Here is a 72,089-nt window from a genome sequence, read left to right as displayed (position 1 = left end):
GTTTGACTATAATATAACTTGGAGAAGATACTTTTGGATTAAATATATTTACAGTTCTGTGAGATTCCTGTGTATGAATTTTTGTATCTCTTGCAAGACTTGGGGGAAATTTTCAGGAATCATTTTGTTAAATAGGTTTTCTGTGCCTTTGCCATCCTCTTCCAGGAAAACCCAAAATTCGAATATTTTCTTGCATTATGTTGTTGTCCCATATGTCATGTAGGCTTTCTTCATTTTTTCTTTCTTTCTTTTTTTTTTTTTTTGTCTGAGTGAGTTATTTCAAAAGACTTGTCTTTAAGTTCAGAAATTCTTCTGCTTGATCTATTCTATTTTTTAAGCTCTCAGTTGTATTTTTTATTTCATTCAGTCCAGGATTTCTATTTGGTCATTTTTTATGATGGCTACCAATTTGTTGAATTTCTCATTCAGATCATATATTGTTTTTCTGATTTCTTTGTATTGTTTTTCTATGTTCTCTGGTATATCATTGAGTTTCCTTTAATATCATTATTTTGAATTCCTTTTTTCAGGCATTGGATATATTTCTCTTTTTGTTGTTGAAATCTGTTGCTGGAGAACTATTGTGTTAATTTGGAGGTAACATGTTTCTTTGCTTTTTCATGGTATGTGCGTGTGTCCTTACATTGATATTTCCACATCAGGTATAACTTTCACTTTTTTGGATAGACTTTTGTAGAAAAATACTTTTTCCTCTAGAGGTACCATTAATGTTGGTTGGGTAGGGTGCTTTAGCTTTGATTTTGAGTGCATGCATTAGTTTAGTCTCTATGTGATATTTTGGGCTATGATTATTGTCAGTGATGTCTGTGAGTCCCTCAGTGGCATGGGCTGCAGTTGTTAATGGAGGCTCTGGGGAGGTTTTGTTGGGGATGGGGCTGCCAAGTGGGCTGGTGGGGATAGCCACAGGCTGAGCATGCCTATCCTTGGGACCCCAAGTGATGTACACAGGCACTGGTGTTCCTAGGTCCAGGCGGGTCTATCTTTGGGCTTCCAGGGATCTTGCTCAGGTGTCAGCAGTGACAGTGATGGATCACATAGGTGGGGTTTTCTTTAAGCCCCTGGGTGGTGAGCATGCAATAGCAGTAGTGGTGATGGGCAACTCTTGGACCTCAGGCAACATGTATAAGTGCCAGTGGTGGGTGGAGCTGGCCAGTCCTCAGACCCTTAGATCCCCAGATGGCATGTGTGGCTGCGTGCTGGTGGCAGTGGTGGTGGCAGGCTGAGCTGTTCCTTCTTCATGCTCTCAGGAGGTGTGTGCATATGTCAGATACAAGTGCTGGTGAGTGGTGTAGATCAATCCCCATTCCCCTGGATGATATGTGCAGGTGCCAGTAGGCCTGGCAGGCCTATTCTTAGGCCTCCAGGAGGAATTCAGTGATGCCAGTGGTGCCATGCAGGATGAGTTGATCTCCTAAAGACCCAAGACCACAGAACATACAGGCACTGTTAGGGTAATACCTGGCAAGATGAGCCTGTCTTCATGCCCCCAGTGGTGCTCAAGGGAACAGACTTTTGTGGGCAAAGCTAGTCAATCCCCAGACCCCTGGTCAATATGTGCATGCACTGACAACCTGGACCGTCTTCTCTGGCAAGGCTCTGGCAAGTCTCTGGCAAGTCTCTGGCAAGGTGTTATGAGTGCTAGTAGCAATGGGCAGTACATATTGATCATCTGGTCTCTGGACAACATTCTGGCCTTTACAGGGGTGGTTTTGAGTGAGGTAAGTTTGTCTTTAGGCCCCCCAATGCTATGCGTGAGTCAGGCTGTGATGGGCAAGAGTTGGGCAATTTCTAGTCCCCAAACAGTAGGCTTGGGTGCTTGTGGCAGGTGGGTTGGGTTTGTTTTCAAGGTCCTTTATAGTTCGTGCATGTGCCAGAAACGGCAGACAGGGTGGGATGATCCTTAGGCCCCCAGACAGCATATCTGGGCTCTGGCAGCATGGTGCCAGGTAACTGGGCCTATTGTCAGGTCCCATGATTGTGCATACAGTTACAAGCTGTGGTGGCAAAACCACCCCTACAAACTTTATGAAATTAATCAGGGAAGAAGGGAGGGGGATAAACAAAAATAAACCAAGCTTGAAGCTCATTTCATATTAATCATTAAATCAGCTCACTCTGTTACTTGGTGCCTATTGCCCTAGAATCATGTAGATCATATTATAAGATTATAGTTCCCCTTAATTGCCCCATAAAAAACAATTTGAATAGTATGAAATATTAAGTTTCCCCTTTGAGACATTCTTTCAAGTTGTATGTACTGATGAAACTATTACATCAGCTGGTCTAAAGAACCTCACTGGCTCATCTGGTCTGAGGGACCCCATAATAAGCTGACTCACCAAAAATGCAGTTTCCCTATCCTGATGACTTTATGCCCCTTGTCCCAATCAATCAACAATCCAATTTTCTAGCCCCTTGCCCTCCAAAATCCCTTTAAAAACTCTATCCCAGACTCCTTAGAGAGGCAGATTTGAGGGACTCCTCCATCCCTCTCACTCAGTGCCCTGTGATCATTAAATTCTTTCTCTGCTACAGACTCTGCCGTCTTAGTATAACCTGTCTGTTACTGCACAGTGGGAATATAAACCTGTTGGTTCTATAACAGTGGGGAGGGTGGGGTGATCCCCAGGCCCACTGAAGGTGCTGGTGCAAGTGCTTACTGGCTCTGCTGCTGCGGGGTATATTGCTGTCAGTGGCAACAGTCCTAGTAGGTGGCTTTCAGGTTCTAGGGAGGCTTTGGCACCTTTTGTCCCTAGGGCAGCCTCTCTGGCATGCTGCACCATCCTTTTTTGGGGATTTAGGTCACTTCATGGGATAATGCTGGGTACTCAGTCACACCACTGAGTATAACCAGCATCATAATGCTGAGGCGCTCTGGGTGGATGTGAGCAGATGTCAGTGGGGTTCTAGGAATTTGGAGATGCAGGGGCTGTTGGACTCTATGGGAGGATGACATCTGGTAGTGACTGGGCTCTCAAAATGGTGCTGTGCTACAACTGCTTAGGTCTTTGGGTAGAGTGCGTGGGACCCAGCACAAACTCCTGCTCTGGAACAATGTCCTTGGGCAAACTCCAAGCAGTTTCCTATACTAATGTTAGGGCCCTTAATGGCTGAGGGCTCTTCCATGGCTAGGATTGCAGGAGTCCATGATGGGAATGTGGTCCACTGGTCTACATTCTGGTTTTACTTACTGTTTCCTCACACTGGGCAGTTTCTCCTGGCTCTCAGCTAATCCTGGCAAGGCTGACTGCTTTGCTTTATTCTCCTTCAGTGCCTCAAAAGTTCCTTGTCACTTCCTTGATGAATTCCAGTATTTTCTCTTAGACATTCTATGCAGTGTGTGATTATCTACTCACCATTTTGGTGTCTCCTTGTGGAGGAGGTGAGTGATGGGTGCCTCTCCTCAGCCATCTTGAAGCCCCTCCCTGAAATCCTAGTTCTCAATCCCAAACATTGGTGAGGACCTACTTTTCTTCTGACACTTGTGGGAGATATGTATTATTTCATATATTTCAACTTTTCAAATGTTTTTGAAACTATTTTTGTTTATTGATAACTAAGAATTCTTTACAGTCTCTACAATAAACAATAGTATCATGGCTTGCAGTTTAAGGGACTTTAAATTGCAATGGAGTAATTTCAAATTGACCATGATGGCCCCACAGATGGGGGAGCCATAGATCACAGTGTGGAGAGTGACCTCTGGAGATGTGTGCTGGGGCAACTATTGTAAATAGCCTTGCTCCTTACAACTGAAAATCTTTTTCACATAGGAACTTACATAACTTTCTTTTGTTTCTGGAAGTAGGAAATTTAAAATGCAAAAAGAATCAAATGATTATTCAACAAGTGTTTATTAGTGGCCTAATATATTCAGGGTATAGTGTTAGGCACTGGGTGAAAAGTAGTGAAGAATATAGATAATAATAATTGTGTCTTGCCTCAAATTACCTCATGCATATTTTTCATGAAATTATCCTGACAAAAATGGGAATTAGTGGGAAAATTATATGGAAATGATTTTAATGTTTATAATGAAATTAAAAGTATAGGATCCAATAAGTCATCACATGGAAGAGCCCAAAGCAAATTGGGGGCATAATTCTGATCCTGTGAGCTTGAGAAGTGCCCACTGAGATAGGGCAAATAGGACAAAGAGGATGAATGTTTAAAATTCATTTCTTTATGTCTGCAGTTAGTCCTTATTAGCAATATATTTTGTCTTCATCCGATAAGTATGCACATTTAAAAATATTCCATTTCCTAATATTTTACTTAAGTTTTGATTTTTTACTCAATTTTTGGAACAGATCATGAATGACTATAAGCCTATAAAGATAAAAAGAAGGCAAAATACCTGTATTCCCTCAGAGAAATACAGCTAAAATAACAGAAAAGCAAGTGACAAGCCTAATTGCTTCTGAATGAATTCCATGAGAAAGTCAAATTATTAGAGTGTGTTTAATCCATCAAAATGAAACCTAGTGCTACATTTATAAAGTAAATAAGACCTTTGAAAAAATAGACGGCTTAAATAATGTAAACTATCTGCAAACAATAACTTAGGGAGGTGATCTAGAGCATAAGACGGGAATGCCAGATAAAGGGGAAGAAAAGCTGTTATGGTCTCTTAATGGTTCCTGGTACCATTGGAGTAGCTGCCACTACAGGGGAGAAAGGTAAAACATCTGTGGAAAACAGTAACTCTTTGGTTTCCTACTTGTGCTTTTGAGTGACCCATATCCTCACATGCCTTTGTAGAACTACAAAGAGGAATCTGTGTGAGTTTTTGGGTAGAGAATAATATGACCAGGAAGGATCGTAGTTTATTTTTTTGAGAAAGAAAACGGTATCATTTTCTTATATAACATATAACAAAGAAGATTGCCATATAACAAAGAAGAAGGTTGCCAGTTTATATTCCTTACAAAGGTTGTTGTTGTTTACAGCCATTCTTATTCTGTTCCAATGTCCGCTTTGAGAGGACAGAGTAGGTGATGAAGACATACTCATTCTTTTGGCCAGTCTCCCATTGTAGAAGGTAAGAAAGGGTAAAATGAGTAAAAGGAGAGATAAAGACACCTGGTAAATCATGGGTACGATGTTTTCAGTCATTAGCCACTAAAATCTCTCATAGTCATTCCTAAAAGCTGTCTTTTTCTAAACTCTGTGGAGAGGACTAATTTGTAAGCATTTTAAATATTTACATATATGCTAATATAGTATAATTAATTTGGGAGACAAAGAACTATTTTCAAAGGAGAAAAAAGAAATGTGGTTTAATTCACAATATTTAAAAACCCATAGTTGGTGGATCCTGGTCTGTGGAAACTGACATGAGGTTTAAATAATTTATTAACAGTAAACCCCTCACCACCCTCCCTACCTGCTGCATCTGTGTGAGTTTCATCCCTAACCCCTGAACTCATTGACAGAAGGGGCATTTATTTTTATACCTAGCACAATGCCTGGCACAAAACCTATACTACTTATATAACTTTTCTTGAATTATAATTGAAGTGCATTATATGTATCAGCAATTTTTCTTGTTAGTGATGTAGTTACTACCTCAGGATCCAGGCTTCTAGAGACTTTTTTGTTTTGTTACTATCTGCTTCATTTTTATATGAGATACTTGCTACTCACACTTTTTTCTCCGTTGTCCAGGTAGCTGTCAGCTTTTGCTGCGCAAGAAACCACCACAAAGCTTAGTGACTTAAAATAAAAAGCACTGGTACGAACGTGGTGGCTCATTTCTGTAATCCCAGCATTTTGGGAGGTCAAGGTGGGTGGATCACTTGAGAACAGGAGTTCGAGACAAGCCTGACCAACACAGCAAAACCCCATCTCTACTAAAATTACAAAAATTAACTGGTTGTGTTGGTGGGCACCTGTAATCCCGGTTACTCAGGAAGCTGAAGTGGGAGACTTGCTTGAACCAGAGAGGCAGAGAGAGATTACAGTGAGCCGAGATCTCACCAATGCACCCCAGCCTGGGTTATAGAGGGAGACTCACTCTCTCTCTCTCCTCGTGGCTGGCTCAGAAAAACCTGTGGTAGGCTGGCTGCTTAATCTGGTTGTCTCAGAGAGCTTCTTTGCTCCAAGCGGCCCCTTATTCTTAGCAGACTAGCTGGACTTGTTCACATGATGATCCCGGAATTAAAGCAGCAAAAGAAAGTCCCAGTATGCAAAAACGTTTACAGTCTTTGTTGCATTGCATTTGCTTGGCCAAAGTAAACTGCATGGCCAAGCCCAGGTTCGTTGTTAGAGGATTCATTTTTTTTTTTTTTTTTATACTTTAAGTTCTAGGGTACATGTGCACAAAGTGCAGGTTTGTTACATATGTATACATGTGCCATGTTGGTGTGATGCACCCATTAACTCGTCATTTACATTAGGTATATCTCCTAATGCTATCCCTCCCCCCTCCCTCCTCCCCACAATAGGCCCTGTTGTGTGATGTTCCCCTTCCTGTGTCCAAGTGATCTCATTGTTCAATTCCTACCTATGAGTGAGAACATGCGGTGTTTAGTTTTCTGTTCTTGTGATAGATTGTTGAGAATGATGGTTTCCAGCTGCATCCATGTCCCTACAAAGGACATAAACTCATCCTTTTTTATGGCTGCATAGTATTCCATGGTGTATATGTGCCACATTTTCTTAATCCAGTTTGTCACTGATGGACATTTGGGTTGATTCCAAGTCTTCGCTATTGTGCATAGTGCTGCAATAAACATATATGTGCATGTATCTTCATAGCATCATGGTTTATAATCTTTTGGGTATATACCCAGTAATGGGATGGCTGGGTCAAATGATATTTCTAGTTCTAGATCCTTGAGGAATCGCCACACTGTTTTCCACAGTGGTTGAACTAATTTACAGTCCCACCAACAGTGTAAAAGTGTTCCTATTTCTCCACATCCTCTCCAGCACCTGTTGTTTCCAGATTTTTTAATGATTGCCATTCTAACTGGTGTGAGATGGTATCTCACTGTGGTTTTGATTTGCATTTCTCTGATAGTGACTGCTGATGAGCATTTTTTCATGTGTCTGTTGGCTGTGTGAATGTCTTCTTTTGAGAAATGCCTGTTCATATCCTTTGCCCACTTTTTGATGGGGTTACTTGTTTTTTTCTTGTAAATTTGTTTGAGTTCTTTGTAGGTTCTGGATTTTAGCCCTTTGTCTGATGAGTAGATTGCAAACATTTTCTCCTATTCTGTAGGTTGCCTGTTCACTCTGATGGTAGTTTCTTTTGCTGTGCAGAAGCTCTTTAGTTTCATTAGATCCCATTTGTCAATTTTGGCTTTTGTTGCCGTTGCTTTTGGTATTTTACACATGAAATCCTTGCCTATGCCTCTGTCCTGAATGATATTACCTAGGTTTTCTTCTAGGGTTTTTACGATTTTTGGTCTAACATTTAAGTCTCTAATCCATCATGAATCAATTTTTGTATAAGGGGTAAGGAAACAATCCAGTTTCCGCTTTCTACTTATGGCTAGCCAACTTTCCCAGCACCATTTATTAAATAGGGAATCCTTTCCCCATTTCTTGTTTTTGTCAGGTTTGTCAAAGATCAGATGGCTGTAGATGTGTGGTATTATATCTGAGGGCTCTGTTCTGTTCCAATGGTCTATATCTCTGTTTTGGTACCAGTACCATACTGTTTTAATTACTGTAGCCGTGTGGTATAGTTTGATATCAGGTAGCATGTTGCCTCCAGCTTTGTTCTTTTGACTTAGGATTGTCTTGGCAATGCGGGGTCTTTTTTGGTTCCATATGAACTTTAAAGCAGTTTTTTCCAATTCTGTGAAGAAAGTCATTGGTAGCATAATGGGTATGGCACTAAATCTATAAATTACCTTGGGCAGAATGGCCATTTTCCTGATATTGATTCTTCTTATCCATGAGCATTGAATGTTCTTATATTTGTGTCTTCCTTTATTTCACTGAGCAGTGGTTTGCAGTTCTCCTTGAAGAGGTCCTTTACATCCCTTGTAAGTTGGATTCCTAGGTATTTTATTCTCTTTGAAGCTATTGTGAATGGGAGTTCATTCACTATTTGGCTCTCTGTTTGTCTGCTACTGGTGTATAAGAATGCTTGCGATTTTTGCACATTGATTTTGTATCCTGAGACTTTGCTGAAGTTGCTTATCAGCTTAAGGAGATTTTGTGCTGAGATGATGGGGTTTTCTAAATATACAATCATGTCATCTGCAAACAGGGACAATTTGACTTCTTCTTTTCCTAACTGAATACCCTTGATTTCTTTCTCTTGCCTGATTGCCCTAGCCAGAACTTCCAACATTAGGTTGAATCAGAGTGGTGAGAGAGGGCATCCCTGTCTTGTGCCAATTCTCCAAGGGAATGCTTCCCATTTTTGCCCATTCAGTATGATATTGGCTGTGGGTTTGTCATAAATAGCTCTTATTATTTTGAGGTACGTTCCATCAATACCGAATTTATTGAGAGTTTTTAGCATGAAGAGCTGTTGAATTTTGTCGAAGGCCTTTTCTGCATCTATTGAGATAATCATGTGATTTTTGTCTTTGGTTCTGTTTATATGCTGGATTACGTTTATTGATTTGCGTATGTTGAACCAGCCTTGCATCCCAGGGATGAAGCCACCTTGATCATGGTGGATAAGTTTTTGATGTGCTACTGGATTCGGTTTGCCAGTATTTTATTGAGGATTTTTGCATCGATGTTCATCAGGGATATTGGTCTAAAATTATCTTTTTTTGTTGTTCTCTGCCATGCTTTGGTATCAGGATGATGTTGGCCTCGTAAAATGAGTTAGGGAGCATTCCCTCTTTTTCTATTGATTGAAATAGTTTCAGAAGGAATGGTACCAGTTCCTCATTGTACCTCTGATAGAATTCGGCTGTGAATCCATCTGGTCCTGAACTTTTTTTGGTTGGTAGTCTATTAATTATTGCCTCAATTTCAGAGCCTGCTATTGGTCTATTCAGGGATTCAACTTCTTCCTGTTTTCGTCTTGGGAGAGTGTAAGTGTCCAGGAAATTATCCATATCTTCTAGGTTTTCTAGTTTATTTGCGTAGAGGTGTTTATAGTATTCTCTGATGGTAGTTTGTATTTCTGTGGTCAGTGGTGATATCCACGTTATCATTTTTTATTGCATCTATTTGATTCTTCTCACTTTTCTTCTTTATTAGTCTTCCTAGCAGTCTATCAATTTTGTTGATCTTTTCAAAAAACCACCTCCTGGATTCATTGATTTTTTGGAGGGTTTTTTTGTGTCTCTATCTCCTTCAGTTCTGCTCTGATCTTAGTTATTTGTTGCATTCTGCTAGCTTTTGAATGTGTTTCCTCTTGCTTCTCTAGTTATTTTAATTGTTATGTTAGGGTGTCAATTTTAAATCTTTCCTCCTTTCTCTTGTGGGCATTCAGTGCTATAAATTTCCCTCTACACACTGCTTTAAATGTGTCCCAGAGATTCTGGTATGTCGTATCCTTGTTCTCAGTGGTTTGAAAGAACATCTTTATTTCTGCCTTCATTTTGTTAGGTACCCAGTAGTCATTCAGGAACAGGTTGTTCAGTTTCCATGTAGTTAAGCGGTTTTGTTTGAGTTTCTTAGTCCTGAGTTCTAGTTTGATTGCACTGCAGTCTGAGAGACAGTTTGTTGTGATTTCTGTTCTTTTACATTTGCTGAAGAGTGCTTTACTTCCAACTATGTGGCCAATTTTGGAATAAGTGCAATGTGGTGCTGAGAAGAATATATATTCTGTTGATTTAGGGTGGAGAGTTCTGTAGATGTCTATTAGGTCCGCTTGGAGCAGAGTTGAGTTCAATTCCTGGATATCCTTGTTAACTTTCTGTCTCGTTGATCTGTTTAATGTTGATAGTTGGGTATTAAAGTCTCCCATTACTATTTTATGAGAATCTAAGTCTCTTTGTAGGTCTCTAAGGACTTGCTTTATGAATCTGGGTGCTCCTGTATTGGGTGCATATATATTTAGGATAGTTAGCTCTTCCTGATGAATTAATCCCTTTACCATTATGTAATGACCTTCTTTATCTCTTTTGATCTTTGATGGTTTAAAGTCTGTTTTATCAGGGACTAGGATTGCAACCCCTGCTTTTTTTTTGTTTTCCATTTGCTTGGTAGATCTTCCCCATCCCTTTATTTTGAGCCTATGTGTGTCTCTGCATGTAAGATGGGTCTCCTGAATATAGCAAACTGATGGGTCTTGACTCTTTATCCAGTTTACAGTCTGTGTCTTTTAATTGGACCATTTAGTCTGCTTACATTTAAGATTAAAATTGTTATGTGTGAACCTGATCCTGTCCTTATGATATTAGCTGTTTATTTTGCTCGCTAGTTGATGCAGTTTCTTACTAGCATCAATGGTCTTTACATTTTGGCATGTTTTTGCAATGGCTGGTACCTGTTGTTCCTTTCCATGTTTAGTGTTTCCTTCAGCATCTCTTGTAGGGCAGGCCTGGTGGTGACAAAATCTCTAAGCATTTGCTTGTCTGTAAAGGATTTTATTTCTCCTTCACTTATGAAACTTAGTTTGGCTGGATATGAAATTCTGGGTTTAAAATTCTGTTCTTTAAGAATGTTGAATATCGGCCCCCAGTCTCTTCTGGCTTGGAGAGTTTCTGCCGAGAGATCTGCTATTAGTCTGATGGGCTGCCCTTTGTGTGTAACCCGACCTTTCTCTCTGGCTGCCCTTAACATTTTTTCCTTCCTTTCAACTTTGGTGAATCTGACAATTATGTGTCTTGGAGTTGCTCTTCTCAAGGAATATCTTTGTGGTGTTATCTGTATTTACTGAATTTGAATGTTGGTCTGCCTTACTAGGTTGAGGAAATTCTCCTGGATGATATCCTGCAGAGTGTTTTCCAACTCTTTTCCATTTTCCCCATCACTTTCAGTCACACCAATCAGATGTAGATTTGGTCTTTTCACATAATCCCATATTTCTTGGGGGCTTTGTTCATTTCTTTTTACTCTTTTTTCCCTATATTTCTCTTCTTGCTTCATTTCATTCATTTGATCTCAATCACTGATACTCTTTCTTCCAGTTTATCGAGTCAGTGACTGAAGCTTGTGCATTTGTCATGTAGTTCTCGTGTCATGGTTTTTCATCTCTATCAGTTCATTTATGGTCTTCTCTGCATTGATTATTCTAGTTATCCATTCTTCCATTCTTTTTTCAAGGTTTTTAGTTTCTTTACCCTGGGTATGTAGTTCCCACTTTAGCTCTGAGAAGTTTGATTGACTGAAGCCTTCTGCTCTCAACTCATCAAAGTCATTCTCCATCCAGCTTTGTTACGTTACTGGCAATGAGCTGCGTTCCTCAGTTGAAAATGCAGAAATCACCCATATTCTGTGTCGCTCATGCTGGAAGCTGGAGACTAGAGTTGTTCCTATTCAGCCATCTTGGGCACCCCCCATGGGAGATTCATTTTTAAGAGCATGAATTCAAGAGACTATGAACCAAGGGGTTGCAATTACATTAACGACCTCATACTTAAACACACTCATGAATCAAAAGGCTCATACTTGGCACCTTGGAAATCAGGCATCTGATTCACATACAATTCTTCTAACAAAGGCCTTTTTAAAAAATTTAAATTATATATATATAATTTAAAAATTTTAATTAATGACCTCTCATTGAGAAGTTAGATTGACTTCAACTTTCTATAGTATGTTATACTTATAACCATGATTCCCTAAGCTTTCCCATGTTGACAACTCTCCTTCTGCTTCAGTTCTTTTTTCCATTTCTTTTACCCCAGCATTGTCATTATATATTATTTTCATATTAATTGCTAAATGGTAAGGAACTTATGGCTATATCTGCTCTAATGCTGGTTTTCATTTTAATTTTTAAATTAACAAAAAAGTTTCATAGTATACCTGCTGGCCACATCCCCTAAAGTGTTCTTCCCAACAGTTTTGCAGTGCTCTTTCCTTCTTGTCATCCAGATTTCAATTTAAATGTCACCAATTTAGAGACTCAAATCTAAAGCTCATGATTAGTCTCTCTTATGCCATTTCTATGCTTTATTTTTGTCAAAGCAATAGATTATCTTATTCATTTATTTAATATATATTACTTATTTCTTCCCTTCAAATGGCACACAACAGTATGATCAACCAATTGATAAAATATTAAAATACTTCCATACAGTTTGACAAATAGCCATTTCTGTGATATTCCCAAAGCCTGTAAGCCACCCAAACATCCAGTCCTCTCTTTGACACCCATTGCATTTACTTGTCATCCAGAAACAAAAGAGTTAATTCTGACTTAGCAAGTACAGTCCAGGGTTGCCTGGAATAGCCAGTGTCTACTGTGAATAAGCAGAGGCTGTGCTGTAACGACTGTTAGATATTTGTAATTATCACTGCTTATATAATATTTGCTATCTGCCTCTAGCATTGAGCAGTGTGTTTCCTTAATTTGCTATTAGAAGTAAAATGGGTTGTTTTTAATAGAAGAATTCAGTACAACTTATCTTTTAGACTTGGTCCTTGGCAAACTGAAAAAAAGAAAAAGAATTTTGTTAGGCATTCCTTTGTCAAGATAATAATCTATTTTCTTATTTCAAATTTCTGTTTTCATATTCCAGAAGTGAACCATTACCTCATCTTTCTCTATGCCTTCATTCTTTAACAACTCCTAATCTCCCCTTTGACAAATAAATATTTTTAACACTTAATGGGCTAATGCATAGTTTAAAAGTAGAGGTGGGGGCAGGAGAGTGAGGGACGAGAATACCACACAATGTTTTTCTTAAAATATTGTTGCATTCAAAATGCTGAGTAAATTGGGATCTGAACATTAATATGGCATGAAAAGAAATCATTTTTGATGCAGGGCTACAAACAAATTGAGAAGAACACACCTAAATTATCACCATGAAACCACTTTATGGGCATAAGATGTATGATATGTATGGTATTACTGTATTAAAGCTGATTTGAAAGTATAATTCATTTTCATCAATAAAATAGATTCATGAAATTTGATGTCAGGCTAAATGGAATTAGTATCCAGATTGCTGGATAACTCTAAGCCTCAAATGAGAACCTCACTTAAACATGCTTTGTGTGGCCAGGTGTGGTAGCTCATGCCTGCGTGGTGGTTCACACCTGTAATCCCAGCACTTTGGGAGGCTGAGGTGGGTGGATGGCTTGAGGACAGGAATGCCAGACCAGCCTGGACAACATGGTGAAACCTTATCTCTACTAAAACAGAAAAATTAGCCAGGTGTGGTGGTGCACGCATGTAATCCCAGCTAGTTGGGAGACTGAGGCATAAGAATAGCATGAACCCTGGAGGCAGAGGTTGCAGCGAGCCAAGATTGCACCACTGTACTCCAACTGGGCAACAGAGTGAGATTCTGAAAAAAAAAAAAAAAAAACTTTGCATGTGTCTATATAAGTCTGTCTTATTATAATTTTTGCAAACATAATACTTATTACATCAAGGAAAGGAAGTGCCTTATTCATTTTGATAACCCTAGTGCTTTGTGCATTCTAGGTACAGAGTAAATTATTGTTGTTATTTTTTACTTAAGCAGATGAAGACCAAAACTATTTTAATCTTCCTGTGATACTTGTACCCTTACCTCACTCTCTAGACTATCTGAACTTCCCCAAATACTCTATTCATTTAATTTTTCCTTGTTCTCAGAGGTAAATTTGTTTTTTAAAATAACTAAAAGTACAGACGTCCGTCTGGAAAAAATTATTTAGCAAGTTGAAAAAATGATGGGCCTAAAGTAGCAAATAGTAACTAAATGTTATTTTATTAAAAATAACCATTGCTCTTAAATATTAGCTTAAATAGTCACAAAGACCATTATAAAGAAGACAGTGTGTTGTCTCCTAAGGCATTATGGGAAAGTTTTTGACCATGGTGTATCTGAATGGCCGAAGTGGGCAGTCCTTGATTAAGCTAGACAGGATTATCTACCTTTGAATCTTATATTTCTCATGTGAACTTAGATTTTTCTGAACTCTTTAGATGAGTAGTCACCTTCACCACATTTTAAGAGGAGAGCCCAAAGTGTGAACATCTCCAAGATATGCAGATTATTTTCCAATGACATGGTACCTAATGAAGCAAAGTCTGGCAGTAGAATCTGATAAATCTGCTACACATTTTAAGCTCCTACACGTCATTAAGGGTTTCCGAAGGGAGACTGATTCTGATCTTTATTACCTTAAACAATACAGAGAGGGCTACTTTGGATTTAGTAATCTAAACTTTGTTATATTTTCCTTCAAAACTCAACGATATTGACAGACCCAGAAATAGGCAGATGCCTTTGTTAATATAAGCCCCTTAACAATAATAATAATGTGCTTATTGTGTAACAATTCTAGAACAGAAAATAGATATGTGAAAATGAAGCTTCTGAAGGATTGATTTTGATTGTATGAATGACATAATGAAAAATGTTTATCTTCTAGGGCTTAACCTCAGAGGAAAGGTATAAGCATAGCACTGGAAAGGATCATTGAACTGCTATAGGTTTACATTACACTAGCCAGAGCCTTTGTGATTATAGAAAAAGAGAAAGAGCAGCCAAACTATCTTTGCCTGCTACACAGTTTTGGATTTGCTAAAATACCACAGGTGTTATTTTCAAAGAGTATTGGAGAATTTGTTTCAATTGTGTGCTTTTTTTTCTATGGTACATTATAAAAACTTGAAAAAGCCTGACCACCTCTTCTCAAAAGTTGTCAAATGTTAAGACAGCAACAAAAAAACCTCTTTGCATTTAAGATCTGTTTAGCTTTGTTGTCTCTTGTGTTCTTGGCCACTCTTTCCTTTTGCCCTTGTGTACTTTCAACTTCTCCCTCCAAACTAACAGCTGTGGCCACACACTTGGCAGCTGGCAAGCTAACACCCAGATGTCAAGCTCTTGAACAGATTTTCTAGGAGCAAACTTGGGCTCTAGGGCGGCTACCCACAAACCCCCTCCCTGCTAGCTGGTTCCTTGGCAAGTTCTTTGATTCATTTGATTTTTGGCCGAGTAACTTCCCTGCTGACTATGAAGCCTCCGAGTCTGTCAAACGCATTAGTCAGTCTAAACGTTTATTTGACTACCCCTTCTTACCATGTCTAAAGATGAAAGTTGTCCAAGATGTATGTTTAATGTCATAAAGAGCTAAATAAAAAGTGGTTCTGCACAGTTGAGTTATATTACTATGAAGGATGAGAATAAGCCTTAGCCCTAAGGCCAAACCTTCATTGATTCTAGCCTCTTTCCAATGAATGGTTTGTAACATAATGCTGTGATCATTTCTTGGCAGAGACAACTTTTTCTACCTTATGGAGTGGCAAGTTACCAACACTCTCAAAGAAAACATTTGGCCCAGACACTGGATACTTTCTTTCTTTTGCTTAATGGTGAAAATATGGTAAATTATTTCCCTTAAATGACTCTCCTTTACAAGCAAGGTTGCTGAAGAGATTTTGGAAAAATCTGCTTTAGGTACTAATTGGAATTGGCCTTCTATCACTCATAGACCTGAGTTCTGCTGTGGCTAAAAGATTTAATTGAAAAGATTCAGTCTGATTTATTCTCTGTCTCTCTATATGCATTTGAAAAATAATTCAGGTGGACATCACTCGCTTTACAGTTATGTATCAGAAATTTTACACAGGTACATTTGGGAAGATCTTTTACTTCCTTGAGAATGTCTCCTTTTTAAGATAATTAATCAACTCATATTAATGTTATACAATAATACAACAAGATCAAAAGAAGTAGAAAATATACATTTGGAACTATAGCTAAGTAATTGACAGACTTGACTCCTCAAGCTGAATGGACTTACTTCCTGCTTTAGGAAAAGGGATTGCAGTAGAAAGCTCCGCTTCTATTTCCTGTATCATATATTGTATTTGTCTGTTTTCACGCTGCTATAAAGAATTACCTGAGAATGATTAATTTATAAAGGAAAGAGATTTAACTGACTCACAGTTCTGCATGGCTGGAAAGGTTTGAGAAAACTTGTAATCATGGCAGAGGCGAAGGGGAAGCAAGGCGCATCTTATATAGTGGCAGGAGAGAGAGAGTGAGGGGGTAAGTGACACATTTTACAACCATCAGCTCTCATGAGAGCTCACTCACTATCATGAGAATAGCAAGGGAGAAATCTGCTCTCATGATTCAGTGATCTCCCACCAAGTCCATCCCCTGACATGTGGAGATTACAATTAGAGATGAGATTTGGGTGGGGACACAGAGACAACCCATATTATTCCACCCTTGGTGCCTCCAAAATCTCCTGTCCTTTTCACATTTCAAAACGAATCATTCCTTCCAACAGTACCCCAAAGTCTTAACTCATTTCAACATTAATTTGAAAGTCCAAGTCCAAAGTCTCATCTGAGACAAGGTAAGTCCCTTCCATCTATGAGCCTGTTAAAAAAAAAAAGAAAAAAAAAAAAGTTAGTTACTTCTAAGATACAATGGGATGGCAGGTACTGGGGAAATGTTCCCATTCTAAATGGGAGAAATTGATCAAAACAAAGGGGCCACAGGCCCCATGCAAGTCCAAACCCCAGTGGGGCAGTCATAAAATCCTAAAGTCCAGAAATAATCTCCTTTGACTCCATGTCTCACATTCAAGGCATGCTGACACAAAATGTGACCTTGCAAAGCCTTAGGCAGCTCCACTTATGTCTCTCTGCAGGGCACAGCCCCCTCAGCTGCTTTCACAGGTTGACATTCAGCACCTACAGCTTTTCCAGGCACACAGTGCAAGCTGTGAGTGGGTTTACCATTCTGGAATCTGGGGGACAATGGTCCTCTTCTCACAGCTCCACTAGGCAGTGCCCAGTTGGGAACTCTGAGGGTTCCAACACCACATTTCCCCTCTGCATTGCCCTAGGAGAGATTCACCATGAGAGTTCTGCTTCTGCAGCAGACTTCTGCATCTAGACATTTCCATATATCCTCTGAAATCTAGGCAGAGGCTCCCAAAGCTTAACTCTTGTCTTCTGGCAACCTGCAGGCCGAACACCTTGTGGAAGCTGCCAAGGCTTAAGGCTTACACCCTCCAAAGCAATGACCCAAACTGTACTTGGGACCCTTTTAGTGGTGGCTGGAGCTGGAGCACCTGGGATGCAGGGTACCATGTCTCAAGGCTGCATAGAGCAGTGGGGCCTAGCCCACGAAACCATTTTTTCCTACTAGACTTCCAGGACTATGATGGGAGGAGTTGCCGTGAAGATCTCTGAAATGCTCTGGAGAAATTTTCCCCATTGTCTTGACTATTTACATTCAGCTTTTCTTACTCAAATTTCTTCAGCAGGTAGCTTTATTTTCTCCCTAGAAAATCCGTTTTTCATGGTTCAAACACAAAAACAATAAGAAAACAAAACCAAAAACAATGAATCCAGGAGCTGGTTTTTTGAAAAGATCAACAAAATTGATAGACTGCTAGCTTTACTAATAAAGAACAAAAGAAAGAAGAATCAAATACACACAATAAAAATGATAAAGGGAATGTCACCACTGACCCCACAGAAATACAAACAGCCATCAGAGAATATTATAAACATCTCATGCAAACAAACCAGAAAACCTAGAAGAAATGGATAAATTTCTGGACACATTCACCCTCCCAAGACTAAACTAGAAAGAAGTTGAATCTCTGAATAGACCAATAACAAGTTCTCAAATTGAGGTAGTAATAAATAGTCTATCAACCAAAAAAATCTCAGGACCAGATGAATTTACAGCTGAATTCAACCAAAGGTACAAGGAGGAGCTGATGCCATTTCTTCTAAAACTGTTCCAAACAATTGAAAAACAGGAATAGTTCTAATCTCTAAATCATTTTATGAGACCAGCATCATCCTGTTACCAAAACCTGGCAGAGATACAACAGAAAAAGAAAACTTCCAACCAATATTTCTGATGAACATTGATGTAAAAATCCTCAGTAAATTACTGGCAAACTGAATCCAGCAGCACATCAAAAAGCTTATGCACCACAAACAAGCTGACTTCATCCCTGGGATGCAAAGCTGGTTCAACATACACAAATCAATAAATGTAATTCATCACATAAACAGAACTAAAGACAGAGAGCACATAATTGTCTCAAGAGATGTGGAAAAGGCCTTTGATAAAATTCAACATCCCTTCATATTAAAAACTCTTAACAAACTAGATATTGATAGAACATACCTCAAAATAATCGACCATTTATGACACACCCACATCTAGTATCATACTGAATGGGCAAAAGCTGGAAGCATTCCCCTTGAAAGTCAGCACAAGACAAGGATGCCCTCTCTCACCACTCCTATTCAACATAAGATTGGAAGTTCTGGTCAGGCCAATTAGGCGAGAGAAAGAAGTAACGCATATTCAAATAGGAAGAGAGGAAGCCAAATTCTCTCTGTTTACAGATGACATGATCCTATATCTAGAAAACCCCATCGTCTGAGCCCATAAAGTCCTTAAGCTGATAAGCAACTTCAGCAATGTCACAGGATACAAAATCGATGGGCAAAAACCACAAGCATACCTGTACACCAGCAATAGACAAGCGGAGAGACAAAGTAAGAATGAACTCACATTCACGATTGCTACAGAGAGAATAAAATACCTAGGAATACAGTTAACAAGGAAAGTGAAGGACCTCTTTAAGGAGAGCTACAAACCACTGCTCAAGGAAATAAGAGAGGACACAGATGAAAAACCATTCCACACTCATGGATGGGAAGAATACATATCATGAAAATAGCCATACTGTCCAAAGTAATTTATGGATCCAATCTATTCTCGTTAAACTACCATTAACATTCTTCACAGAATTAGAATAAACTACTTCAAAATTCCTATGGAACCAAAAAAGTGCCCGTGTAGCCAACATAATCCTAAGCAAAAACAACAAGCTGGTGGCATCGTGATACTTGACTTCAAACTATACTACAAGGCTACAGTAACCAAAACAGCGTAGTACTGGTATAAAAACACACACATAGACCAATGGAACAGAATAGAGAACTCAGATGTAAGACCACAAGACCACACATCTATGACCATCTGATCTTCAACAAACCTGACAAAAACAAGCAATGGGGAAAGGATTCCCTATATAGTAAATGGTGCTGAGAAAACTGGCTAGTCATATGAGAAAATTGAAACTGGGCCCCTTTCTTACACCTATACAAAAATTAACTCAAAATGGATTAAATACTTAACTGTGAAACCCCAAACTATAAAAAGTCTAGAAGAAAATTTAGGCAATACCATTCAGGACTTAGGCACGGGTAAAGATTTTTATGACCAAAACATCAAAAGCAATTGCAACAAAAGCAAAAACTGACAAATGGGATCTAATCAAACTGGAGAGTTTCTGCACAGCAAAAGAAACTATCATCAGAGTGAACAGACAACCTGCAGAATGGGAGAAAATTTTTGCAGTCTATCCATCTGAAAAAGGTCTAATATCCAGAATCTACAAGGGACCTAAACAAACTTACAAGAAAAATACAAACAACCCCATTAAAAAGTGGGTAAATGATATGAACGGAAGCTTCTCAAAAGAAAACTTGTATATGGCCAAAAAACGTGAATAAAAAGTCAACATCACTGATCATTAAAGTATTGCAGATCAAAACCACAACGAGATACCATCTCACGCCAGTCAGAATGGTGATTATTAAAAAGTCAAGAAACAACAGACACTGATGAGACTTTGGAGAAACAGGAATGGTTTTACACTGTTGGTGGGAATGTAAATTAGTTCAAACACTATGGAAGACAGTGTGGTGATTCCTCAAAGACCTAGAACCAGAAATACCATTTGACCCAGCAATCCCATTACTGGGTATATACCCAATGTTATATAAACCATTCTAGTATAAAATCACATGCATGCATATGTTCATTGCAGCACTAGTCACAATAGCAAAGACACGGAATCAACCCAAATGCACATCAGTGATACACTGGATAAAGAAAATGTGGTATGTAAAAACCATGGAATAGTATGCAGCCAAAAAATTGGAATGAGATCATGTCCTTTGCAGCAACATAGATGGAGCTGGAAGCCATCATCCTCAGCAAACTAACACAGGAAGAGGAAACCAAACACCACATGTTCTCACTTATAATTGGGAACTGAACAATGAGAACACATGGACACAAGGAGGGAAACAACACACACTGGGGCCTGTTGGTGGGTGGAGGGTGGGAGAGCATCAGGAAAATTACTAATGCACATGAGGCTTAATACCTAGGTGATGGATTGATAGATGCAGCAAACCACCATGGCACACATTTACCTGTATAACAAACCTGCATGTCCTGCACATGTATCCCAGAACTTAAAATTAGATTAAATTAAATATTAAAAAAGGAAGAAAATCAATTTTTCTTTTCTTCCACATGGTCAGGCTGTAAATTTTTATAAACTTTTATGCTCCACTTCCCTTTTAAACATACATTCTAATTTCAGACCATGTCTTTTTGAGTTGGCATACTTATGAAAGCATATGACTGTATACTTTAGGAAAAAGCCAGGTCAGATCTTGAACCTTTTGTGGCTTAGAAACTTCTTCTGCCAGATACCCTAAATCAACTTTCTCAAATTCAAAGTTCCACACATCTCTAGAGCAGGGGCACAAAGCTGCCAGTCTCTTTGCTAAAGCATAGCAAGAGTGACCTTTGCTCTAGTTCCCAATAAGTTCCTCATCTCCATCTGAGACCACCCCGGCCTGGACCTCATTCTATATCACTATGAGCATTTTGGTCAAAATCATTCAACAAGTCTCTAGGAAGTTCTAAACTTTCTCACATCTTCCTGTCTTCTTCTGAACCCTTCAAACTGTTCCAACCTCTGCCTGTTACCCAGTTTCAAAGTCACTTCCTCATTTTCAGGTATCTTCGTAGCAGTGCCCCCAGATTCCAGTACCAATTTTCTGTGTTAGTCTATTTTCACATTTTTATAAAAGACTACCTTAGACTGGGTAATTTATAAGGGAAAGAGGTTTAATTGACTTACAGTTCCACATGACTGGAGAGGCTTCAGGAAACTTACAATCATGGCAGAAGGCAAAGGGGAAGCAAGGCACATCTTACATGGGGGCAGGAGAAAGAGAGTGAGAGGTGAGGTGCCACACTTTAAAACCATCAGCTGTCATGAGAACTGACTCACCATCATAAGAAAAACAAGGGAAAAATCCATTCCCATAATTATAAATATACACATGAGATATATAACATTAAATAAAATTTAAATTAATCAAATCAAAAAAATAAAATATAAATATATATTAAATATTACACAGATATTGTAAATAAATCTCCCACCATACCCCTCCTCTGACACATGAGGATTACAATTCCAGCTGGGATTTGGGTGGCGACACAGAGCCAAACTGTGTTAGATATTTATACCAATGGCATATATGCTACTTGAAGTGTCTTATTCAAACATAGTTTATTTTCATGGCATATTTGGTGAATTGTTTTAACTTTTCCCTTTAGATTTACTATCACATGGTTTATTGTAGAAGAAAAGGTGCATAATATCATCCCAAATTCAATATGTTCATAAAATATGTATTATGTGCTTATTATGTATAGCACATTTTGAGGAATACAATGATATCACAGGCATCTTCCTCACCACTCAACAATTTACAGTTCACCTTAATTTAAATTGAATTCTACACTTGATATAATTCTGTCAATATAGATGACATTGGTTTCATGCACTGGATTATAGTTTCATAATTTGAAGTTCTATAGAATAGTTTGCAGTAAAACACAAAGTGAAAACATGTATTCTCATAGTTTAACAATAGGATTTTTAATTCAATAATAAAATGTTTAGACAATAGGTATGCACCTAGCTAATTTTCTAGTTATTTGGAAACACACAAGAATATATGCATATCATAAATATACATATATCATAATATATATAAATCCCAAAGTAAAAGACATTAGTTTTCTTATACTAAAAACATTTTTATATATATCTATAGCCATGCAAAGAAGAGCTTATCTGAAACCTTCACAAAGCACATTTTCAAGAATAGTGTTTTATCTCTTTTTATAGGATACTATTTTATTAGTCTACTATTTAATAAAATATAAAACATATAATTATCTCATTTTTGATATATATAAATGAAATATTCCTTACTTCCATTACTAGTCTGACTGGAACAAGTTAACTGTAAATTTTTTAACTCAATGCATTTCCCACTTTCACATATAGAGTTGTCATATATAAAACCTAACTTAAAATTATACCTATAAATTATCAGCATTTTAGTGCCTAAAAGGTATGTGTGTACATAATTTGAATAATATAAAATCCAGGGACCATGTATTCAATAAAATATATGCTATTAAAAGGTGTGCACAAATTGCTTCAGGCCATCTATCAAGCGATTATTCGTTTTTAGAGGATGGTAGTAGAAATGAATTAATTGAATCACCAGTGGAAAAAGGGAATGGTATGTAATAACAACAAAATCTGAAATACTTTTGGAAAAATAACATTTGAAATAGTAAAATTTTATCAGTTATTTTGTACATTTAATGAAGTATTTAAAATCTTTTCATCTCAAGAGATCTAAAACTGCTAACTCAAGAGTTGGCTAGGATTTGATGAGAAGATGAGATATAATTTATTTTTCTAATGTTCCAAATTTTTAAAAGACAGATGGATTGATAGACAACTCCTTGCATGAAGTATAAAGCACACATTACCACAGTTTCCTGAGTAACTAGGAACTGGTAGAACAGATCTATATTAAAATTAGTCTAGTATCTTGTAAACAATCATATCTGAGTCGAGTGATACTACTACTATGATTTCTGGGCCATTAAGTAGCCCTTCTGAGAAACATTGATTCCTTAAGATGAGCTATTTGTAATCCTCATAGATTTGTGGCAGAACTTTCATGGAGAAATGCCTTGAAAGCCTTCAAGGTGAAGCCAAACTTAATAGAAGAATAAGAAACTATCATTATGGTACGAAGATATTTATTATTACACACTTAATAGAAAACTTTCCATTTTTCAGGTGACTTAATTTATGCCATATTGTCACTACAGAAATGTAAATTTGTATTTTGTTTTGGATTCAGTGGATTCTTTCTTGGTTAAAAGAACAGAAGCAGAGGGTACATGGCATCTCTAAATCTTCTGCCCAGCATAGCAGTTATTGCTTGCAATTCAGCAGCCAAGTCACTGAGCCAGACAAACTGATTCCTCCATTCACACCCACAGCCATAAACAACAGTCACCTTTAGGGAAATCTTCCATACACTGCTTGCTTTTCTGTGTCTATCCATCAAGCAAATGAGCAATCTATTTCTGCCATGGTACACTCCCACCTCAATCAATCCCTAGGCATCTGCCACTGTCAATTTGTACATCAGCAAGCAAAACCGCAAATAGATCCAATTTGTCCACTTTTGTAGGAGGATTTTCAAGTACTTTCCAATATACCTGTTCAGTTGGTTGTAGTGAAGAGACTCAGTTCTGAAAGGAGCTTTAGAATAAGTAACTGAGTACTTAGGATACTCTAGAAGAATGTATGAGATATCCTAGGACAACTCAACTGGGTATGCATAACCACATACTATGGCGAATTGTAACTCAGTTATGAGAAAAAGTTACAGATAGTGAAGAGAAATTACACTCAATGTGAAATTTACCTTATCTGTATAGTAGCCCATGAGGATGTCTCACAGATAATAGAGTCTATCATAGAAGCAAAAAACAAGACCCTCAGCTTTATATTAGATATTTATACGCATATACTACTGGAAAATTTGACACACTACCTGACACACAAAAAAATCAATTGGAAAAAACAGGAATAATTTGTTAAAAATTACCTTATACCTCTTGCCCTTGATCCTTAGGGATATACCTAATGAAGTTATCCAATCAATTATTAAACTTAAATCCTATTTACATAGGTTTTCCAGTATGTCTAGATTAAGCTTTAGTTATGAATATAAAATCATTTCTAAAAAGCAAAATTTCTGGATGCATGAATGGCATTACAATAAAGGCATACTTTAAGAAGTATATGTAAAAAGGGTTTAATATACTGTATTCTATATTAAGGAACTATAGTTCTATAATTTTAATATTTTACTATGATTCCTGAAATAAGTGATAGAGTTGCAATTACGCAAAACAGAGAAGCATATTATATTAATTATTTTAATTAAAATATCTTAAGCATTATTTAATAAAGAAATACTGCCTTAGTTGAATTTAGGCAAAAGCTATCTGTAGATATAAAAGATTTTTATTTCATTCTGTCAACTGCATCAAAGAAGCTGCTCTATAATGATATGATATAAAGGCAATTTGTAGTGCATTTGAGGAAAAAAGATGAGGGCAATAAAAAGGAATATTTTTCACATAACAATGGGAGCTTAGCTTATATTTTGTTACCTATGAAACAATGTCTCCAAGCAGTAACCTTTAGTATTAAAAATTATTAGAGTACCTCCTGAGGGTAACTGTAAACAATTTTTACAGGGAGAGGTAATGTTTAATGATACAGAAAAAGGGGAGGAGCAAACTTGGAATCATGGAGGTCATGAAACAAAGAAGCAATTGTAACAGCAACTCAAGCCTTATATAAATGAATTTTATATGCTGTGCTTCTTGACAACTGTTACCTAAGTCTAGCTGGAAAGTATCTGCACAAAAGGCAGAATAACTTGATGAATACAATGGGAAAAATATGATTCTTAACTATATAGCACAGGAAAAACAACTGTAAGAATTTCGGAGAGCGCAAAAATACTTTGCTAAAATTTAGTTGAGTTTGAAAGAATTTGCATCAAAATGGACTTAAATGCAAAAAGGGGTGGTATAGCAAAGTGAATATTAATTACTTACTCCTTAATAGAGATTGTAGAGAATCAATGATTTACAGAAAACGGCATCTAATGATAACTCTTTTTTGTGTCCTCTTTATAAAAGAAAATACCAACTTCTTTCCACTCACCTATTTCTAAAAATAAATAATGAAAAATATAACAATTTACTCAGTAAATGCATCCAAGTTTAATCATCTACTTCATTTCCTTAGGACTCCATAGGGAAGAATGAAGGAGAAAGAACTGATGACAGAAAAATAAAAATGAGAGGGAGGTAGAGAAAGTAAAGACGTAAAACAAAAATAGATGTAGTGGAATAGAGACAGTAAGCTAGACAAGTATTTATATCTGGACAGTCAGCTTTAGAATGCCAATATCTACTTAAAGCCCTTTGATGGTATATTAGTTGGTTAACTACTATCTATAACTTCCTAACTACTCAAAATATTAAATCATAAAAACATGAAACTATTAAATCATGTAATGTTAAGTCATTTAGAGTAATTATCCACAAATACCAATAGGAGAACTATCATTTTTAAGAAAGAAGAAACGTTATTGATGACTTGTTAAAGCAGAAGGCTGAATTGTTCACCACTGGTTTTATTATTTTAGATTTATATGTTTTATAGTATTAAAAACTTATGGCAAAGTATACTAAAATTGGTTAGCCCAGGATATCATCAACATTTTTTGAGGGAGTTTATCTACTTAACATTTTCTAGTTTCAATTTTACATAATTAGCAGGTACTTTGTTTTGTTTTGTTTTGTTTCTGAGTCACAAATTGTATTGCTAGACTGAGGATGAATATAAGCAACCTGATTAATAGTATGGAATTAGCACATATTATTATACTACTTGTAAAATGTTGACTATATACTATGGATTTCAGAGTGTTAGGAAAAACACATGTAGAGATTAACATAAAGACTGACAATTCTTGAGACAGAAAACTTATAGCTATTCATTATCTTTTACACAATTACAAGGAGTTTAGAGTTTTAGTTATCATGATGTGGAGGTAATGCAATTTGTAATGAATGTGTTCTGTGTAGGCTGGTGAGTGGCCATTTAAAACAGATATTATCATATCAAAAGAACTTTCCTTCAAAGAGGGAAGACACAAAGATAAGGAAGTTTATTTGACTTGTCATAAGCTTGCAAGGATCAAATTCAAATAATTCTCAGAAAGATACAGAATCACTAGAATTCTGAACAAATTTGAAATTTTAAAATTTTGATTTAAAAAATGTATTTTAAAAATGCTAAATATATGTTTACAGATGGAACATTGGGTAATAATTTAGCATGCCCCAATACCCCAATGTATTGCCAGAGATTGATATTGTAGACAAAATTTATGATAGGAATTCAATAAAATCTGGAAATAATAGCTGATTACTTTTTAAATGACTCAAAAAAATTGTAAAAAGTTAGGTTTCTAAACATTTCTTCCTTCAAAATGAAAATTATAGCTACAATTTCAGCTTATGGTGATAATGGCATTGAGAACTCTTCCTACCTAAACGTATGAGTTGCCATAATAACTGTATTCAAAAAATTCAAATTATAGTTTTAAATAACTTTAATCTCAAAAATAATTAAGCGAATTAAGAATTCAATTCAATAGATTAGAAAAAAAGCACCTTGCATATCAGAAGACAAGTAGAAAGTTGTACAAGATGAAAATCTGAAATAAGTTTTTATTTAATACATAATTTTATATTTATATACAATTATGTAAATATTTATATTTTTACATAATTTTGAAAATGAATAAAATATTGTTCCAATGAAAGCTACCAGCTTGTTTTATGATCATTGTCCTCTGTACATAATTGATAAGCATCTTACTAGAGCTATTGATCCCATTCCCCATGGCTTTTTGGAATAGAGGTTATGAAAGTTAGGTTTCTGTCTCCTGAAATTAAAAGTTTTAATGAATTCAAGTGGAAAATTAAACACAAAATAAAAATGACCTCTGACTTTCTTAACAATATTAATAATAATATCAATGTCAAAATTAACAATTATTGACATTTAAATGTGTGTGCTTTGCTTTACGACCCTTTTAATCTTCGCAACAAAATAAACTAAGAATTCGGCACTTTCCTTAAGTTCTTTTCCAGATGAAGAGTCTGAAGCACGGAATGGTCAGATAATTTGCTCAAAATCAAAATGTGTTTAGGTTTAAAGTTTTGTTTTTTTGTTTTTATATTTGATTTGAAACTGTAGCGAAAGCATAGATGTTGTTTTTGGTCAGGTTTTCCCTGTTTAGAAGAAGCTGGTCTGCAATTTACGCAAGGGTGAAGAAAGGCAGTATAATACATTTGTCATAGCTATTACAAATTTGACTCTGGATTCAGGCTCTTGATCGATGTAAAACAACTACATGTGTTCACAATTCATAGTTTTCTATATAATAACAATAAGTACTAAGAAGGAAATTTTAGAAGATGCCATAGAAAAAAATTAAATTAACTTAAAACTCTAAAGGAAAAAAAACATAAAGAATACTGAGAACTTGAGGTAACGGAAAGATACAGTATAACATCTGTAAAAATATCAATTTTCTCAAATATAATAGCTAAATAAAAACTCTACTTTTAAACTTAAATGTTTACTATAAACACAAGAATATAGTGAAGACAAAGTTGAAAATGAATACTAATGAGGTAAAGTGTGTTTATATATATAAATTATTTTAAAAGTATAATAATTAAGTGGTATAGAATTAGCATAAAAAGAAATAGATAAATAGAACATAGCATTTGAAAGGAGACATATATTTATGTGAACACAAACACATATACACACATACATGCACACTTGCTCAAAGCTACATTTGAAATCAGTGTGATAATTTAAAATAGTAAATGATTGTGCTAATACATGGAGACTTAGGATTCCACTTAATACTATACAATGAAATTAATTTGGATAGACTTAATATTTAAATAATTTTTAAAAGTTAAGCCATGATATTACTAGAACTCTATATGTGATAAAAATGTAAATAATCCTAGTTGAGAAAGATGTTAACAGTATTCCAAAATTGAATATTACAGAAAATATTGACAGACAGGAATAAAAACATTTGCTACAGGAGTACATTAAATAAAACAAATCACAAAAACGACAAAGACTAAATCAACCAAGGGGACAAAAGACAATCTGGAAAAAAAAATTTGAAAATATATTAAATTAGATAAACTTATCTAATTTATCTAATTTAATATATAATCTAATTTATCTAATTAAGGATATTTATCTCCTTATCTCCTTAATAAATGAGAACTTTCTCCATTGACAACTATATTCTTAAATATGTGCAAAAATTTAGCATAAGCTTAACAGACATCTAGTGATGTTTGTAACAGCAAATAATAGAAAATTGTATACATCAAGATGGTCTTAATTATAACTCGTTGTATATACATAGTCGTTAAAAATGTTAAGGCACTTTTTACAACCCTTAAAAATGTTAACCATATTGTTCCACTGGGGAGAACATGTTCTAAAAATTAACTACAACTTGCACCCCACAGAAGGGAATAGGAAAAAGCCAAACGGTTTTTCTATGTAGTCAGGGGAACCACTGGAACAAGAAAGCAATGCTAGTCATTTCCATTGACTAGGAAGCCATGGGATTTTCCTTGGATAATATGGCCTAAGACACTTTGATAAGTAGAAGATGAATTCCAAAAAAGTACTTCATTCAGCATAAATCTGGAGCACAGAAAAAAAGTGGAATAGAGGACAACTTCATGCTGCAAACACACATGGAATATGGAAAGTGCAAAATTAAAACAAACATTGAATGTAGACCACAGAAACATAGTAGTGGCAATTCAGGAGGAAATTTAGAAATGTCTTTTGAGAGTAAAGTCCTTGAAATAGAATAAACGTTCTCTGGCTTTTCTTGAGTTCATAAAACATATATAAGTAGAAAGTGAGAAAATCTATAAACCTCTGCAATATAATCACAAAAAGGAAAGAAATGGATAAAATAGAGAAAAGTAGAAAGCAGGAAGGAGCTAGAACTAATATTTTCATATTTACTTCATGGAAAACACTTTAAGTAGTACATTTTATTTATCTTCAGACTCTCCTATCTGTGTAGAATTTAAAATATGTTAAAGATGAGGAGACTAAATTTCAAAGAATCTCAAGAAAACCCTGACTTAACATGCACACAGCTAGTAAATGAAGAATCTAACTTCAGAATCCAAGTCTGTCTGGCTAGTATATATCCTAGAATTTTTCCACCACATACCTGTGCCCCCGGCAGAGTTCCTGGACAGTAGTGGTGCTTAATAAATATAAGTAATGCCACTGACACCACAATACTAGTAAGCAGGTGTCCATTCAGTGATGGTAACACAATTTCAGTATTGATTAGGGCTGAGTTAAAAATGAATGCCATTATTTGTCAACCATATTTATAATTTATTTTGTGAGGCAGAATATGTACAGGAGAATGGTGAATTTAGACAAGAATAACTTGGGAACCATTCACAAATATTTCTGAAAGATAAAAAATAACAAAAATAAGATGAAGTTTGTAGCCAATTTTGCTCATGGGGTCTTGGATGCAAAATTCAACAGTGACTCACGCTCAGAGTATCTAAAAATAAGGTTTTGAAGGTGACACTTTCCTCTTCAAAAGTTTATGAAACCATTTTTTTCAGTCTTTGCTTAATAATATGTGTTTTTAAAAAATATATAAGGCATTTAAATCCATTTGTGAAACATTCATCAAACAAATGCCCAAAATTATTTTCATTCATCGTTAGAACTCAAATCATACACATTACTCATTCTGTACATCTTAATTGATTCTATGTACATCCTTTAAAAATTTCACCTCTGTGAGAGCTACTAGAAATGAGAAATTTATTTTCTAAAGTGGGCTTCCAAAGTATGTGCTCAGAAAATCTGGAGACTTGTGTAGAATGGAATGATTATTAAGTTGCAATTATCTATACCTGGATTACAAATATACCTATTAATATCGAGTGCTAATTACCCATCTCAATGACTCAAAATCTCTTGAAAATTATATCAGTGAAGAATATGTTAATTGCTCTTACAGTAGATGTGGAATACATGTCAATGAAATTGTAGATATAAATTCATTTTTCTCTGGTTCAATACTCTGCCTTTTTTTCACAGTGCTAAGAGCAAAAGCATAAAACGCAGTGTTATCAATTATGTAATTTATTTTTCCCTTCTCCCGCAGTTATTTGATTGTTTCTCTTTCCTTCCTTGCTTGCTTTTATTCTTCCTTTCTTTCTTCTTTTTCTTTTTTCTTTTTTTGTAATCAAGAACTTGTCTAAATACCTTCTAAAGAAAATATTTTGGCATGTGTATTGAGGATATTTTTATGATCCAAATTTATAGGATACTAACTGGATGATATATCTATAATTGTAATGAGAGAGGGATTTTTGAGTCTACTACATTTGAAACTACTGGTGGCATTATTGTTATTGTGTAAAATACTGTCCCTATTTTCTTGGATGACTGTCAAGGACAAACTATTTCAGATTTTCAAGCAATAGTAAAATAAATGGAATAAGATTTTTTTCCCAGCATGATACCAGAGGAGACTTGTATAAGACTCCGGAGGACATTCAGAAAATTTCTGTTTGCAGCCAGTGAATAAACCAAAGTCTTTCAGTTGTATTTTATTGTTAGTTGAGAGTTATTGGCAAGGATGCACAATGACTGTAAACCTTTCCATGAAATCCCTGAATGAACTGATGCCAGCAAATTGTTTAATGGGAAACATATTCCCAATCATGCCTTTGACACATATGCTTGAATTCTTATGTGAATTATTTATATATAGGCAAGTGCATATATATATATAGGTATGCACACACATATATATATGCCTTATTATTCAGCTGTCTTATGAAAACTAACTTTAATCTTATTATCTATTATAAGATTTTTAGCATGCTTTCCTGAGTCATCTACAGGAGAATTAAATTCCAGAGGTTTTGACTTCTTTTTTACCAAGAGATTGGTGACAGAGCTATGAAAGCACTCTATAGAGGTGTAGCAAAAGATAAATGAGTTCTTTCAAAGTCTTTTTATACTTGGATTTATTTTTAAAATGAAGGAGCATACTTTGGTTTCTTAAATACAGTATATAGAACATTTCATGATCATGAGGAATCTCAGAAGGACTGAAGAAATTCCAAGGATGAAGCTATGGTCTGAATGCTTATGTATCCTAAAATTCATAGTTTAAAATTAAAATTCTTAATGTGATCTTATTAGGTGGTGGGACCTTCAGTATATGATCAAATCATGAGGCCAAATCCTTCATTCATGGAATTAGTGTCTTTATGAAAGAGACCCCAGGGAAATTATCCCAACCCCACTCCCCACCATATGAGGTTACAAGAAAAAGGAAGTTGGACTTCCACCAGGCACTGAAACTTGATCTGGCACCTCACAGCCTCCAAAAGTGTGAGAAATACATTTCTGTTGTTTATATTCTGCCCATTCTATGGTATTTTGTTATAGCAGCCAAAAGAAGGACAGACAATCTTAAGAACACTTCAATATGTGCTTTTACAAAGTAAAGCCAAACTTAATACACGTAATCAGAATTGTGATAATTTAGGGGCTTGATACCAGATTTCTCTTAGGAAGTCTTTTTCTACCTTAATATTCAATAAAATGATGACCTATCAAAAACTTTATTAGGCTGGGTATAGTGGCTCATCCCTGTAAACCTAGCACTTTGGGAGGTCAAGGTGGGAGGATCACTTGAGCCAGGAGTTCAAGACCAGCCTGTGCCCAGGGAGACCCCATCTCTACCAAAAATGAAATAATAATAATGAATTAATTAATTAAAAAATAAATTTAGAAAAAAATAGCCAGGCATGGTGTTGTGCATAGACACCTGTGGTCCCAGCTACTTAAGAGGCTGAGGTGAGAAGATGGCTTTAGTTTGGGAGGGCAAGGCTGCAGTGAGCTGTAAGAGTACCACTGCACTCCATCCTGGGCAACAGAGCAAGACCCTATCTCACAAACGAAACAAAATGATAACACTAGCTTTTATTAACAAAGCACCAAGACACATTTATTTTGAGTATAGATAAGACAGTAATATATGAGCCACTACTATTTTTCAGATGACTTAGAAATTCATTTTTAAAGGACACATTTTCTAGACAGGTATATATTTGTACTTTGTTAAAATGTTTTAAACACCTTTTTAGTCATTCCAGTTTAGAGAATGCTAAAGACATATGGTCCAAAATCTTGCCAAATCTCATTTTAGTAGAATTGGAAACATATTAAACAAAATGTTTTTCCTTGAGGAGCCCAGCAAGTTGATTTCTTGTTTTCAATAGGCACATTTGGTATATTATTTTACAAAATGGAGAATTCTTCTCCTTGGCTTCTCATCTGATATGATGAACATATGAATTATTAACCAAATCATCAAATCAGGTCAGTTTATAGAAAGAATGAAAGTGCTATTAATAATTGTTCAGAGACAATAAGCGTAAATCAAGGTAGTCCTAGGGAATCCAGGAAGTATGGTTACCCCAATCATACAGGATAATGTTCATTTTCTCTCATAAAATGCCCAGAATGTAATTGTACAGAAGAGTGAGAGATTCCTTTCTGCTCAAAAAAAAAAAGACCCATATTCCTCTTTTCATCAAGGACACACAGTTAAACCACATTTCCCAGGCTTCCTTATCTTTCTAGCCAATTCATTGTGAACAGGAGTTTGGGGTGCTATTTCCACATCTGGGCTGTAAAAATCTTTCACTCTTTGCCCTCTACCTTCTTTTGTTTGTTTGTTTTGTTGAGACGGAGTTTCGCTCTTGTTGCCCAGGCTGGAGTGTAATGGCCAGATCTCAGCTCACCGCAACCTCCGCCTCCCGGTTTCAAGCGATTGTCCTGCCTCAGCCTCCCAAGTATCTGGGATTACAGGCACATGCAACCATGCCCAGCCGATTTTGAATTTTTAGTAGAGGTGAGTTTTCACCATGTTGGTCAGGCTGGTCTCAAACTCCGGATCTCAGGTGATCCACCCACCTTGGCCTCCCAAAGTGCTGGGATTACAGGCGTAAACCACTGCGCCCAGACTGCCCTCTATGTTCTTTATTCTTTCTGGAAGTCTGATATGGCTATACATTCCAAGGTAACATTGGAAACCATTGTTTTCATGATGTCAGAGCTTCTGTTAGTCTGTTCTTGAGTGACTGTATGGAGAATAACCCTGTCAACCTATTTTACCTATACAGCAGCTTACCTTAGCAAGAAATAAACTTCTTAGTGTTTGTTTTGAGTTAAATTGTTTCCCCCAAAATGACATGTTGAAATCATAATCCTCAGAATGTGATCTATTTGGATATAGGGCTGTTGTAAATGTGATTAGTTAAGATGAAGTTATACTGGAGCATGGTAGGCCATTAATTCAATATGATTGATGTCCTTATAAGAAGTGGGAAATCTGAATACAGACATACACATACACAAAGAGAACCTCATGTAAAGACATGAAGACAGACACAGTGGGAAGACAGCCATAAATATGGAACCAGAGACTGGAGTAACACTTCCACAAACCAAGAACTACCTGGCTACACAAAGCTGAAAGAGGCAAGAAGGAATCCTCCTCCAGCAGCTTTGGAGGAAGCATGACCCTATCAATACCTTGATTTCAAATTTCTAGCATCGAGAACAGTGAAAGAATAAATCTGTGTTGTTTTAAGCCACCCAGTTTGTGGCACTTTGTCTCAGTATCTCTAGGAAAGTAATACCATTTTTAAGTCATTGTGGACTTTTTGGGGTTTATTCAGTACAGCAATTAACATCACTTAATACACAAGGAAGAGCCATGGTTTTGACACTGGGACTTTAAAAAGTTATTGTTCATGTGACAGGATGAACAAGCTTTGAAATTGGAAGAGAGGTCACAGTGGGACAAAAGCAATTCCCCAGTTTCACAGTTGAAGCAAATCTACTTCCCTATAGTTGTTTTGAGGTATTTCCAAGCAATGAATAATTTGTGATGAACCATTTTCTCTCAGAATCAAATAGCCTTGCCAAGAAAGGGAGTTATTAAACAATCCCCGTGACTGGCTAGCAATTCTCTCTTTAAGTATGTGAAAGGTCTTGTTTGGTAACCATCTATGCTTAAATACAAAAATTAAATATTTTGAAATTTCTTTGCTGTCCCAAATATCAAAAACACAAGATTTAAGCAAGCTCCAAAATTGCCCAATTTTTTCTGTGCCAATTCTTATTCCATAAGCTGCTTTCCTCTCTGGCTACTAACCCTACACCTTAACCAAATAAACTCTGAAACTAAGACTCATGTCTTAACAAGTATTTAAACAACACTAATTTATAAAATAGACAACGTAATGCAGTTATTCAGAAGGAAAAATGTCTCAAAGACATTCAAGTAGCAATCTATTTGAAAACAATAGCCTGTGAACTGTTTATGAAAAGCTTGTGGCTGGAATGGGTTTCCACTGTTATGTAAGAAAGACTGAAATATATGAGTAAATTTTACAAAAGATCAGAAAAACAAAAAATAAAAAACAGAGAATAAAGCGTTATAGCCACATTTAGCATTGGAAAAGGGACAAACTGGAAACCATAACTGAATATCTGATCTATTTTACCACAATCAGTAAGACTTGTATCAATCTACCACTGGGAATATAACAAAAGCATCTGTGATATACTAAATGAATTAACAACGGTAAAAATGACAACAAATCCCTGAGATAAACAAACAATATCTAAGCTGACTACTACATAGGAATTATGTAAAGAGCAGTAATGTCTGATGCAGAAGATGGAGTACACCTGAACTGCATTCAAAAATTGCCAACACATGGCAGCCTACAGCAAATGCTCAGCCAGCTCCCTGCCAGAGAAACATGCCTTATCCACAGGTTATAGAATAAACACAGATGCAGCAAAATGAGTCACCAGAGGAAAACAAAAACCTAGATTGAAGGTAAATGAAGCTTTGTGCACATGCATGACAAGAAATCCATTGAGCAAAACTAATTTTATATCTGTGCCAGAATGGCTGTCTTTTATGTAGGGAATAGGAAACAGGAGGAAAAGGAAATAGTCACATAATAGTAGACCTTGAAATGTACTAAGATAGATAATACCTTCTGTACTGGAAGAAAAAAGAAAAAGAAAAAAAATGTATTCTAAGAGTTAAATTTCATCTACAGAGCTCTAAAGTGAAATAAAGAAATATTGGTACATATAAGAGAGAAATAAAAAGATGTATAAAAAAGAAAATACTGAGAATAAGAAAAATGTTCAATGGAAGATGTAAGAAAAATATGAAAGATTCTAGAAAAATGGCTTCCTTTGTAATGCACATAAAATGATATAAAAATCATCACCAGGAATATATTTATATAAAGTTGCTCTCTAATTCTTTCTGTTTTTTAAAGTTACCATATGACTATCTAATTTTACTGGAATCAATTATTAGTACTGAAGGAAAATTAATTTCTGAATTGTATACTGGTATAGACATTTCTACTCATTCAAAACCAAAAGTCTATGAAACATTTCTGCTCCTTTAACTTAATGCAACATCTGCAGGATGCACGTACACTTGTGTGTCTGTAGGATAGTATTATCACACATTTCTTGAGGCAGAGGGCTATACATTAGTCCCTTGACTAAAATTAGTTTAGTCCCTAAAGTTTGTTTAGGATCTATACTATTTTTCACTTATATTAAAAGCACAGCTCTTTAGGACTAATTCCTTATCAGAGAAAAATGTGGGATTTTCATACCTCACTATGAGTTAAGTTTAGTTAGCAACTTTGATGTTAATTCACCTTAGCTGCCTTGCCTTTTTAATGAGGCAATGTGATTGAATGAATTTAAGTATTCCAAATTCCTTTTCCAAGTGTGTCAATAGCATGAAGTGACCTTGGAGAGGATCTTGGCTCATACATAATAGTGTCTTGGTAGAAAGCCATTTGGCCCTAATACAGTAGTGGATCAGCTCATCCTGCCCATTTGCCACAGACCTGCTATCTTGGACACATGCTGCTCAGATGAACATTCCTGGTTTATAGCCCCAAGTGCTGGCTCCTAAGAGGAGGGAAGGAAAGTGAAAATCACTCTCTCTCCTGACACTGATTCCCTCTGAGGAAAATCTGTCTTCATTTAATTTGTTTAGAAGTCTTATATAGGTTAAAGAAGCAAGTTCAATCAGTGAAGCAATCTAAACCAGAGTTTTCTGAAATAGCAGACTTGCAGTGAAGAGCTTACTGTACAATTAGGAAGGGATGAGAATGCATTTGCTAAAATTCGTTGATCTCTTTAGGAACGGAGATAAATTTGGATGCTTATGAGAGAAAACTATGATACAATTAGACCAGATCAATAAAGACTATATGGTAGAAGGCCCTAGGTTTTTTTTTTTTTTTTTTTCTTATTCTTTTCTTATTTTTCTTTTCTTTGTGGAAGGAAATAAAAAATAAGATGCCAATGGGAAAGCAACAAAAGAAGCTAATTGCCAAAAGAAAAGCAAAAGGCTAAAGATAATATATTTGTCATCTAACAAATGAGGTTCTCTGCTTATTAAAATTTTCTGATAAAAAATAGAAGCAAAATCGTTTATTTGAATTTTGATTCTTTGAGAAAAGTAACAGAAAACAAGGGACTTTTCAGTAGAGAATGCAGCCCATAATGCTGAACCATCTCAACTGGTGATTCTAAACACCTCAGAGTAAATAAAACCTTTAAATTCATTTACATTAAATCTACTAGTGGCCCTAGGGCTATTTCAGCCCAGAATCATGATATGTAACTTATAATACATTTTGATTCTGTAAGAAAATAATCCATATAGGGCATAAGAACTTTTAAAGTGGAAGTTTGTTTACAGTATTGTGACTCCTGTTGAGATTTCTGTGACACTGTGGCTTTTCAATCTGGAGAAGCTGAACTACATTTCCAAGAATGTTTCTGGTTAAGATTTGTTACAAGACAAGTGTGTGTGAAATTTGGAAGGCAGAAAGGAAGCAGTGGCCATATTTATTCTTGGGAGGTTGAATTAGATTGGGCATGTCTTTGCAGAGCTGCTGAATCATCTTGTTGATTTGGGCAATAAATGATTCCAAAGGCCAGTCCTCTTGAAATTTCTTCCATTGTAACCTCCAAGTCATTGTGTGAGTAGGGCAAGGGGATAGTCAGAGACCATCATGGATTCATTCCAATGAGAGATAAACTGCAAGTTCCAGCTTGTTCCTTGGGAGCCCCAGTTAACACTGCTCTTCCCCGCTTTCCCTCTGACTGCCTATCTAGTGACTTCACACTTAGCACCAGATGACGAAATAACCAAACCAAGATTGTTTTAGCAGCTTCTACAATCATGTAAAATTGCATTGCTCTACATATCTATCATTCTACAGCATTTCTAGTAGTTCTGAATGAATGCTGTTCTCCCTAAATGCTTTGCTGTATTTCTAATTCTGGTATATACTATAATCCACTTCCTTAGACTACCATGCTGTTTTTTACATTATACTGTTAAATTTTCTTATTAATCTAAATATAACAAGTTGTTTTGATCTTACATCAGAAAAAAAAATGGGTTATGTACCTAAGAACTTAGTAGTACCTTTAACACCTAACAATATTCTACCTTCTTTTTCAGATTAAACTCAGTTCTCCATTGCTCCAACTTTCTACGACTAAAGGAGACATCAGAAGTTATATCTTTTATACTATCACTTTCTTTTTCTTAAGGTCCATTCAGAGAAGTGAGCACTTAATCCTGTCAGTTCAATTGTTTATTTTAAATAGGATGATTAGTCTAGTAATATACAAAATTGCAATTAACAACATTAGGAAATTCTATACAAAATATAACAAAGTTCTATCGAAGTAACTTTGGCTTAGTTTAAGGTTGGTTCATTTTCTCCTGCCCCAAGTCTGTTCTTGTTTTAAAGTGCTGTCTCAAATTAACTAATGATAGCATTACTCTAACATTTTTTTTCTATCTTTTTAAAATTGAAATATAATAGCTGTACATATTTTTGGGGCACATGTGATATTTTAATACATACATGCAATGTGTAATTATAAAATCAGAAGTAATTGGGATATCCATCACCTCAAACCTTTATCTTTTCTTTACATTGGGAACATTCCCACTCTTCTTCTCTAGATAGCGTTACTTCTTTATTTATCTAAATGGTTTAAAGCATACCAGACTCTTATCATTATTTCAAAAAATTGTTTCCCCTTTATGTCTCAAAATTTCCTGTTTTAGATTTGACCAGAATGGGATAAGATCGTGGGTTTGAAGAATTGTAGATCCTTTCTTGGTGTCCCAATTCTGGTTTTACTTAGTTGCTTATAGAGATTCTAGAGAATGTTTGAGCAAATTAAGTAGTTTCTCAAAATAACAACTAATGCTGTTTCACAGGGAATTGGACAGTTTGTCATATTTGGAACAAATTTTCAAATAGGAGAAAAATGCTAACAAATATTCACCATAACCAGTGTGTAATTTATGGTCAACAGTCATAAACACAAAACAACCAGCATTAAATTTCTTACCCTCATCTTGCAGTAAAAGGATGTTAACAGCTGGCAATCTGTATTTGTTAGAAATTAAATATTACTGAATAAGGTTACAGAAAAATAAAAAAAAAAATGTCTGCATGATTGGATTCTTTTGTTTAACACATGCTGTTTAACTCAGAAGGTTTTGGACTTATAATAAGTCCAGCTGCTTTCTTATGTTTTAATTATGTTTAAAAATACATTAGAGGTTAAAGTCTAATTTTTAATTTCAATAGTACATGCCTACAGCTTTTTTGGCAGCCAGAATGGTATTTAGTGGCGTTTGCTTTTGGTATACATATATATTTATGTCTGCATTAAAATGCTTATAAAAATTTACATGGATCCACATCCAAAAATGGTAATATGCTTTCTTCCTCACCCCCTTTGGTAAATGCACACTTAAACTGTGTGATTAGAACAAAACATCAATATTGTACAAAATATTGCGTAGCATTTACTTAATCTTTATCAGTCATTCTGAACATAAGTCTTATTTAAATTATTAGGTAGAATTAGTCACTCTTAAAAAAATGTCTCTCTTGATGGACTACCAACAGGCCTAGCAGTGAGTATTACTTTTCAAAGATATAACTGAATAAAGCATTTTCTGTAGGGTTTATGGACTATGTATTAGAAAGGTTAAAGGCAGACTCCTTCATAACTATGGATTCAACAGCGCAGGTTCATGACCTTCAAAAGATGAATTTTAATGACCCTGAAATCTCTCTCAAATAAATTAATACATCTATATGCATGAGAAATAAGGGTGGAATAAAACGCCTAAAAAGCTAAATAAAGTAGAAAAGAAAACAGTTAACTTTAACAGAACAAACACTTTAGTTTTTTATTTCCTCTAGGAGGCAATTTGATGCCAGCCAACCACATGGACATAACAGAAGGTATTGTGGGCAGGAATGTCAATGAGCTTGCTTTTTCTCACCTTAGGAAAGTGAAGCAGGCTGTTAGCCATAAAATGAATCATCTTCTTGGGAATAAAGTGGTTCACCGTTGACCCTTTTTCCCAAACCCAGGCCCTACAGCACTAAATGAGCTAGAGTCAGTGCTGCCCGGGTTGACCCTTGGCTTCATAGGTGGAAACTCCACCATCAGTGGAGCCAGCTGCTGCCATGCTCCCTGAGAAGAGCATTTTGCCAAGACGGACAAATTTCCTTTGAGTCACCACACACCCCTAACATGTATGATTGTGTCAGTGCTGCTACCAGATCTGTGAAGACACGTTTAAATCTGGAAGGGAGACCATTCAAATGCTTGGCCTCAACATAAACCCGAATGTTTCTCCACCATTTTGCCTCCACTCTTTTAATATAAGAATTACATTCTCGCCGGGCGCGGTGGCTCACGCCTGTAATCCCAGCACTTTGGGAGGCCGAGGCGGGCGGATCACAAGGTCAGGAGATCGAGACCACGGTGAAACCCCGTTTCTACTAAAAATACAAAAAATTAGCCGGGCGCGGTGGCGGGCGCCTGTAGTCCCAGCTACTCAGGAGGCTGAGGCAGGAGAATGGCGTGAACCCGGGAGGCGGAGCTTGCAGTGAGCCGAGATTGCGCCACTGCACTCCAGCCTGGGCGACAGAGCGAGACTCTGTCTCAAAAAAAAAAAAAAAAAAAAAAAAAAAAAGAATTACATTCTCTTCAGCTGTATGACCAAACAGTCCCATCCAACAGGAGTGTTTTGCAGTTTAATTCAAGCAAGGCACAACAAGGCAGCAGCACACCTCCAAAATGGGAGTTCCAGAAAATACTGAAGAGAACCAGCCAAGGTGCACTACAATATTTATTATTATTATTATACTTTATGTTCTAGGGTCCATGTGCACAACTTGCAGGTTTGTTACATATGAATACATGTGCCATGTTGGTGTGCTGCAGCCATTAATCAATTACATTAGTTATATCTCCTAATGCTATCCCTTCACAGGCCCCAGTGTGTGATGTTCCCCTTCCTGTGTCCAAGTGTTCTCATTGTTCAATTCCCACCTATGAGTGAGAACATGCAGTGTTTGGTTTTCTGTTCTTGCAATAGTTTGCTGAGAATGATGGTTTCCAGCTGCATCCATGTCCCTACAGAGGAAATGAACTCATCATTTTTTATGGCTGCATAGTATTCCATGGTGTATATGTGCCACATTTTGTTAATCCAGTCTGTCATTGATGGATATTTGGGTTGGTTCCAGGTCTTTGCTATTGTGAATAGTGCCGCAATAAACATACGTGTGAATGTGTCTTTATAGCAACATGATTTATAATCCTTTGGGTGCTCATCATCACTAGCCATCAGAGAAATGCAAATCAAAACCACAATGAGATACCATCTCACACCAGTTAGAATGGCAATCATTAGAAAGTCAGGAAACAGCAGGTGCTAGAGAGGATGTGGAGAAATAGGAACACTTTTACACTGTTGGTGGGACTGTAAACTAGTTCAATCATTGTGGAAGACAGTGTGGGGATTCCTTAAGGATCTAGAGCTAGAAATACCATTTGACTCAGCCATCTTATTACTGGGTATACACTAGAGTATTTTTTAAACCTCATGTGCTATAGGAGCATTTTTCAGTGTGTATTAAGGAAAAATATTTTTTAACTATGTCGAAGGGGATAAAATATGATGCCTCTCAGAATTAGCATATTGGAGGTTAGAAAATGAAAAGAACCCTAAAGAGAAAGAAAGCCCAGAAATTGGTGTTTGTTTCTCTCTGCATTATTCTCTTCTATATCTGAAAATTCAGTGTGGGTCTCTGCCAAAAATATTGAGGTCGCTGTATTTCTATGAGTGTGTGTATGTGCTGGGAACTGGGCATGAAGAAGGGGATTTGCATGTTTGTGTGATTTACAAAAGATAAATAAGTTGCCTGTAGTATTAACGCTATGATTTGAATTGGGGGATCAGCGAGGCCCTGATGTAAGGATTCCTCATATTTCCTTGCATATGGCAGTTTAATTTAGTAATACACAACAAATCAAAACAAGTAGAAAGTCTCTTGCAGCCTTCTTTTGAATTAATATAGGGCCCATAGAAACTGAGATTGGTGTTCATTTTCTCTCCATAGGCTAAGGTACCCATTCATTTAATAAACATTTACTAAGACCATACTGTGTGCCAGGTACTAATTTAGGTACTATTCTGCCATCAAAAATAAAAGTCCCTGCCTTCAATGGAGCTTACATTTCAGTGTGAGGTATGAGAGGAGGAAACAAAATAAGCAAATTTTAACATGGCCTATCAAATGGTGATGTATGCTATTAAGCAAAATAAAAAAAGAAGGATAAAGAGAAGAGGGGTGGAGGAAATGCTGTGATTTTAAATATAGTTCCCAAAAAGGACTTTCCATAGAAGATGACGTTTGAACAAAGGTTTGAAGGAATTGAGAAGTCAAGTATGTGTATATCTTGTATATTCAAGGGGAGAGAAGAGTAAATATGAAAGTACAAAGGCTTGCAGCAGCAGGGTGCTCAGAGTCTTCAAGGAACAGGAAGAAGACACTACTGAAATGGGCAAAGTAAGGGTAGAAAAGATGAGTGGGGAATAACCATAAGGATGGCTCTGATATAGGAAGTTATTTAAGCAACATGAGCAGAAGAAAGATGTGATCTGGCTTACATGTAAAAAGAGTTGCTGTATTCTATTGAAAATACTGTGTAATACTTCTTAGGAAGCAGTAACAGAAATAAAGAGAAACACTAGGAAGCAAATGAATGATTAATTCAGAAGAGACACAATGGAGCATTGAGTGAGGTGCTGACAGTGGAGGTGATAAAGCATATGAGATTTTTTTCATTTTTGAAAGATTAAGTGAAAAAGATTTTCCCGTGGATTAGATGTAGATTATGAGAAAAGGAGAGAAGCTAAAGACAACCCTCACATTTTCAGCCTAAGCACCTGGAAAAATAGAGGTGTATTTATTAACCTAGTGACAACCTTAGAAAAATAGGGTGGGGTCACATAACAGTTTTGAACATATTGAATTTGAAATGACAGTTAGACAATCAGTAGCAGATGCTGAGCAGGCAATAGGACATGCAAATCAGGAATTTAGAGGCATCGTCTATGTTAAAGGTGCAGACTGGAAATTTTACACATAGGTAAGATTTAAAGCCATCATACTTCAGGAAACCAAAACTGACACTTCCCCCTGTTTCCATTATAATTAAGCACTTCACACACCATAGTTTGAAAACAAACAAACAAAATAAAACAAAAATCTGTACATTCTGAGATTGAAACAAAACTAATAAGATTTCTTTAACTGGTTCTGGTACTGGAAATAATAAAACCTTGGATATTGTTCACAAATCTGGAATTTGTAACACAAAGAACTAATCCGTGAGTTATGATATATTGATATCTAAATATATGTCATGGCCTTTATAAATATAATCATTTGAGAAAGTTGTCTTCCCTCTGCGAATAGACTAATGAAAATTTAGTAACTTCAATCGATTTGTAGATTTTCCACCCTTCAGATATGCACTAGGTTCTTTATTTGGGAAGTCAGTACTCCTGATATCTGATGGTCTCACACACTTGATAAGAAATGTGTTTCGTTTTCAAAGTGGCATCACCTAGGAGTAAATCTAAATGATGAAGAGGTCCAAACTGAGGCTGGGCAGTCCTGTCAAACCTGAACTCATGTTAGAAACACCTGGGGTATTGAAAAGCTACCTTTGCCCAGGTTCCATGCCAAACCAATTATTTATGACTCTTTGGAAGTAAACCTCAGATATCTGTCTCCAAAAATCCTCAGTTAATTATAGTGTGTAGTCAAAAAAACGTTAAAAATCATTGATGTCGAAGTTGCAGAGGTAAGAAGAAACAAGAAAGGAAGACCAAGAAGAAATAGAGAGAATTGGCCCTAGAGCCAAGTGAAAATACTGAATGAAGAAGGAGGGAAAAATCAATATATCAAGCACTACTAATAGACCAATGAAATAAGTAATAAAAGTTGGTCATTGAATTTGGCAATGTGGCTGTCCTTAGCAAATTTATAAAACATAGTTCAGTAGATTTCAAAGAAAAGAAAGGGAGAAGAGGTAGAAAAAGGATATATAGACAACTCTTTCAAGGAATTTTTCTCTAAAGGGAAGACCAGGGGAATACAAATGTAAATAATGTGGCTGTGAGATTAAGAAAGATTTTTTTTTTTTTCAAATAAAGTATTGGTTTCTTATGTATTTGAGAATGATTCTGTATGTGTAATGAAAAATTGTGTACACATAAATGAAAGAAGTGAATTACTGAAGCAGTGGCTCTGAGTAGAAGACGAATCGAAGCCAATGAATAAATGGTAGATTTGGCCTTAAAATTAGAAGCATACAATTCTGTTCCTGGAGGAGGGAAATTAGGGGCATCTGACTACAGATGCAAGTACATTGGTAGATTTAGAGAAGAAAAGCTTATGGAAGCTCTACCTGATTCTCAGTGAAATATGAACAAGGTCATCAAGTTAATGTAATAAAAAGGAAGGCCACTCAAGGTAGGGTCCCCAAATCAGCAGCATCACCTGGGAGCTCGTTAAAACTCCAGAATTACCACTCCCATAAGAGACCTATTGAATCAGAATCTGTGTTTGTAATAAGATCCTCAGGTGATTTATATGCAGATTAAATTTGAGAGGCACTGATTTAGAAAAAAAGAGTGGAAGAGTTAAAGGATTAGGGAAATATAGTAGGCTAGCTAACAAGCATTAAGGGCCCACTGGAGGTTAATGATCGCATAACCAATTAGCATAGTTATGAGGTTTTATACAAACAGTTAAAATATGTGGGTCCAGGTTGAAGAGTACCAGAGAGTTGCTTTAACAAGTGTTACATTTTGTCAGAAGAGGACAGAGATAAATAAGTAACAGTTTACAGTAATTTTAAGGAAGTTATGATTAAGAGGTCTGGGGATTTAAAGTGGGGTGATATAGAAAATGAGAACAAGATATAGTGAAATGGGAAGGACAAGGTCAGAGGCATGTGAACAAGAGCAACTCTATGTTGAACAGGAGCTGGTTAAAATAAGTCTGAGACCTACTGGGCTGCATTTCCAGATGGTTAAGGCATTCTAAGTTACAGGAGGAAATAGGAGGTCAAAAAGATACAGGTCAGAAAGACATTGCTGATAAAATGGATTGCCATAAAGAAGCTGGCTAAAACCCACTAAAACCAAGATGGCCACAAGAGGGACCTCTGGTCATCCTCACTGCTACACTCCCACCAGCACCAGGACAGTTTATAAATGCCATGGCAATGTCAGGAAGTTACCCTATGTGGTCTAAAAACAGAAGGCATGAATAATCCACCCCTTGTTTAGCATATAATCAAGAAATAACCATAAGAATGTTCAACCAGCAGCCCTTGGTGCTACTCTGTCTATGGAGTGGCCATTCTTTTATTCCTTTGCTTTCCTAATAAACTTGTTTTAACTTTACAGACTCTCCCTGAATTCTTTCTTGCGCGAGATCCAAGAACCTTCTCTTGGGGTCTGCATCAGGACCTGTAACATCTTTCTGGCAACCACAGAAGGGACACAAAGACTACCTTTGGGTAAGTGGTGGGGTCCAGTAACATCTTTCTGGTGAACCACAGAAGGGGCTATACTGAAAAGACCTGAGATCCAAAGGGAAATAATCTGCGAGCACCAACTGGCTGACTTTGGGTAAGTGGGGTACATATATCCAGGTAAAGAATGGGGTTGAGGTAGCAGCCCAACTTAGGCAACTTAGGGGAGTTAGTGTCTCTCCTAAGACAGAGAGGGTTAAAGAATCCTCTCAATAAAAGGCAAGGATGCCTGACCGAGCTTGGGTTAGAGGCCTGACTTAGGAGTGTTAGAATACAGTCTAAGATTTTGAATGCTAAAAGCCCTTCTCAGTAAAGTCCCTTTTGGCTAAGAATGTGTTTGGCACTACAGGATTTTAATTGCTATTCTCTTTGGAATAATCTGCCTTGCACTCTTTGCTGACAGCTGACAGCTGTGGGTGACAGGATTAGGTATATACAGGATCATGGGACATGGGGAGTGCCTTGCACTCTTTGCTGACAGCTGTGGGTGACAGGATTAGGTATATACAGGATCATGGGACATGGGGAGCTTTTTCTTCCCCCAAAAGGGTAAACTTGAGAGCTAATGGGACTCCCTGAAAAAAAATCCCTTCACTACAACAGCCGCCTGAACTTTTCAGTATCACTGCAATGGATGGGTCCTTCTCTGGTCTCCCTGAGCATTTCACATTCCACACCCTGCCGCATGCAATGCTTTCCTCTCTTTTCTCTTTTTCATCTTTTCTATTACTCAGGGCAACCATCTTGCCCAGAGACCACATATTGAAACTCCTGGTCGGAGGTTGAATTAACAATGATGGGGCAAGTTTGAGCCTCGCCAGTTTGATACTGGCGGAGTTGTCAATACTAAGCAGAGTCGTCAATGTCTATGTTTTGTCACAGATATTTTACTCTGGCCAGGATGGAAAGAGATAATTCTCCTTCGTATTTCAGCTTGGCCCCCAAGGCTATGGTCCAGTCGCTTGGTCACTAGGGCCACTCAAAGAAAGGGAACACAAAAGCCTCACATGCCAGCAAAATGGTAGGAATTTCTTTCTAGTCAGATTTCTAGCCTCTCTCTCTCTCTTTCTGTATGTGGCAAGGTTGGGGGGGTTGCGTGGCAGGGGATGGGTGTGTAAACTATATGAGATTTCTTTCTGGTCAGTCATGTCCTTGGGACCTTGACCTTGTAGCCATGTGGCAGTACCTACTCTTGGTCTCCACCATCACAATGGTGGCTGGGGTTCAGGATTAAATTCCTGGCTTGGGGGATGATCATTTATCTTCTGTCTGTCTATGTATTTATATGTATTATGTGTGTAATATAAAAGAGCTTTAATTAATTGGTGCAATAATAATAAGAGCTTAAATCAAATATTTTGTCAGAAAAGTAAAAAGTGTAATGTCTTTTGGTTCACATGACTTAAGTAATCTTTGGGAAATAAAGACAGCTTTAAAGATTATTGGTAAAATAAAGACAGTTGGTCTAAATTATGCAGGTCAGAGATTAAGTTTTACAAATACTGTAAGGTCATAAACTGTTTCTTTGACTTTTGAAAATTATTCAATTTACCTACTTTGGAGCATTAGATTCTAGGTAAAGACTAGGGACATGTGGAATTAGCCATGCTCCCTAGCAATGCAAAGAAGGTCCCTCATAAAATGCCACTATGACTCATAACTGTACGACTTGCCTGCTTTACAGCTAGGTAAGGCCTAGGAACATGTGGAGTTAGCCATGCCCCCTATCTATGCTGGAAAATGTCAGACCCTATCTGCACTTCTGCCTGGTATGTCCTAGGCTAGGCTCCACACCTAGTACATAATCAAAATCAATTACTAACCAGGCTTTTCACCAAAAGTAAAAGTCCCTAAGAGTTAGCAGTGTAACATGTATCAGAGACTGCTGAAGAAACACTTCTACAAGCTAGGCGTGTAAATGAAGTGAAATGTGTTTTTGGTGAAAGATTATAAGAAGGCATGGGAAGGTGGATTTCTTGCCTAAGTTTAAGGGGTTAAAGAACGTTTTCAGTTAAATAGAATAAAGCTAAAGGTTTGAGCAAGTTATGAAAGGTTTGTGAAAAATTAATTGTAAAAAAATCTGTGTGAAAATATTAGCTGAAGTTGAAGGGGTATTCACTTTTTCTATAAAAACTTTTATAGAAAACAACAAAAAGAGCCCTCTTTTGGGGTCTGGATCAGGACCCATTTCCTGTAACATCTTTCTGGAATACCCTACTCTGTCTATGGTGTTGCTGGACTTTCACTACTTTATTTTCTTAACAAACTTGCTTTTACTTTGCACTGCAGACTTGCCCTGAATTCTTCTTTGCACAATATCCAAGAACCCTTACTTAGGGTCTGGATCTGGACACCTGTCCTGTAACAAAGATGTTGTGGTTTCTAGCCCGGGGGAAGTTAAAGTACTGTTGGAGTTGTGGTGCTACGTGGAATGAACTGGAAATATTTTCCTCATCTCTTGTTAGTTATAATTGATTGCTAAGAATGGCATTTTATAAGATTGCTTAACTTTCTATTTTTCTTTTAAATTCATTTCTCCTAAGCTGAACATTACTCATTTTCCTAGCACCTTGAGTTTATTTTTCCCCTTAATTATAGGGTTATATCTCAAAGTGTTTTCTCTGACACTTGTTTTCTCTGACACTTTTTTCACCTGTACCCCTAAGTATAGCATCTCCAGTTTTACTCCAATATGGATGAGACTCAATCTCTTGGAGATCAAGAGCTCAAAAGAAGCAATTACTTATTGTAACCACCCAAGGGGTTCTTCCTGCCCAGTACGCAAAGAAAGAGCACAGCACTGCACTAGAGAAAGAGTTTAATAGACATGAGGCCGGCCACGCCATATGGGAGATAGAATTCATACTCAAATAATCTCATTCAGAGCTCATAGATTAGGGGTTGTTCAAGAGCAATTTGGGGAAAGAGGTGGGGGTTGCCAGGTAACAGGTGCTTGCTGCTGAATGGTTGGGGTAGAGATGAAATCATAGGGGGTTAAAGCTGTCCTCCTGCCAGCCAAATCAGTGTTGGGCCACAGAAGCAGGGTTGTTAGTGCAGCTGGTGCCATAGATATCAGACATGCAAAAAACCTGGAAAGATATCTTAAAAGGCCAATCTACAATAGTAGTATTATTTGCAAGAGCAATTGAAGATGTTGCATATCTTACAACCTCTGGAATGAAGTCTGAACGTTAGCAGGTCTCAGGCTCCTCTCCCCCTGTTCAGCCTGATGGCCTCCTATTAGCTTTATAAAAGTGGTTGAGTTTTGGGCAAGGCCTATTATCATTTAAACTGTAGCCTGAATGTCTTCCAAAATTAGTTTGGCCCAATAACCCAGGAATAATGAAAGGAAAGGCAAGATGGGGGTGGGTTAGCTTAACTTACTGTTATAATTTTCTCACTCATATAACTGTTGCAAAGCAGCTTCATTATCAAGGGCCATAAAAAGACTGGATGCATACCTGAAAAAAACTACGGTAACTTCCTGAAGCTAGACCAGGTATTGGTTCGGGGCAAAAGAGAAAAAGACTGACTACTCAGGATAGAGAAGGTTTGAATGAAAAGCTTTTAGTTAAAAGTGAAAGCTGTGTGAAGAATACCTCAGCTTCAGGCTCTGCCTCTGATTACAGGCAAGAAAAGACTATCAGCTGTCAACTACTATGCTTATAGAATATGAAGTTTGAAGTGTGGACCATCAGTACCCTAGAGACTCGTTAGCCTGTGGAAGAAAATTGCACGGGATGACTTAGATGAGCAATAAATATTTTATTCAGGATGATGGCAATAGGGAGGAAGACTACTAAGCTCAACTCTATTGGGTAAGCTAGGGGACAGATACTGGAAGACATTAGGTGGGAGGCTGGTCAGTGTCATTAGGCCATCTGTGTTTGCTAGTTAGTGATTAGTGTAGTTAAACTCCTGTCGTCTCACAGAAAATAGGACATAGGGGCACCATCTTTCTTGATGAATACATTTCAAAGGGGTGGCTTCCATGTACTTGAGAAAGACATTCCTGGGTTGTAAAATTGGCAGGAGTCTGAAAGAACATTTATATCTCAAGGAACAGGAAATAATTTGCATTGCAAGTTTTCTAAAGAAAAAAAAAAATGGCCAGGAGCCCACAGACAGAAAGAAATATGTCTAAAGTTTGGTCAAGCTGAGGGAAACATTAAGGCCACCTTGATCAAATTCTTCTCTTCAAAGCCTATCTCCTGTGATAACCCACCATCTCATAGTAACAAGGGAGATGAGCATCTTGGGTGCCTTTGTCATAGAAGGAAAAATTGCCTATAGACTGAAGCTGGGTTAGACAGGTCCAGTTGAAAATTGCTCTAAGAACTCAATAAGAACTCATATTAGTTTCCACTTCCCATCACAATCTACTCATCGTCCTATGAGACACTTTCAAAATTTTCACACAAAATCTATCACACTTGTGTTACTTAGCACATAACACAAGTACAACATATTTAATGTTAACAAATACCTTAGTGCTTAGTATAAAGAAAAGCAAACAGATTCAGTAAAATGGCACAGTCAAATAATTCTGATAGAACTTCTGCCACGTGCCTGCATAGTGGCACAGGGCTTTGCTCTGGAGCACTGTTCATAGTTATGAAAGTTCTTAACTTTCAATTTGTGATTTGAGAAATTTTTGTGCTATATTCTTGACTTGAAGAGATTAACAATTCAAAATAAAACCCCAAATCAGCCTTAAATCACAAATCAATAACTATCATAGTTTATAACAGTATTTACTCATACCTATTTATGATTTAGTAGGTCATTCTCAGTGCCATGTTGCTTTGACTATTATTTATTTATATACTCTTTGAGGAATGTTGTTAACATGAGAGAAATTTATTTGACACTGGTGTGACATTGTGCCAGGATGCGGACTTGTTGAGGCAGATGTCTTCTATGTTATTCAGGATAGTAAAATGTGCTGTTGCTCTAGAACAGGGTGAAAAGCAAGTCTGCCTTATGCACTGTCATATAATCCCAAATAGTGGAGTGCCTGAACACAGTAGGCCCTCAAGAAATATTTGCTGTGTGTAGATATAGATTATGACAGATATTTTATACTGAAAGTAGGATTTATATCAAAATCTAAAGTTATCATCCATGTACATTTTGTGTACACATTGGGGTTCTATGTCTTATTAATTAAAAACAGCACGCATTCAGTAGTTTTCTGAATATTTGTTTGTGCACATGCTTATCTTTGTGCCTACACATTTTACTCTTTGATTTGCACTTGGTGGGGTTTTTTTTTTCATTTTTATTATTCCCCAGGAAATAATGTATATTTTCTCTGAAACAATTAATATTTATACAATAGTTTCTAATAACTATTTTATGAAATTATTTCAAAGTAATGAAATTGGAATGACCTTAAAATTTAAAGACCCTTGCATTTTGAAAATATCTTCTCTTCCCTTGTTTTTTCTTCACTTCCTTTCCTTTCTCTTTCCTTTCTTTTCTTTTCCTTTAATAAAAATGCAGATATTGTTGTCTAAGCAGCTTGTAAGGATGGCAGCTTCCATTTGTCATGTGCTAAATTTGACTAGTTAATCTACTTGGTGCTTTTAAAAACCTCATTAAATTGTTAAAGTGATATCTCAAAGTAGGTATTTTTTTACAGGTGAGAAAGCAGAATTGTAGAGTTTGTATAGTGACATGAAGGTCAAATGGATGGCTAAGCATGATTTGAAAGCAGAAATATATGTCATCAAAGTTTATGAACATTTCACTATCTCCAGATGCCTCATATGGCCCAAATTATAGATAGGCACTTGCATTTTAAAATCATACTTAACTCAAGAATATGAGTAATCTTTCAGAAAATTAATAGCATCAGCACTAATGCTGTAAATTACTATATCCCTTAAACATTGCAAATGAGAATCTTGGTTGTATTACTAGTAGATAAAATTTACTCAAGGTGTTCCCTAAACAATTGTTAGTCATTGTTTTTCCTGAAAATATTTGTAGGTGCTAATGTCAACTTGCAAAAAAATTCATCCAGGAAAATGTTGAAAAAAATGCTAGAAATGAAACTACATACCTATTTATTTAGCTCTAATGCCTGTTTCAAACCATCTAGCACTTTTCAATCTTTACTTTTTTTTTTTTTTAATTATACTTTAAGGTCTGGGATACATGTGCAGAACGAGCACGTTTGTTATATAAGTATACACAAGCCATGTTGGTTTGCTGCACCCATCAACCCATCATCTACATTAGATATTTCTCCTAATGCTGTCCCTCCCCTATCCCCTCACCCCACAACAGTCCTCAGTGTGTGATGTTCCCCTCCCTGTGCTCCTGTGTCTCACTGTTCAACTCCCGCTTATGAGTAAGAACATGCAGTGTTTGGTTTTCTGCTCCTGTGTTAGTTTGCTGAGAATGATAGTTTCCAGCTTCATCCATGTCCCAGCAAAGGATGTGAACTCATCCTTGTTTATGGCTAGACAGTATTCCATGGTGTATATGTGCCACATTTTCTTTATTCAGTCTGTCATTGATGGGCATTTGAGTTGGTTCCAAGTCTTTGCTATTGTGTACAGTCCTACAATAAACATATGTGTGCATGTGTCTTTATAGTAGAATGATTTATAATCCTTTGGGTAAATAACCAGTAATGGGATTGCTGAGTCAAATGGTATTTCTGGATCTAGATCCTTGAGGAATTGCCACACTATCTTCCACAATGGTTGAACTAATTTACACTCCTGCCAGCCGTATAAATATGTTCCTATATCTCCACATCCTCTCTAGCATCTGTGGTTTCCTGACTTTTTAACAGTCACCATCTGACTGGAGTGAGATGGTATCTCATTGTGGTTTTGATTTGCATTCCTCTAATGACTAGTAATTTTGAGCTTTTTTCATATGGTTTGTTGGCTACATAAATGTCTTCTTTTGGGAAGTTTCTGTTATTATACTTTGCGCACTTTTTGATGGGGTTGTTTGCTTTTTTCTTGTAAATTTGTTTAAGTTCCTGCTTGATTCTGAATATTAGTCCTTTGTCAGATGGATAGATTGCAAAAATTTTCTCCCATGCTGTAGGTTGCCTGTTCACTCTGATGATAGTTTCTTTTGCAGAAGTTCTCTAGTTTAATTAGATCCCATTTGTCAATTTTGACTTTTATTGCCATTGCTTTTCGTGTTTTAGTCATGAAGTCTTTGCCCGTGCCTATGTCCTGAATGGCATTACCTAACTTTTCTTCTGGGTTTTCATAGTTTTAGGTCTTACATTAAGGTCTTTAATCCATCTTGACTTAATTTTTGTATACGGTGTAAGGAAGGGTTCTAGTTTTAGTTTTCTGCATACAGCTAGCCAGTTTTTCTAATACCATTTATTAAATAGGGAATCTTTCCCCATTGCTTGTTTTTGTCAGGTTTGTCAAAGATCAGATGGTTGTAGATGTGTGGTGCTAACTCTGAGACCTCTGTTCTGTTCCATTTTTCTATATATCTGTTTTGGTACCAGGACCATGCTGTTCTGGTTGCTGTAACCTTGTAGTATAGTTTGAAGTCAGGTAGCATAATGCCTCCAGCTTTGTTGTTTTTGTTTAGGATTGTCTTGGCTATATGGGCTCTTTTTGGGTTCTATATGAAATATAAAGTAGATTTTTCTAATTCTGTGAAGAAAGTCAATAATGGTTTCTTGATGGGAATAGCATTGAATCTATAAATCACTTTGGGCAGTATGGCCATTTTCACGATATTGATTCTTCCTATCCATGAGCATGGAATGTTTTTCTATTTGTTTGTGTCCTGTCTTATTGCCTTGAGCAGTGGTTTGCAGTTCTCCTTGAAGAGGTCCTACACATTCCTTGTAAGTTGTATTCCTAGGTATTTTATTCTCTTTGTAGCAATTGTGAATGGGAGTTACCTCATGATTTAGTTCTCTGTTTGTCTATTATTGGTGTATAGGAATGCTTGTGATTTTTGCACATTGATTTTGAGTCCTGAAAATTTGCTGAAGTTTCTTTTAATCTTAAGGAGATTTTGGGCTGAGGCGATGGGGTTTTCTAAATATACAATCATGTTATCTGCAAACAGAGGCAATTTGACTTCCTCTTTTTCTATTTGAATACACTTCATTTCTTTCTCTTGCCTGATGGCCCTGGCCAGAACTTCCAATGCTATGTTGAATAGCAGCAGTGAGAGAGGGCATCCTTGTTTTGTGCTGGTTTTCAAAGGGATTGCTTCCAGCTTTTAACCATTCAGTATGATATTGGCTGTAGTTTTCTCATAATTAGCTCTTGTTAATTTGCGATATGTTCCATCAATATGTAGTTTATTGAGGCTTTTTAGCATGAATGGTATTGAATTTTATCAAAGGACTTTTCTGCATCTATTGAGATAATCATCTGGTTTTTGTCATTGGTTCTGTTTGTGTGATAGATTACATTATGGATTTGTGTATGTTGAACCAGCCTTACATTCCAGGAATGAAGCCAACTTGATCGTGGTGGATAAGCTTTTTAATGTGCTGCTGTATTCCTTTTGCCAGTATTTTACTGAGGATTTTTCTCATCAATGTTCGTCAGGGATATTGGCCTGAAATTTTCTATTCTTGTTGTGTCTGTGCCAGGTGTTGATATCAGGATGGTGTGGGCCTCTTAAAATGAGTTAGCGAGGAGTCCCTTTTTTTCCATTGTTTGGAATAGTTTCAGAAGGAATGTTATCAGCTCCTCCTTGTAACTCTGGAAGAATTCAGCTGTGAATCCGTCTGGTCTTGGGCTTTTTTAGGTTGGTAGGCTATTAATTACTGCCTCAATTCCAGAACTTGTTGTTGGTCTATTCAGAGATTCGACTTTTTCTGGATTTAGTCTTGGAAGGGTGTATGTGTCCAGGAATTCATCCATTTCTTCTAGATTTTCTAGCTTATTTGCATAGAGGTGTTCATAGTATTCTCTGATGGTAGTTTGTATTTCTGTGGGATCAGTGGTGATATCCCCTTTATCATTTTTTATTGTGTCTATTTGATTCTTCTCTCTTTCTTCTTTATTAGTCTGACTAGTGATCTATCTATTTTGTTGATCTTTTCAAAAAAAAAAAAAAAAAACGCTCCTGGATTCATTGATTTTTTGGAATTTTCCATGTCTCTATCTCCTTCAGTTCTCCTCTGATCTTAGTTATATCTGATCTTCTGCTAGCTTTTGAATTTGTTTGCTCTTGCTTCTCTAGTTCTTTTCATTGTATGTTAGGGTGTTGATTTTAGATCTTTCCCATGTTCTCCTGTGGGCATTTGGTGCTATAAATTTCCCTCTAATCACTGCTTTAGCTGTGTCCCAGAGATTTTGGTATGTTGTGTCTTTGTTCTCATTGGTTTCAAAGAACTTATTTATTGCTGCCTTGCTTTGTTATTTACCTAGTAGTCATTCAGGAGCAGTTAGTTCAGTTTCCATGTAGTTGTGCAGTTTAGAGTGAGTTTCTTAATCCTGAGTTCTAATCTGATTGCACTATGATCTGAGAGACCATTAGGATGTCCGTTTTTTTGCATTTGCTGAGAAGTGTTTTACTTCTAATTATGTGGTCAATTTTAGAATAAGTGTGTTGTGGTGCTGAGAAAAATCTATATTCCGTTATTTGGTGTGGAGAGTTCTGTAGATGTCTATTAGGTCCACTTGGTCCAGAACTGAGTTCAGGTCCTGAATATCCTCATTAATTTTCTGTCTCATTGATATGTCTAACATTGAAAGTGGGGTGTTACAGTCTCTCACTATTATCGTGTGGGAGTCTTAGTCTCTTTGAGGTCTCTAAGAACTTGCTTTATGAATCTGGATTCTCATGTATCAGGTGCATATATATTTAAGATAGTTAACTCTTCTTGTTGCATTGATCCCTTTACCATAATGTAATGCCCTTTTTTGTCTTTTTTTGTCTTTGTTGGTTCAAAGACTCTTATCAGAGACTAGGATTGCAATCCCTGCTTTTTTTTTCTTTCTTTTTTTTTTTTAAATTTCCATTTCCTTGGTAAATATTCCTCCATCCCTATGTTTTGAGCCTATGTGTGCACATGAGATGGGTCTCCTGAATACAGCACACTGATGGGCCTTGACTCTTTATCCAATTTGCCAGTGTGTGTCTTTTAATTGGGGCATTTATCCTATTTACATTTAAAGTTAATATTGTCATGTGTGAATTTGATCCTGTCATTATGACGCTAGCTGGTTATTTTGCCCATTAGTTGATGGAGTTTCTTCATAGTGTTGATGGTCTGTACAATTTGGTATGTTTTTACAGTGGCTGGTACCAGTTTTTCCTTTCTATATTTAGCGCTTCCTTCAAGAGCTCATGTAAGGCAGGGTTGGTGATGACAAAATCTCTCAGCATTTGCTTGTCTGTGAAGAATTTTCTTTCTTTTTCACTTATGAAGCTGAGTTTCACTGGATATGAAATCCTGAGTTAAAAATTATTTTTTTAAGACTGTTGAATATTGGCCCCCACTGTCTTCCGGCTTGTAGGGTTTCTGGAGAGAGATCTACTCTTAGTCTGATGGGCTTCCCTTTGTGGGTAACCCGACCTTTCTCTCTGTCTGCCCTTAACATTTTTTCTTCATTAGAACCTTGGCAAAACTGATGATTATGTGTCTTGGGGTTGTTCTTCTCGAGGAGTATCTTTGTGGTGTTCTCTGTATTTCTTGAATTTGAATGTTGGCCTCTCTTGCTAAGTTGGGGAAGTTCTCCTAGATAATATCCTGAAGAGCACTTTCCAACATGGTTCCATTCTTCCCATCACTTTCAGGTACACCAATCAAATGTAAGTTTGGTCTTTTCGCATAGTCCCATATTTCTTGGAGGCTTTGCTCATTCCTTTTTATTCTTTTTTCTCTAATCTTGTCTTCATGCTTTATTTCATTAAGTTGATCTTCAGTCTGATATGCTTTATTCTGCTTGATCGATTCAGCTATTGATACTTGTATATGCTTCACAAAGTTCTTGTGCTGTGTATTTCAGTTCCATCAGGTCATTTATGTTCTTCTCTAAACTGGTTATTCTAGTTAGCAATTTGTCTAACATTTTTAAGGTTTTTAGCTTCCTTGCATTGGGTTAGAACATGCTCCTTTAGCTTGGAGGAGTTTGTTATTACCCACCTTCTGAAGCCTACTTCTGTCATTTCGTCAACTCATTCTCCATCCAGTTTTGTTCACTTGCTGGTGAGGAGTTGTCATCCTTTGGGGAAAAAAGAGGTGTTCTGGTTTTTGGAATTTTTAGCCTTTTTGCCCTGATTTTTCCTCATCTTCGTGGATTTCTCTACCTTTAGTCTTTGATGTTGGTTACCTTCAGATGGAGTTTTTGTGTGGACATCCTTTTGCTGATGTTGATGCTATTCTTTTCTGTTTGTTAGTTTTCCTTTTAACAGTCAGGCCCCTCTGTTGCAGGTCTGCTGGAGCTTGCTGGACGTCCACTACAGACCCTATTTACCTTGATATTACCAGCAGATGCTGTAGAACAGCAAAGATTGCTGCCTGTTTCTTCCTCTGGAAGCTTTGTCCCAGAGTGGCACTGGCCAGATGCCAGCTGGAGCTCTCCTGTATGAGGTGTCTGTCAACCTCTGCTGAGAGGTGTCTCCCAATCAGGAGGTATGGGGTTTAGGGACCCATTTGAGGAGGGAGTCTGTCCCTAAGAAGAGCTGTAGTGCTGTGTTGGGAGAATCACTGCTCTCTTCAAGAGCTAGTAGGCAGGAATGTTTAAGTGTGTTGAAGCTGTGCCCACCGCCATCCCTTCCCCCAGGTGCTCTGTCTCAAGGAGATGGGAATTTTATTTATAAGCCTCTGACTGTGGCTGCCGGCTTTCTTTCAGAGATGCCCTGCCCAGACAGGAGGAGTCTAGAGAGGCAGTCTGGCTACAGCAGCTTTGCCGAACTGTGGTGGGTTACACCCAGTTCGAATTTCCTGGTGACTTTGTTTACAATGGGAGGAGAAAACCACCTATTCAAGCCTCAGTAATGGCAGAGACCCCACTCCCCACCAAACTCGAGCATTCCAGGTTGACTTCAGACTGCTGTGCTGGCATTGAGAATTTCAAGCCAGTGAATCTTAGCTTGCTGGGCTCCATGGGGTTGGTATCTGCTGAGCTAGACCACTTGGCTCCCTGGCTTCAGCCCCCTTTCCAGAGTGAACAGTTCTGACTTGCTGGCCTTCCAGGTGCCACTGGGTTATTAAAAAAAGGCTTCTGCAGCTAACTTGCTGCCTGCCCAAATGGCCACCCAGTTTTATGCTTGAAACCCAGGACCCTGGTGGTTTAGGCACCCAAGGGAATCACCTGGTCTGCGGGTTGTGAAGACCATGGGACGAAATGCACTGTTCCTCATGGCACAGTCCCTCATGGCTTCCCTTGGCTAGAGGAGGGAGTTCCTCAATCCCTTGCACTTCCCAGGTGAGGTGATGCCCCACCCTACTTTGGCTCACCCTCTGTGGGCTGCACCCACTGTCTAACCAGTCCCAATGAGATAAGCCAGGTACTGCGGTTGGAAATGCAGAAATCACCCTTTTCTGTGTTGATCTCACTGGGAGCTGTAGACTGTCGCTGTTCCTATTCAACCGTCTTGCCAGCCACCCTCTTCAAAGTTTTTCTGAATTTTAGAAGTTAATTTTTCAATGTATTATCATCTTTCATATAGATTGATTAAATCACTATATAACTCTGTTAATATTAAAGTATGCAGAAGACAGAGCAATAAAAATTATGGGAAAGGAAGAAAATGAGAGAATCCACAAACAAGGTCATTATGTTTAACCACCCTGATGGGGGAAAAAAAAAAAAAAAACCAACCATTTCAAATATTGTCAGAAAAAGGTGGTTTTGGAGGAAAAACAAATTTTATGTCATCATACAAAGCATCTGTAGACTTAGTTTTAAAAAATAAAATACAGTTTAAATTGTAGGTTAGTGCAAAACTTCCCAGAAGAATTTAAGTAGCTTGCAAGCCCAGCTGAGATTAATGTTATTAGAAAAACAAAAGGTATGCCAAGAGGGGCTACATAAAGCCAAAATCAATGTACCTTTCAGAATCAGTCAGAAACAAAACTTTCTGAGCTTGTGCCAAAATTAATGCCAGTCCAAGCGCAGACTGTAGTATTAGTAATTGTAATGATGCCACTTTGAAATGGAAACTTGGAGATAAGTTGGCACGAAGCAAAATGACCGAGTTTTAAAATGCCTGAGGTCCTTAAATGTACTAAAAGCTTCATTAGCAAATGAAAATGAATCCAATAATGAAGTGCTAGTTGGAGATCAGAAACATGCACAGAAGCAGAAACAAAACAGACAGTAACATGTAGAGACATCTCATTTATCTGGCATTGTCAGAGGAAGAGCTTTTCCACTTAAATGAATTATTCAGAAAATTGACATTTACCCCATTAAGTGCCACAATTATTTTCTGTTTAAACCATTTTAATGGATATCATCCTAAAGTGAATTACATACTTTTATGCCTTATTAAACATGAGGTATTGCATATGAGCTAATCATTCTTTGATGACCTGGGGTCAAGCAGATAGATGTAATGGAAAAAGGGCTTGATATTTAGATGGATTTTAAACTGGGTTCACCAGTTACTAAATTTGAATAAGTTACTATTATCTTGGATATTTGCTCTCTGATCTCTAACTATAATTGGAGATTAAAGTATATACTTTGTAATGTTATTGTGAGGATCAAAATATGAAGACATTTGTCAATTACTAGAATATAGTAGGCGTTAAAAATGTTAGTAACTCATCATGACAGGATGTACAATTAAAAGTTATTGAAATTAATGCAGACACTGTCAAAGACGGCAAAAAGAAGAGGACTTGAATTAAATGGCTCATGTTTGAGAAACATATTAGGGAGTCTTTATATATAAGGAGAACCTGGGGCAAAAAAAAAAAAAAAAATACCGCTAAATATAGTAAGGAAAGAGAGTAAATAAAATGGGGAGGAAGCAGAGAGGGAGCACAAAGCTAAGTTTCACCCATAAATATATACATTTTTTAAGATGGTTTGATTTCGACAAAATAAATCTTCTCAATCTCTCCATAGCTTCAGTAAAATTTGCCACAAATATACTACAATTCATGAATGTTATAGCTTGTTTTGGAAAAACTCTCAAATTATGTTCTCCTTTGTTTTCACACCACAATAAGCACAGACTTCTGTGACCCACTGTGTTAGGAAGCTTTCCTTACTAACAAGCAGTGAACACCAGCTGGGTACCTTCAAATTTAATTCTGACACTATCTATCTGGAGAGAGTGTCACATCCCACAGGTTTAGGGCTCAGTCCCCAAGAATACGCCTCACCCACTTCAGACACCAGTCACAAGTCCAGAACTTCTGATGGATTAACTTCACTTTGGGGTTCCCACACTCTCCTTTGGTTGAATTAATATGCTGAAGCAGCTCACAGAATTCAAGGAAACACTTACTTACATTTACCAGTTTATTATGCAGCATATTACTTAAGAATACATATGAAGAGATGTATACGGTGTGGCATGGGGGAAGGGGTGCAGAGCTTCTCTGCTCGTCCTCTGTCCACCTGCCTCCAAAAACCCCAAAGTGTTCAACTATCCAGAAGCTCTCTGGACCCAGTCCTCTTGGATTTTCATGGAAGCTTCATGATTGCCCTTCCTCCCTAGGGTATGAGGGAAGACCCTCTTTGGAGTGAGGGTCTTAAGACCCACAGTCAGAAAGGCAAGGAAAATTAGAATCCTGCCTTGTGGTGGGTTAAACAAGGACAGGAGAAGGTCAGAGAGATTCTGTTTCCTGAGGCCTGCTCCTGAGGCATAAGACACCCAACATAATAACAAAAAGGATGTAACAAGGGCAATGGGAGTTATGAGCCAGAACTGTGGATGAAAACCTACATCTCTTTCTCTCTATGTATAAAACGTGTGGACATGTTTTGTTGTGTGGTGTTTGTGTGTATGCAAGCACCTAGTATGTTTTCAGATGTTAATCTTGTCACTCTTGGCTTTTTAAAGTATGACACTTATAAAAACCAACAAACAAATCACCATAATATCATTTTCTATAATTGTATATTTTTTCTCTTTTCTCAGCAGGTCCCTTGCTTGTGTTCATATTTAAATTATTTGGCAAATAATTTCTTAGATCCTGGTTTCTGTGTCATGACTACTTACATATTTCAACAAAGACAGGTTTCTTTTCTCCTATTTTTCATATTTTGGCCTAGATTTCATGATTTTTGAAAACTAGATGAATAGTAATATACCTTAGTACCCATAATTAAATCGAAATCTGGCACTATTAGTTTCTACTAATTAAAACCATGGCAAAAAAATTGCTTAATTTTTTCCTTAAAGTTGCATAACTTATTTCATTCGGGATTCTGTTTCCATTCTGTAAAAGATGCAGAAGGCAAAATAAACATTGAAGACGAAAAAAACAAGAGGCTCCAAAACTTGAAATTAGAACCAATATTATATATGAGGAATAAGCATATTCTCTGAATTTTTCTATTGATTAAATTTTTCTCCCTCCAGTCATGAACATATTATATTCCCTTCAGCACTTTAATGATGTGTGTGTGTGTGTGTGTGTGTGTTTGTGTGTTTGTGTGTGGTGGGTGAAGGGATGGTGTGTGTGTGTGTGTACACTATAAATGTAGGCATATACAATAAATACCTATACATTAAAAACTTATAGAAATGTAATAGAAATATTCAGTTTTATGTCTAATGAAACTGGAGATTATAGAAACATATAACCTGACAAACTAATAAACCAATAGAGTAATTTTGAGAAAATGATTTTAAGAGAAGAATGAATGTCTCACAATTAAAACTTGTGTGTACAACTTTTAGCTTTTTTTATGTGTTGGCTGATTTTAAAGGAAAGTTCAAGAATTTAGATGAGTCTTATTAGGTTGCTAAATCCATGGAGGACAAAGTTAATGACATTTTAAGTTTTCATAATTACTTTATAATTATGTTCTCAATAAAGCACAAATTAATCAAGATATGTGCTAACTGAATGGGGGAAAGAAAGGAATGCAACCAGTTTTAAATGATCAATATAACAATTAAACTATATATAAAATCTGTATTGTATAATACCCTTTTAAAATAATTTTAGTGAACCTAACTTGTTTATGTATTATAAATAAAGTGCTCTATGTATTTGATTGAAAGAAATGGCTAAACCACTCTTACTAGAAATGACATAGGGATTCAAGGAGTGGCTTCTTTAGGAACCCTCTGTGAATTGTGGCATGTCAAACAATGTTCACTCTGTGCAAGTGGGAATGTGTTGTTTCAAGAAGAGTCACACTTGTATAAGCACATTGTGAAAGATCTAATTAGAATAAGAACATGCTATGGGAAGGAACTAATGGGATAAAGCTTTCAAAATCAAGTCAAGCAAATTATAAATTATATTAACTAATCAAGTCAAGGAAATATGTTCTCATTGTTTGCATTTTAGGAATAGCAGTAGCTAGTTGCTGCATAAGAATTTGGAGCATAGTTAGAAAGTCTTTCTCTTCACATTTTTGTATATGCTATAAAACAACCAACATATTGTTATTGTTTTAAATAGTCAGCTACCTTTTAGAGCAATTAATGTAAGAAAAACATATTTTATATTCAATCAATATTTTATATCTTCATATCTTTGTGTAATCTGTTTCTGATTGGATTCTATTACTTCTGCCTTAATAACTTCATTTTTATCCATATTTATTGAGATATGATAAATAAATAAATATATTTAAGTTGCACAATGTGTTTTGATATATATATGCATTGTGAAATAATTATCACAATCAAGCTAGTTAACATATTAATCACCTCATGTAATTAACTTTCCTATTTTCTGTGTGTGTGACTGTAGTGAGAAAAGTTAAGATTTTTCTTAGGAAATTTCAAGCATACAATACATTATCATTATCTATAGTCACTATGCTATTTATTAGGTCTCCAGAACTTACTCATTTGATAAGTGAAAGTTTGTGTCATTTGACCCATGTCTCTCTATTTCCTCAGCCTTTGGTAACCACACTTCTGCCCTATGTTTCTATGACTTCCATTTGTTTAGATTCCACATGTAAGTGAGATCATACAGTATATTTCTTCCTGTCTGGTTTGTTTCACTTAAGTTTATTTCACTTAGAATTCTGTGCTCCAGATTCATATACATCATTGCAAATAGCAGAATTTTCTTCTTCTTTTTAGATTGAATAAGATTCCATCATATACATATTTATAGATATACACTGCTACCCCCCCACTGCCACACACACACACACACACACACACACACACACACACACACACATCTTACAATTTTTAGCCATTTACCTACAAGTAGACATGTGGGTTGTGTCCATAGCTTGGCTACTGTGAATAATGCCTCAATAAATATGGGATTGCAAATTGCATATCTCTCTATCAGATCATTATTTTATTTCTTTTGAATATATATTCAAAAGTGGGATTGCTGACTCATAAGGTAGTTCTATTTTTAACTTTTTCAGCATTCTTTATATTGTTTTCTATAATGTGTATACCAATTTACATCATAACCAATAATATGTAAGTATTCTCTATTCTCTACATCCTCAACAACACTTTCTGCCTTTTTTTAATAATACACATTCTAACAGATGTGAGGTGATAAGCCATTGTATTAGTCTGTTCTCTCACTGCTATAAAAAATACCTGAGACTAATAATTTATAAAAAAAGAGGTTTAATTGGATCATGGTTCCGCAGGCTGCATAGGAAGCATGATTCTGATATTCTGGCATCTGCTCAGTTTCTAGGGAGACCTCAGGAAATGTACAATAATGGAAGAAGGCAAAGGGCAACCAGGCATGTCTTACATTGCAGGAGTAGGAGCGAAGTTGTTGGGGGAAGGTGCTACACACTTTTAAACAACCAGATCTCATGAGAACTATATCACAAAGGGATATCCCACAAAAAAGAATGGTGGTAAACCATTCAAGATGCACCCATCCGTGTCATCCAATCATCTCCCACCAGGCACCACCTCCAAGGATGAAGATTAGAATTGAACATGACACTTGAGTGTGGACATAGATTTAAACCATAACATTCTGCACCTGGTTGCTCTCAAATCTCATTTCCTCACATTACAACATGAAATTATCCTTTCACAACAGTCCCCAGAATCTTTACTCATTCCAGCATTAACTCAGAAGTCCAAAGATCAAAATTTTATCTGATGAAAGGGTAGTCCCTTCGGCCTATGAGCCTGTAAAATTAAAAAAAAAAAAAAAAAAAAGTTAGCTACTTCCAAAATACAATGGAGGTATAGGCATTGGGTAAATACTCTCATTCAAAAAAAAAAAAATATATATATTAGAAATTGGACAAAAGAAAAGAACTACAGGCCCCATGCAAGCCTGGAACCCAGAAGGGCAGCCATTAAACATTAAAGCTCTGAAATAATGTACTTTGACTCCATGTCTCACATTCAGGACACACTGATGCAAAAGGTTGGCTTCCAACACCTTGGAAAGATCTGCCCCTGTGGCTTTGCAGGGTACAGTGTCTGCAACTGCTCCTTGGATGAATGTTGTGTGTCTATGGCTCTTCCGGTCTGTCGATGTGATATGGTTTGGATGTGTCCCCATCCAAAATCTCACCTTGAATTGTAATCTCCATAATCCCCATGTGTCAAGGGTAGGACCAGGTGGAGGTAATCAGATAATGGAGGCATTTTGCCCCATGCTGTTCTCGTGATATTGAGTGAGTCTCATGAAATCTGATCATTTTTTAAGTATCTGGCATTTACGCTATTTGCATTCATTCTCTCTCCTGTTGCCCTGTGAAGAGGTGCCTTCTTGCATGATTGTAAGTTTCCAGAGGCCTCCCCATCTTCTTGGACCTGTGAGTCAATTAAATCTCTTTTTGCTATAAATTACAAAGTCTTGGGTATTTCTCCAAGCATTGTGAGAAGAGCCAAATACAATAAATTGGTACCAAGGTAGTGGGGCGTTGCCGTAAAGATACCTAAAAATGTGGATATGACTTTGGAACTGGGTAACAGTCAGAGGTTGGAACAGTTTGGAGGACTCAGGAGAAAACAGAGGCATGTGGGAATGTTTGGAACTTCCTAGAGACTTATTGAATGATTTTGACCAAAATGCTGATAGTGATATGGACAATAAAGTCCAGGCTGAGGTGGTCTCAGATAGAGATGAGGAACTTCTTGGGAACTGGTGCAAAGGTGAGTCTTGCTATGCTTTAGCAAACAGATTGGAAGCATTTTATGCCTGCCCTAGAGATTTGTGGAACTTTGAACCCAAGAGAGATAATTTAGAGTATCTGGTAGAAGAAATTTCTAAGCAGCAAAGCATTCAAAAAAAGCAGAGCATAAAACTTTGGAAAATTTGCAGCTTCACAATGCAATAGAAAATAAAACCCCATTTCCTGGGCAGAAATTTATGCCTGCTGTAGAAATGTGCATAAGTAACAAGGAGTGGAATGTTAATCACCAAGACAATGGGGAAAATGTCTCCAGGGCAAGTCAGAAACCTTCAGGGCAGCCCCTCCATTGCAGGCCTGGAGGCCTAGGAGGGAAAAATGGTTTTGTGGGCTGATCTCAGAGCCTTGCCACTTTGTGCAGTCTTGGGAATTATTGCCCTGCCTTCCAGCTGTGGCTAAAGGAGCCAATGTACAACTCAGGCCATTGCTTCAGAGGATGCATGCTCCTAGTCTTTGTGACTTTCACATGGTGTTGGGCCTGTGGGTGCACAGAAGTCAGGAATTTAACTTTGGGAACCTCCACTTAGATTTCAGAGGATATATAAAAATGCCTGGATGTCCAGGCAGAAGTCTCCTGTGGGTGCAGAGCCCTCATGGAGAAGTTCTGCTAGCACAGTTCAGAAGGGAAATGTGCCCCCATACAGAGAACCCACAGGGGCACTGCCTAGTGGAGCTAGTGGAGAAGAGGGACACCATGCTCCAGACTCCAGAATGTTAGATCCACCAACAGATTGCACATTGCATCTGGAAAAGTCACAGACACTCAGCCAGCCTGTGAAAGAAGCCAGGATGGGGGTGTTACCCTTCAAAGCCACTTCAGCAAAGCTGTCCAAGGCTGTTGGAGCCCACCTCTTGCATCAGCATGACCTGATGTGAGACATGGAGTCAAAGATCATTTTAGAGCTATAAGGTTTAATGTCTGCCCTGTTGCATTTTGGACATGCATTGGGCCTAGAGCCCTGATGTTTTGGTTAATTTCTCCAATTTGGAGTGATGTATTTACCCATTGCCTGTAACCCCATTTTATCTAGGAAGTACTTAACTTGCTTTTGATTTTGCAGGATTGTAGGCAGTAGGGACTTCTTTTGTCTCAGATGAAACTTTGAACTTGAAATTTGGGTTAATGCTAGAATGAGCTAAGTCTTGCAGGACTGTTGGAAAGACATGATTGTGTTTTGAAACGTGAAGACATGAGATTTTGGAGGGGCCAGGAGTGGAAGGACATGATCTGGCTGTGTCCCCACCCATATCTCCTTTTGACTTTTAATTCTCATTATCCCTACATGTCAAGGTGACGTAATCAGATCACGGAGGCAGTTTCCTCCATGCTGTTCTCATAACAGTGAGTGAGTCTCATGAGGTCTGATGGTTTTATAAGTGTCTGGCATTTCCTCTGGTTGCACTCATTTTCTTTCCTGCCACCCTGAGAAGAGGTGACTTCTGCCATGATTGGATGTTTCCTGAGGCCTCCTTAGCCATGTGAAACTGTGAGTCAATTAAACTTTTTTCTTTATAAATTACCCAGTCTCAGGAAATACAAGGTAGAAGTTGCTAGTGGTTCTATTATTCTGGAGTCTGGAGAATGATGGTCCTCTGCTCACAGCTCTACTAGGCAGTATCCAAGTGGAGACTTTGTGTGGTGGCTCCAACCCCACATTTCCCCTCCACACCAACTAGTAGTGATTCTCCTTGAGGGCTCTGCCCCTATATCAGGCTTCCGCCCAGACATCCAGACTTCTCGATACATCCTCTGAAATCTAGGTGGAGGCCCCACAACCCTGAACTCTTATACTCTGTGAACTGCAGTCTTCACACCATGTAAAAGCCACCAAGGCTTATGATTTGCATGATCTGAAGCAGCGACATGATCTGCACCAGGGTCCTTTTGAAACATGGCTGTAACTTGAGCATCTGGGATGCCAGGAGCGGTGTCCCAAGGCTGTGCAGGGCAGCAGGACCCAGGGCCTGTTTCAAAACACCATTCTTCCCTCCTAGGTCTCCAAGCCTGTCATGGGAGGGGTTGCCATGAAGGTCTCAAAAATGCTTTCAAGGCCTTTTCCCCACTTGGCTCCTTTTAAATTATGCAAATTTTTGCAGCCCGCTTGAATTTCTCCCCTGAAAATGGGCTTTTCTATTTTACCACATAACTGGGCTGCAAATTTTTCAAACTTTAACACTCTGGTTTCCCTTTAAAGTAAGTTCCTGTTTTATGTCATTTGTTTGCTCACACTATGAACATAGGTTGATATAAACAGTCAGGCAACATCTTGAACATTTTGCTGCTTAGAAATTTCTTACACCAGCTACCCTAAATCATTACTCTGAAGTTGGAGAAGTTGGAAGTTTCATAGTTCCCTAGAGCAGGAGCACAATGCTACCAGGTTTTTTGCTGATGTACAACAAAAGTGACCTTTGCTCTAGTTCCCAATAAATTCCTTATTTTTATCTGAGATCTCATCAACTTCGACTTCATTGTCCACATCACTCTCAGCATTTTGGTGACAATCATTCAACAAATCTCTAGGAGTTTCCATACTTTCCCTCATCTTCCTGGCTTCTTCTGAGCCCTCAAAACTGTTACCTCTGGCCATTACCCAGTTCCAAAGCTGCATCCACATTTTCAGATATCTTTATAGCAATACCCCAATTCTTGTATGAATTTTCTGTATTAATTTGTTCTCACACTTCTATAAATAAATGTCTCAGACTGGGTAATTTATAAAGAAAAGAGGTTTCATCGGCTCATGGTTTCTTCAGATTGTACAGGAAATGTGATTCTGACATCTGCTTGGCTTCTTGGGTGGCCTCAGGAAAGTTCCAATTAGGGCAGAAAATGAAGGGAAAGCAGGTGCATCTTACATGTCTGGAGCAGGAGCAAGAGAGAATTTGGGTGGGGAGGGCAAGGTACATACTTTTAAATAACTAGATATGGTGAGATTGCTATAATGAGAACAGCACCAAAAGGGTGATGCTAAACTATTCATTAAGGATCCACTCCTATGATCCAATCACCTTCCACCAGGCCTCACCTCCAACATTGAAGATTCCAACTGAACATGAGATTTGAGTGGGGACATAGATTCAAACCATATTAGCCATTATGGTTTGAATTTGTGTTTTCCTGATAATTCATGATGCTGAGCAATTTTTCATATACTTTTGGCCATGAATGTGTTTTCTTCTCACAAATGTTTATTCATGTCCTTTGTATATTTAAAAATAAGGTTATTTGTTTTCTTGTTAAACTATTTATGAAAGATCCACCCCTAGTCAGATGTATGGTTTGTAATTTTTTTTTTTCTTATTCCATAGGTTACTGATTGTTTCCTTTGCTGTGCATAAGCTTTTTAGTTTGGAGGAATCCAATTTGTCTATTTTGTTTTTGTTGCCATTTGGAGCCATTTCCAAAACATTATTGACTACACCAGTGTCAAGGATCTTTCTGCTATTTATTATTCTACTACTTTTACACTTTCAGGTTTTATATTTAATTCTTTAAATTGACTTTTCAGTTGATATTTTATATGGTGTGAAATAAGGATACAATTGTATTCTTCTGCCAGTGGCTATCCAGTTTTTTCAAAACCTTTTGTTAAAGAGACTGTCCTTTCTCCATCTTGTTTTCTCAGCACATTTGACAAAGGTCAAAGGACAGTAAGTGTATTCCTGGGTTCTCTATTATGTTCCACAGGACTCTGTCTATTTTCCTTTCAGTACCATTCTGTTTTGATTACAGTAGTTTTGTAGTGTATTTTGAAGCCAGGTGGTGTGATATTTTCGGTTGTGTTCTTTTCACTAAAGATTGCTCTGGCTACAGCACCTTTTGTGGTTTCATATGAATTTTGGTAATTTTTTTCTATTTATTTGAAAAATATTATTAGAATTTTGATAAGAATAGAATGGAATCTGCAGATTGTTCTGGATAGCATGAACGTTTTAACATTAGCCCTAACATTAGAAACACAGGATAGCTTTCCACTTACTTGGGTCTTCTTCAATGTCTTTCATCATTTAATAGTTATCATGGTACAAATAATTTATATTCCTGGTTAAATTTGTTCCTTTGTACTCAATTCGTTTTGACACTATTGTAAAGTGGATTCTTCTCTAGTTTTTTAAGTGTTTGTTAATAGGGGATAAAAATTTAACTTAATGAATATGTTCATTTAGTATTCTATAACTTTACTATATTGGTTTATTAATTCTAAAAGTTTATTTAATAGTCTTTGGTGTTTTCTACATATAAGATGATGTTTTCTGCAGGGACAATATTACTTTTTCCCCCAATTTGGATGTATTTTCTTTCTATTCTTTTTCTAATTGCTCTGATTAGAACTTCCAGTACTATGTTGATTAAAGGGGCCAGAGGCGTAATTCTTGTGTTCCTGATGTTGGAAATAAAGCATTAATCTTTTCATCATTAAATCTAATGTTAACTGTTGGCTTGTCATATATGATGTATATTATGTTAAGATACATTCCTTTTGTAGCTCATTTGGTGAGAGATGAAAGAATGTTGTATTCTGTTAAATGTATTTTTATGCATCTATTGAGATAAACATATTCTTTTTTCCTTAATTATGTTAATCTGGTGTTTCACATTGATTGATTTGTGTATCCAGAATCATTTTTGCATCCCTGGAATGATCCCCAGTTAATCACAATGTATAATATATAAAGAATAATGTTGAACTCAGTCTGCTTGTATTTTTGTTGTGCAGTATTGCATGTATATTTATCAGGACCGAAAGTTTTTTTTTCTTGTAGTATCTTTGTATAGTTTTTCTGTCAAGGTAATGTTGGCCTTGTAAACTGACTTTTGAAGTATTCCCTCTTCTTTAATTTCTTTTTTTTTTTTTTTTGAAAATTTTGAGAATTATTGGAATTGGTATTAATTCAACTTTAAATGTTTTGTAAAATTATCCAATGAAGCCATGTAGTTCTGTTTTTGTTGCTGGGAGATTTTTGATTACTGATTTAATATCCTTGCTCATTATTGCTATGTTCAATCTTTCTATTTCTTCATGATTTGGTGTTGTTATATTGTATGTTTCTATGAATTTATCCACTTATTTGAAGTTATCCATTCATAAGATCACTGAAGGGGATCCTTTATATCACTGTGGTATCAGTTATATCTTTTCTTTTATTTAGGATTTTGTTTCTCTTTTTCTCTTATTATAAATTTTGTTAATTTTGTCTTTTTTAAAAAAACTGGTTCTGAGTTTTATTGGTCATTTCTTATTTTTCTAGCCTCTAAAATTTTTAATTCTAATCTTTATTAATTTCTCCTATTTACTACATCTCAATTTAGTATATTCTTTTTCTAATTTTGTGAAGTATAAAGTTAAATTGTTTGTTTGAATTTTTTTAACAAAGTAAACTTTTGTCACTATAGCTCTTCTTAGAACTAATTTTGCTACATCCTATAAGTTATGTGACATTTCATTTTTATTTGTCTCAAGATTATTTCCTTTGATTTCTTTTTTGACTCATTGGTTTTTCATGAGGGTATTATTTATTTTCTTCATATTTGTGAATATTCCAATTTTCTTCCTGTTGTTGATTTGCAGTTCCATACTTGATTTGATTTTGGATTTCTTAAATATTTGAATGTTCTGGGTGTTCTTGAGAAGAGTGTGTTTGCTGTTGTTGGATGTAATATTCTATGCATGTCTCTTAGATCGTTTTGGTCTATAGTGTAGTTCAAATCCAATGTTTCCTTATCGGTTTTCTGTCTGGATAATCTGTCCAATATTGAAAGTTGTGTATTCAAGTTCCATAATGTTATTGTATTGACATTTTATCTATTTAGGTGTTACAATCCTGGGTACATATATCTTGACAGAGGTTATATTTTTTGATAAATTGACTCTTTTATCATTACATAATAACCTTGTTTGATTCTAGAGACAGTTTTTGACTTAAAGTGGTTTTGTTTGGTAAGTGTGAATACCACTATTCTCTTTGTTTTCATTCGTGTGGAATATCTTTTCATTCACATTCAGCCTATGTGCAACCTTAAACATGAAATGAGTCTCTAGTAGGTCACCTGTAGTTGAATTTTATAAAATTATTATCCCACCAGACCTTCTATATATCTTTTGACTTCAGTTATGGTTATTATGAGGCTTATATAAAGTGTCTTATAGGAAGTAAGGCTTCAATATGGCTAACTAGAGACACCTGCTTCTCTCACAAAGGAAGACCGAAACAATGAGTAGATAATCACCTGCTGAGTAGAGCATCTGAATTTAGCAAGGAAATGACAGAAAGCTTCTGTAGCATGAGAGGAGAGGGAAGTAAAGCAAGTTGCCTGGCAAGGATTGGCTCAAAACCAGAAGAAACTCCCCAGTTAGAGAAAAGGCAAGAAGGTTCCACAGTGGTTCATATTCCCATCACTGACTCCTGCATTTCTAGCCATGAAGAGTCCCTCAGCCTTTGTGGGTCTTGAGACTAGCATAGGGAGCTACCTAGGGTCCAAGCAATGGTATTATTCTAGGAAGGGTGTTAGCACTGGGTCACACACTCTCCTCTGCCCACCCAAGAAGCTATAGCACACCACAATTTTGAGAGTCCAGTCCCCACCAGACTACATCTTTCCCTGGGGCCCAACAGAGCCTGCATCACCACATTCTCGGAGCCCTACTGACATCCCTTCATGCTCACCTAGACATGAGAACTAGAGGACTGCAGTATTGCAGTGCTGGCTGGACCCAGCATTGCTGGCAGGGTCTCCAGTATTCTAGCTCACGTAGTGATCTACACCCCAGGGAATGAGTGGCACAGTACACTGTTGAGGATGGCCCCAGCACAAAGGAAACTGAAATGTATGCTTCCCTGACCTACAAAACAGGCTGCTTAGGTCTGATGCCACTAACAGCAACTTGGCCCACTTACAAGCAGCAGGGTGATGGTGCAATTGCACATACCAGAGAGGCTGAAGTTAGCTCACCCAGCTGCCATCTCAGGGTTTGAGGGCAGGCCTGCTATTGATCACTGTCACTACCAACACTACCACCAATTGAGCCAGCTATCTGGGAGTTTAGGTATCAACCTGCTCCACCTGCCATAGCTGGACCTTTGAGCACCACTGAGAGGCCTAAGGACAGGTCCACCTATACACTGCCACTGCCAGTGCCCAAACACGTTCTCCAGGGGTCTGGGGATGAACACACCCCATCCACCATCACTGGTGCCCACATGAACTATCAGGGGGCCTAAGGACAGGCCTACCCTGCCCATTACCACTACTACTGGAACCCTAGTGTGCTGACTGGGAGTCTGGAGTTTGTTCCACCCCACTCATCAGTACTACAACATGTGCACACCACCAAGGGACCTCCTGACAATCCCAGCCAGCTTGCCACCAGTACTCAAGTACACTATCTGGGGCATATAGATATGAAATATTATATTAAAATATACAAGAGTAAAATCCTTTCATTTGCAGCAGCATGGATGGATCTGGATGTCAATATATTAAGTATCCTAAAAATGTATTTATATCCTAAAAATTCTGATTTGATCAATATACATTGCTTGCATTATGAAAATATTACATGTACTCAATAATTATACAAATGTTATATACCAAAAAGATAATTGTTAGTAAATTTTAAGCTGATAACTTAAATTGCATGCCAAACTGTTATTTTACTCCCATGCCACTTTTAATGTTTTTGATGTCATGAGTTACATATTTATGTATCTATTAACCAATGATTATTATTATATTTAATATTTTTT

Source organism: Macaca fascicularis, chromosome 5 (genome assembly GCF_037993035.2).
Source record: "Macaca fascicularis isolate 582-1 chromosome 5, T2T-MFA8v1.1".
NCBI classification, from domain to species: domain Eukaryota; kingdom Metazoa; phylum Chordata; class Mammalia; order Primates; family Cercopithecidae; genus Macaca; species Macaca fascicularis.
Note: the sequence above shows the minus strand (reverse complement) of the source record.